The 71,328-nt window shown below is 37.9% G+C and overlaps 5 protein-coding genes across 9 annotated transcripts; 1 reads left to right on the forward strand and 4 right to left on the reverse strand.

Moving 5' to 3' along the window:
• Window positions 1–257: 257 nt before the first annotated feature.
• On the reverse strand, window positions 258–5,864 carry LOC148867388 (putative feruloyl esterase A). Its single transcript, XM_088976078.1, has 11 exons — window positions 5,590–5,864; window positions 5,210–5,507; window positions 4,298–4,377; window positions 3,978–4,043; window positions 3,788–3,835; window positions 3,558–3,625; window positions 2,912–2,984; window positions 2,644–2,805; window positions 1,737–1,931; window positions 752–840; window positions 258–656 (listed from the first exon to the last, which is right to left on the reverse strand). Exons 2-11 carry the CDS (start codon window positions 5,271–5,273, stop codon window positions 440–442), a joined length of 1,062 nt encoding a protein of 353 aa, XP_088832204.1. The 5' UTR covers window positions 5,274–5,507; window positions 5,590–5,864; the 3' UTR covers window positions 258–439.
• A 19,794-nt stretch (window positions 5,865–25,658) lies between these two features.
• Window positions 25,659–39,430, forward strand: LOC148867389 (putative chromatin-remodeling complex ATPase chain). Its single transcript, XM_088974974.1, has 25 exons — window positions 25,659–26,401; window positions 26,973–27,104; window positions 27,204–27,310; window positions 31,262–31,374; window positions 32,436–32,533; window positions 32,800–32,979; window positions 33,078–33,299; window positions 33,922–34,056; window positions 34,144–34,426; window positions 34,521–34,594; window positions 34,784–35,004; window positions 35,089–35,176; window positions 35,299–35,392; window positions 35,507–35,695; window positions 35,815–35,846; window positions 35,984–36,060; window positions 36,141–36,230; window positions 36,644–36,713; window positions 36,810–36,867; window positions 36,990–37,048; window positions 37,155–37,320; window positions 37,695–37,873; window positions 37,969–38,184; window positions 38,305–38,409; window positions 39,109–39,430. The coding sequence occupies exons 1-25, from the start codon at window positions 26,168–26,170 to the stop codon at window positions 39,124–39,126; spliced, it is 3,240 nt and encodes a 1,079-aa protein (XP_088831100.1). The 5' UTR covers window positions 25,659–26,167; the 3' UTR covers window positions 39,127–39,430.
• Window positions 39,431–40,028: 598 nt separating this feature from the next.
• Window positions 40,029–48,594, reverse strand: LOC148867390 (serine/threonine-protein kinase PBL27-like). Of its 4 annotated transcripts, none has more exons than XM_088980500.1 (7): window positions 48,109–48,494; window positions 47,395–47,493; window positions 47,058–47,257; window positions 46,586–46,775; window positions 41,567–41,958; window positions 40,810–41,452; window positions 40,029–40,624 (listed from the first exon to the last, which is right to left on the reverse strand). In XM_088980500.1, exons 1-6 carry the CDS (start codon window positions 48,239–48,241, stop codon window positions 40,811–40,813), a joined length of 1,656 nt encoding a protein of 551 aa, XP_088836626.1. In that variant the 5' UTR covers window positions 48,242–48,494; the 3' UTR covers window positions 40,029–40,624; window position 40,810. The 4 variants fall into 4 exon arrangements, with proteins under 4 accessions (XP_088836626.1, XP_088836628.1, XP_088836625.1 ...); XM_088980502.1 differs by having other exon boundaries at window positions 47,395–47,450; window positions 48,109–48,489; XM_088980499.1 differs by having other exon boundaries at window positions 47,359–47,493; window positions 48,109–48,463.
• A 5,332-nt stretch (window positions 48,595–53,926) lies between these two features.
• Window positions 53,927–58,627, reverse strand: LOC148867391 (membrane-anchored ubiquitin-fold protein 3-like). 2 transcript variants are annotated; one of them, XM_088978133.1, is made up of 5 exons: window positions 58,196–58,627; window positions 57,584–57,773; window positions 57,257–57,481; window positions 55,083–55,253; window positions 53,927–54,269 (listed from the first exon to the last, which is right to left on the reverse strand). In XM_088978133.1, the coding sequence occupies exons 3-5, from the start codon at window positions 57,387–57,389 to the stop codon at window positions 54,214–54,216; spliced, it is 360 nt and encodes a 119-aa protein (XP_088834259.1). In that variant the 5' UTR covers window positions 57,390–57,481; window positions 57,584–57,773; window positions 58,196–58,627; the 3' UTR covers window positions 53,927–54,213. The 2 variants fall into 2 exon arrangements, with proteins under 2 accessions (XP_088834259.1, XP_088834258.1); XM_088978132.1 differs by having other exon boundaries at window positions 57,584–57,770; window positions 58,196–58,493.
• Window positions 58,628–62,235: 3,608 nt separating this feature from the next.
• LOC148867392 (glutaredoxin-C11-like) lies at window positions 62,236–62,549 on the reverse strand. The gene has a single exon (XM_088980158.1). The coding sequence runs from the start codon at window positions 62,542–62,544 to the stop codon at window positions 62,236–62,238; it is 309 nt and encodes a 102-aa protein (XP_088836284.1). The 5' UTR covers window positions 62,545–62,549.
• Window positions 62,550–71,328: the final 8,779 nt, after the last annotated feature.

The following is a 71,328-nucleotide window of genomic DNA, read 5'->3' on the forward strand; positions in this document are numbered from 1 at the left end:
TAAACGATACACATCTCCTAAGTGAATAAATAACTTTTCCACATTGGAGAAAAATTACCAATACTTAAATGGGACAAAAATACCCCTTTTAATAATGGATTTTTATGGTTAAAATGGTCATTGCCTTATTTATATAGAAAATAAAAGAACATGGATAAATGCACCAGATAAAATATTTCCTGAGAAACACTTACCCAGTTGACTTACCAAAAGTGAATGGGGGGCCTTAATGTTAAATCATACTACCATATCTCAAATACGCTGAAATCTGGAAGTCATTAACATAGACGGTGAAAATGTACATAATGTTAACAACAATTATATACAAACTCCTTTCCCACTCCCACTGCAAGAATCTCCATTAGCTCCCTTTGAAACAAGAAACCCTACAATTCTTTGCAGCTTTCTTACAACACATCACTAGGTGATCCCTAATATATTACAAAACAGAGCTGCTGCCTTTCCCCATTTTCATACGAAGCTCCAAGGCAGAAGTACCAGGGTCCCTTGATAAAATTATGTTCCCATTGAGGTCCGTTGTGCTATGGCTTAACAAGTTATTGCTCATCACAATTCTGCAAGAACTCCATGTCTCAGCTTGTAGCTCAACACCAAAGTACTTTAAATGATCTGTGATGCTGTTGCCTGTAACAGATCTGCAATGATGGAGGAAGAAAAAAAAACAACAGCGTTAGAGCCCTTACCAGCTTTGTTAAAAATATGGAAGTACAAGGGAGGAAGAGAGAAATGCCTGCTACAAGAAGAATCTTCACCGGAACCATCGCAAACCTTCTCGGCTGTACATACCAGGCTTCCCAAAGCAATTTCGTAGAGCCAAACCTATAGTTAGAGTAAAAGACTGGATGTTATTGATCATTAGGAGCAAAACACATGACGACTTATTAGCTCGCAATCGATTCTATGAAAATTCAAACACAGACACCTATCACCTTTTTAAGGCTTCAGAGTGTCGAAAATAACGGTTATGAAACTATATTCAACTAAACAGTCCATTATAGCAGTGATGTTTCGTTTAGATGCATGCGTGCAGTGGTCTGTCTGCCTGCAGGATCTCAGAATCCGGAATTCAACATCTCTTATCTAGCCCTTGAGGATGAAGAGTAAATTTATTTCAGAGTGTTTCTTTGAAGATAGAAGGGTGTATCTTATCTAGGGGCGTGAGCTTATTTTTGAAACCGAACCGGGGTTATCAGTTTTGGGAAAACTGGTAACCGAAGCCAATCAGTTAACCAGTTGATCGGTTCGGTTAACCGACGATTTTTCAGTTTTTATTATTTACAATATATATTATAGAAAATATATAAATATATAATAAAAACTAGAAATATATATATATATAATTATATTTTGAATAATAAATAATATATTATATATTATATATTATAAATATATTTTTATATATATAATGCATATTTATTAATTTATAGTGTATAGAAAATATAATATATAATATATAATATACATAAATATGCATAAAATATATATATATATATATATATATATATATATATATAAATATATGTATATCGGTCGGTTCGGTTAACTGCTGGTTTTCTATTTTGGTTTTTTAAATACCGAACCGATACCTTCGGTTAACCGAATTTTCGGTTCAGTTTCGATTGGTTTTTCAGTTTTTCTTGCTCACCCCTAATCTTATCATGATTTCACCCACAAAAGAAAATGTGATTAAAAGGATGAATTTTCACTCATGTTACCTCTCTTGGGAAGTGCTGGTATGTCTTCTGTGGGAAATAAGCATAGTATGGAGGCAAATGAGGCACAATATCATGTGCATGCGTCACACGGATTGTATTTGGCACATGTTTTCTGTAGTAGGATACAAAAACTGCATTACCAATACGGGGCTGTCCAAATGTCATTACCTGGACATTATGGGCCCCATAGTTAACCTGGAAACAAGTAAATAAAAAGCACTATTACTCCAACACAAGTTCCAGTTGAAAGTACAGGATGTTCCATGAAAGCTATGCAGTAAAATATGAAGAAACACATGTTAATCAAGAAATGGATTTCCAACAAAAATCCATGATACAAATTGTGAGAGAATTAGATTTGAGCATATTGAACAACTCCATATTAAAAAGATAGCTATGCCTAGAATGTTTGGAATTGAACATCCCATTAAAACTACACTGTGTTGCCTAGTGCCACGATATAAAAGGAATAGAAGATGGATGCTTTTTCAGTTAAGTTTCACGAGAGGTTTCATAAGAGGGAAGCGAAAAAGGACAATTTGTTGTGCTCATATTTTGCCACTGATGAAAAACTTTAAACTAGAAAGATTTTGTTGAATATTTGAAACTCAAGGTCCTGTTAAAAGTGCACTAAGTCGCCTAATGCCAAAATATGAGCAAATATCAGATTACCAAGGAAATGAAAGATGTTTTTCATATAATTTTCATGAGGGAAGCAAACAAAGAAAAAAGATACCCTTATCACTCAAGTTCACCACCGAGGATATTTAAATATAAATAGGTGAAAAGGAAAATAAGATAAGTTGTAATTATAGTTTATAAGTATTTAGTGAGTGGGCAGGTAAGCACATAAAGAAAATGAAGTCATAAGAAACACTAAGCATATATATAAAGAAGTGTTATGTACCACGAGATCAAGTGCACAGAAGGATGCCATTGCCCCTCCCATTGAGTGCCCTGTCACCATGATGTCAAGGTCCCCATAAAATTTCTTGGCTCTTTTAACTGCATGTATAACCTCAGGTCGTAATGTTGTGTTATGATAAGCAGTATAAAATCCATGGTGAACCTGAATCCAAAAGTTATGGAATGAAAGCTAATAAGACTCAAGCCATGCATATTCATTCTTATATCTATGTCATTTCTAAAACCCTCTTTACCCAACTCCTACATACCATAGCTTCAGGCATGCCTGGGTAGTTTAGATCTAGTTGTTTCCAGAATAGGTCCTCAATCCAATTCTGCATGCTGCAGACATCGAGTCATTCCAGAAGGAAATTACAGTTCAAGAACTGATAGATAAATGTAACATCTGCACAAGTAACAACACACTAGCAAAGTCAACTAGTTTCCCTATATATAATTTGTTTATTATGTGTCATTCCATTTTCCTAGGTAACTTGCCCAATTTATTGAAAGTTTCATAACCTATCCCTACAGCCAATTAGCAGCTACTTTTGTAAGATGTCCACTGAGCCTGCACTCACAATTCAGACTTCAGAGGGAGAAAAAAAAGAATTGAATTCAAGGAACTAAAGATGGCAAAATGACACTTCGCCTGTGTAGGTTATTGAATCTCTGTCTCTATTTTTCTTTTGTTATTCTTTATTCATGCTAGTGGAAGAGTAAGAGAAAGTGATAAGACAATTCTTTCACTATCCAATATAATCTTCTGACATGGCTCATTGATGCCAATTGAGGGCTTAAGGCCATTCAAGTAAATCCAAGTTAGTTATTTAATGTTTCAGAGTTTGGAAAGATTTTTCCAAAAGATCCACTTTACTGCAACTTTAATGTATAAGGTCTTCATAGCATTTATACCTGTGTTCCTGAGTGCCCCTAAATGCAATCACAATGGCATCAAGATCCTGTGCTACACCAATAAATGCCTGCAGAAGATGCTTACAGTGAGATCAGACCTTTGGAGACAGCAAAGAGGAAGAAGCATTTAGCTTTTCAAAACAGTGGAAGAAAATTTTGATAAAACAAATCATTGTGGTGTAGTATAGTTTTCTGGCTATAAAGTATATCATGTTTGCAATAGTATCTACCTGTAAACAGTGCTGGACATCAACAATCAACTCTATAATTTCAAATCCCTGTTTCAATATAAAAGAACATTTATCATTTGCCTAATCATTAAGGAAGAAAATGCTATATCCTTCCACTGTTTAGGCAGTAACCAGAAATAAGCTCCCAAATCTTAATTTTACATTCACAGAATATAAAAAGTAGAAGTACCTTGGTCATGTGATCACATCTTGAGCATGTCCAAGTAAATAGTTCTGTTAGATCTGACATGTATACCTGCAAAATATAGAAGCATGCCTCTGATAATCATTTACAAGTTATAGCTCAAGAGCTGAACTTAGGCAAGACAACAACAAATTGTACTACAATTAGTCAAGCAAGCAGTCTATTGAACCTGAGATCATGAACCATGTCAATCAAAACTGAATAATTGAATAACAATTTGCAATAGGAAAAAAAAATGGTGAGTACAGAAGCTTCTGGTTACTCTCCAGTACTAATTCAAGAGAAATATTAATGTAAAAGATTACCGCAGATGCATACTCCACTAATATTGTGGCAAGAGTGTGATTGTATACAGGAAGATGGTCCCTGTTGTTCGCTTTAAGCTCTGTAATAGTGAATGAAAATGTTATGGGCCCGCCCACATCAGAAAAATATCATTAGAAACTGATCAATAGTTTATCACCCAACTCTAAGTTTAGTTTTTGTTAACACACAAGGAGAAGGTTCACTATGTATCAAAATATTAGATGAGATGTTTCAAAAGCTGTAAATAGCAAGATTTTTTCCCTCATCCCATTTCAGCTGTCTTTTAACAATAGAAAAATGACTATGCATAAAAATTTTTGCACAAGTATTAGTACAAAAAATAACTATTTTCATGAAAAGATAATTTCCGTCAAATCATAATCACAGTTACCCTGTTGATGGTTCCAACAAAATATATAAGGTTGGCTACTCAGAATTTTTACTTTGTTCTTTTTATTTTAAAAGCTTGAACAGATAGGATACAGGTACACCCAACTAATTTTACACGCATTAACTGCAAAATAAGAGTACAATGTTTCAACTTTCAAGGACTAAAACGAGGATGCAGAATATCAATAGAACCGGTTCCACTCCACCATGAAATATATTTAGCTTAGCTACCTAACCTTTTTTTAGATGTTCGTGCATAGAATAATTCACCAACTAGAACAGAATTATCCCAATTTTTCTTATGAGCATAGTAATTTAGAATTCAAGAATTCACACGGACGTCTTTGGACTGATAACTACGATTGCTACGAGTACAAAAACAATATTGCCCTTAATCTACTCCTAATTTCCATATAAGGAAGCAGGCAAAATACCTCATAATCTGCAAATTAGCTGCTAGAAACGAAAATACATTTAACATCTAATATAAAGAACTGAATTCAACGGGGGAAGGAGTTAACCTCTGGCACCAGAAGCTGCAAATAAACATATTAAAATTGCCGTCTTTAACCACAGTCGTTTCATATCCTTTCCCAAGAGTCGAACAATCAGAAGCAAACCAAAAATAAACGACAACGATTTCACACAGTTCAGTGTTCCGTTCTCTGTTTCGGCTTCTTCACTTCTAAACTCGATTCAACCCTCCCACCGCCAAGAAAAACGGGGGAAAGAGAGAATCAAATACAATAATCATAACTCAAATGGAAGCCGCAGTCAGTCGAAATTCATGCCCAAGTCTTCCCCACGAACAATCAGGACCTGAAAATCGGAATCAGTTAATTATAAGCAGCAAATTAGGGCAAAGATTCCAGAAACGCCAGAGCAGTATACAAATACATACCCTACCGACGTAACCGTCGACCTTTTTAAGGAACCAGTCAAATAAAGTCCGGCGAAACCCCGGAATTTAGCGTCGAATTCCAGGGAGCTGAAGCCGCACAATGATGGCAGCTACGGAGCCCTAAATTCCAGCTTGGGTTGGGAGGTCTTCAGTCTTCTCTGGTTGTATTCTTGTGCTTTTTAACTTCCGTCTCTGAACAGCGTAGAGAGGACGAAAGCCAAGAATGACAAGAGGGGAAGTTGGATAAAACAAGCAACAATAACAGTCGTAGTGACGACATCGCAGTCTGGCTCTGGCAGCTTCTATCTTGCGCTGGGCCGGTGGGCCCGCCCCGTTGTCATTTCTTGGGCGGTTGGGCTCTCTGTTGTGTCTGCAGCGATCTTAATGAAACAGTACTCCCTGCTGCAACGAATCAGTAAATGATATGAAAATTATGAGATCTAAACTAAACCTGTTCACGAATCCGGGTTCGGGTCGGGCTTTCTCTGAACCAATGTTTAAAAACCGACTCTGAACCCAAAAAAACTGCTTTGGCCATGGGATTTTGGTTTAGTCGGTTGACCGTGTCATCAGAACAAATCGTCTGTTGTAATTTAAAAACTAGCGAATGGCCCGTACTAAGTACGGAAAAGTTAATTATATATATATATATATGAATAAACATTAATGATTTTTATCATTATTTTTTATTACTATTTATAAATTGCCATTTTTTAAGACATTCATACAGGTCCATATAAATTGACCCTTATATGTCAAACCTGTACAATTATACGAGTCATTAAGTTCAACTTGAATCACTTATTATTTTAATTTAACCATTCTTATTATTATTATTAATTTATTTTAGTATTTAATTTAAATTTCTTGTTATATAGTAATAATAATAACTAAATTTGTAATTATTTAAATATTTACTTAAAATATTTTTTTCCAACCGAGTATAATTATTATATAATAGATTTGTTAATTTATATTTTGTATTTAAGAATAAACACTAATGATTTTGCTTAACAATTTTAGTGATTGTTAATAAATATTGATTCTTATCTAAGGTTTAATTACTATATTTGGTAATTACTATGCGGCATGCTTTGAATAAACATTAATGATAACTGATGATTGTTATTTAATTTTTTATTATTCACTTAATTAAGTACTTGATGATTGTTATTATTACTAATTATTTCTATAAATAATTGATTGTTATTATTATTTATTTAATCCAATAATTTTCAGCAAGTAATTATTTGATTTAATTTGAATTATTTTATTTTTTTAATTATTTATAATAGACATTTAGGGTAAGCTCTTCATTTGATTTAAGAGACTTACCATGTTTTATCTAGACAATGACCACATACTAAGTAAGGGGTAACTATAGTATCATTTAATTCGAAATTTACTATTTAACAGTAAAAAATCAATGTCGAGCAACCCACACCCAAAAAAGTTTTCAACAATATCAACAATACTGCTTATATTTAGGGACGTATGAATGGATAAAAAGCATTTAAATATATCCATTCAAAGAGGCAATGAGGGAACTGCTTCAGGAAAAAAAAAAAAAAGAAGCAAAGAAGGAAGAAAATTATTCAAAGTGATGCTAAGAAAAACAATCCATGCCAAACAACATTTGCAAGATGCATCCATCCTCTAAAGTAAGAGATGAAAAAATATATGACTACAATCAAATCACCGTCATGTATGGCTACAATCAATTGATAATATAATCAGGACTCCAAAGCTCATCCAACAGAAGAAACATTAAAGAATTAAGAATAATGGGACCATCCTAAGTCTGGGAATCACATCCAAGTTAGGTGGCAACACTTCTTTTGGTCAATCATGGTTATGGATTTTAAGTCTAAGCTCCCCAAGTTGCACGTACACCGGCTATAATTTATCTTTAGGAAAAAGATAGGGAAACCTGTACATAACCTAATGGTATGTTTGAATTATGGGAATTGGGAGATAGAAATAGGAAAGGTAAGTTGAAATTATAATTTTATGAACGTTGATGTGTCAATTAGAATACTCATAGATTTTTAGTTCATTCATTTAGTGGTAATTTGAATATATTTTTTATTCCATGTCTTTATTGAGTAATATAGATTAATAATATATTAATAATTATGAAATCAGTAATAATAATAAGTATATTATTATTATTATAATTTACTAATATTGTATTCTTATTATGTTTGTTTTGATTTTGAAATAAGTAATATTAAATTATTTTTATTATTATTACTATTACTATCATATATATTTTTTGCTATGAAGTAATTAATTTGTTATAATTACAGTTTTTAGCTAATTCCTGAAATAGTAATTGCTTTTATAATTCTTTTAGTTTAACAATAGTGAATAATTGAAAGTTTATAATTTAACTTTCACTAAATGAAATATTTATTAGAGACAATAATAGTATTAATTATAATTACTTATAATAATAATAATAATAATAATAATAATAATAATAATAATAATAATAATAATAATGTAAATAAGTAACACTAATTATATATTTATAAATTCATTAATATGAATTAATATAAATACAAAATTATTATATCCCAATTAATAATTAACATTATTAACATACTTTTTAATTTCCATTAATTAATTAACATTCTGAAGAAATAATTATTATTGTTATAATTAAGGAATTAATTATCAGTAAGTAATTATAATCAGTAATTAATTTTTATCAAAAATCATTATTATTAGTAATAATTAATTATAATTATTGATAATAATAATATAATTATTTATTTCATACAAATGTATGAATTATAATTTATGATAATAATTCTAATATAAATAATTAACATTAAATAATTAATATGAGTTAATATAAATATAAAATGATTATTTCTAAATTATTAATTACCATTATGAAAATCATTATTAATTATCATTCCGAATTAATAATGAGAAAAATTATTAGTAATTAAGTATTAGTAGTATGTATTATAAGAAATTATTATTGGTAATTAATTATTATGAATGAGTTATTATTATTAGTAATTAATAGCTGAATTTAATTAATTATTATTAGTACCCCTCTCTTTCAAAAAGTTGACTCATCATCATCGTCATCATCAACTGACAACAACTTAATAAATACATAATTTGATAAAAATAGGTAAATATCATTAATTTATTTTTTTATCTTTTAGAAAACTGAATAAGAGAAAAATAAAATGGTTAGCATTGCAAATGAAAAATTATTTGGATTTTGCAAAAAAAAATTATTGAACATAAAAAACCAATTATTCAAAAATAAGCTCGTTAAATCAAAGAGTAGTTAAAATTATTCAGTAAATAGTAATTTGAAGAAATTAAAATTAATAATTAATTATTTGTCTGAATTAAAATGGGTAATTTCAGCAAATAATTTTAAGTAATTAAAATTTTCCATTAACATTTTTTTAATAATAATCAGTATTGTTAATAGATTAATAACATATTAGTAACTATGAAATCAGTAATAATAATAAGTATATTATTATTATTATTAAACTAATAATATATTCTTATTATGTGTGTATTGGTTTTGAAATTAGTAATATCATTATTATTATTATTATTATTATTATTATTATTATTATTATTATTATTATTATTATTATTATTATTAAGTAATTAATTTTTTATAATTATGATTTTTAGTTAATTCATAAAATAATATTTTCTTTTATAATTCTTTAAGTTTAACAATATCAAATAATTGAAAGTTTTATAATTTAACTTTCACTAAATGAAGTATTTATTGGAGAATAATAATAGTATTAATTATAATTACTTGTAAGAATAATAATGTAAATAATTAACACTAATTATATATTTATACAATATTTAATATGAATTAATATTAGTATAAAATGATTATATCCCGATTAATAATTAACATTACTGAAATGCTTATTAATTACCATTAACTAATTAACATTCCAAAGTAATAATTATCACCATTAGTATTAGTAATAATTAATTATAATTATTGATAATAATATAATTATATTAATTAATATAATATAATATTATCAATTATAATTAATGATAAATATAATTAATTATTTCATATAAATGTATGAATTATAATTTCTGATAATAATAATTATAATATAGTAATTAACATTAGATATTTATTTTCAAAATAATTAATATGAGTTAATATAAATATACAATGATTATTCCTTAATTGTTAATTACCATTATTAAAATATTTATTAATTATCATTTCGAATTAATAATGAGGAATATTGTTAGTAATAAATTATAGTAATTAAGTATTAGTAATAGTTATTATAAGAAATTATTTTCTGAATTAATAATGAGCAATATTATCACTAATTAATTATTATCATCAATTAAGTAATAGCAGTAATTATTATTATTAGTAATGAATTGCTGGAATTAATTAATTAGAAGTAGTTAACAACAATTAATTAGTAATTAACAATAATTATTATTAGTATTTAATAGCCATAATTAATTAATTAGAAGTAGTTTACAATAATTATTATTAATAATCAATAGCTGGAGTTAATTAATTAGTTTAATAGTTAACAGTAATTAATAGCACAGTTTCCTTCCTTTAGGAAATGATTGAAAGTGGGAGCTTCCCACTTCTCACAACTCTGCATGGTGGTGGACTCCACTCTGCATGTTACTGGGCTCTTTTTTTGAACTACCACTAATCAAAATTTGACACATGTCTAGTGGGCTCTATTCTTGAACTACCACCAATGTAACCGTTTCTGGTCACATACCATTTTTTTTTGTGATGTATCAATTTTTGGCTAAGTGCCTCGTCATCTTGTTTGCTCCCATGTGGTTGGTGACTCAGAGGCTGAAGTGGAGCTCCCTGGTGGCGAGCTGCCTAGTGGTGAGCTACTTGGTGGCGAACTGCCTAGTGCTGAGCTGTCTGGTGTCGAGTCGCCTAGTGGTGAGCTACCTTGATGTCGAGCCGCTTGGTGGTGAGCTACCTTGATGTCGAGCTCCCTAGTGGTGAGCTTGATGAGCTTTATTGCTCATTTAGAGGCCTGCAAGGAACCAATTGTCAGAGGACCCGGGGTGGCTTACTCGGCGGGGATACTCCGATGGCTAAGTTAGCACAGTATAGTAGTAGAGAGCTTGAAGATGATATAAGAGAATGAGAGAGCTAGAGAGCAGAGATTACCATCCTTCCTTCGCCCCTGGGGGGTGAGGTCTTTATATACTGAAGTCCTCGTGGGTTAGGTGGAGCAGTTCCTGGATTCCCGTTGTGATGGGACCTACTTTCGTGTTAGGTGGGGATAAAGCCACCAACTGGTAAGGTTGCCCATTTCCGCCTGATTCGGGGAGTGGGTGAGCTAATATAGTCGTTACAAGTCACAATCCCGTAAAATGCGGGGTACGGTGGTGAGCTCCTCGGGGTTGTCAGGTTGGCACCTATGTCAGGCCGCCAGGTCGTGCCTGGGCCAAGCCGCACCTGTGCCATGCTACGCCTGGTGGGACCATCAACTTAGAAAAGACAAGTTGTTTCCAAAGTGGTCCCGGGTGTCACCTAGTTGTTCTGAGGTGCCAGGTGTCATAATGTCATTGGAGAGCCAAATCCGCCCTCATCATTTGCCCCACACTCCCGAGCTGAAAGTAACTCAGCGAAGGGAGTAGATTTCTCCTTTTGGCTCATAAGTCGACGAGCTCGTAAGCGCTGATTCAATTCCTTAGGCTTTGGGAGCGACTCGCAGTCCACTCCTTGATTTTGCCCATGCCGAAGAGGCAACTAGGTTTTATGCGGTGAGGTCTCTGTGAGGTGTCGGGTTGACCAGGTGTCGGGCTACCTGTGAGGTGTCGGGTTGACTGGGTGTCGGACTGCCTATGAGGTGTCGGGCTAACCGGGTGTCGAGCTGCTTGTGAGGTGTCGGGCTGACGGGGTGCCGAACTGCCTGTGAGGCATCGGGATCTCTGCCAGTTCAGTACTGTAGCCCTTAGGCTTTGGGGGCAACTTATAATCCACTTTTGTTGATTTTTCCCATGTCGACGAGGCGGCTCGGTCCTGTGCAGTATTGTAGCCTTTAGTCTTTGGGAGCGACTATTAGTCCACTCCTGGACTTTGCCCATGCCGAAGAGGTGACTGGGTCTTATGCAATATTGTAGCCTTTAGGCTTTGGGAGCGACTCGTAATCCACTCCTGGACTTTGCCCATGCCGAAGAGGCGACTGGGTCTTAAGTGACATTGTAGCCTTTTAGGCTTTGGGAGCGACACGTAGTCCACTCCTAGACTTTGCCCATGCCGAAGAGGCGATTGGGTCTTAAGTGATGAGGAAGTCTTTATCAATTCGTAAGTTCGTGCCAGGGCTAGGCCACCAGGTCGTGCCTGTGCCAGGTCACGCCTGCGCCAGGCCGCGCCTGTGCTGGGCCGTGCCTGTGCTGGGCCATGCCTGTGCCAAGCTGTACCTGTGCCAGGCCACGCCAGTTTTCTAAAAAGTGATGAGGTTTTATCTGAATTGAAAGTAGAGTTGGTAGAGCTGCTTAGTCTGTTAGCTCCCTGCATAGTCTTTGAGTTCATAAAAAATGGAAACCATAAAGCGAGAGCTTCAGTTCCTAAAAAGTGAGGACTTAGCTTTCTAGGAGAAGAGGACTTGGCTTTTGTGGGATGAGAACTTAGCTTTTTGTAGCGTTTCCCACAGACGGCGCCAAATGATGTAACCGTTTCTGGTCACGTATCAGTTTTATTTATTTATTTATTTTTTTGTGATGTATCAATTTTTGGCTAAGTACCTCGTCATCTTGTCTGCTTCCATATGGTCGGTGACTCAGAGGCTGAAGTGGAGCTCCCTGGTGGCGAGCTACCTGGTGGTGAGATACCTGGTGGCGAACTGCCTGGTGGTGAACTACCTAGTGCCGAGCCGCCTGGTGGTGAGCTACCTTGATGTCGAGCTCCTTGGTGGTGAGATACCTTGATGCGAGCTCCCTAGTGGTGAGCTACCTTGATGTTGAGCTCCCTAGTGGTGAGCTTGATGAGCTTTGTTGCTCTTTTAGAGGCCTACAAGGAACCAAATGTCAGAGGACCCGGGGTGGCTTACCCAGAAAGGACACTCCGATGGCTAAGTTAGCACAGTATGGTAGTAGAGAGCTTGAAGATGATATAAGAGAATGAGAGAGCTAGAGAGCAGAGATCACCATCCTTTCTTCGCCCCTAGGGGGTGAGGTCTTTATATACTGGAGTCCTCGTGGGTTAGGTGGAGCAGTTCTTGGATTCCCACTGTGATGGGACCTGCTTTCGTGTTAGGTGGGGATAAAGCCACCACCTGGTAAGGTTTCCCATTTCCACCTGACTCGGGGAGTGGGTGAGCTAATATAGTCGTTATAAGTCACAATCCCGTAAAATGCGAGGTACGGTGGTGAGCTCCTCGGGGTTGTCAGGTTGGCGCCTATGTCAGGCCGCCGTCTCGTGCTAGGGCCAGGTCGCGCCAGGGCCAGGCTGCCAGTTCGTGCCAGGGCCAGGCCACCAGGTCACGCCTGTGCCAAGCCGCGCCTGTGCCAGGCTACGCCTGGTGAGACCATCAACTTAGCAAAGGCAAGTTGTTTCCAAAGTGGTCCCGGGTGTCACCTAGTTGTTCTAAGGTGCTAGGTGTCATAATGTCATTGGAGGGCCAAATCCGCCCTCATCAACCACTAATCAGAATTTGTCACATGTTCATTTTGTTTAAATATTTGGAATGACAAGTGTCTGAATATAAATGGGCCACATGTCTACTGTAGGGGGGCTTTGTCCTGAAATCATTCCTTTAATATATATATTAGATATTCATCTGCCTAGGTCAGTAGGTCGTTAATCGAGCTAATCATTTTTGGCAAAGGAACGTTTTAGAGGTGAAACAGAACCAGTTCCTTGAATGGTTTTAGGCCAAACTATCTAACCATCTTATTCAACCTAAATGAGCCAAAGCTTGATCCTCATATAAAGCTTAAAGCTCAACCTAGAATTGATTTATAAGAAATTTGTCACTTATTATTCAAAAATAAAATTAATTTATTTATATTAAACTACCTCAAAACCAAAAAAAACAAAAGACTTTATGACTTAAAAAAGAAAAGAGGAATAAAGAAAATATATATTTATTTATTATATAAAATATATTTTTGTTATATAAAAATACATTTTATTATATAAAATATTATCATACTGGGGCCAATTTGAACTCGATGAGATAATGGCACCTTTTGAAGCATAATAACAGTAAAAGTAATAAATTTAATGAAATTTCAAAAATAAATTAACTTTTTAAAAATAATAGAGATTATATCATATAAGGGCAACTTTTGGACCCTAATATCAATAAAAGTAATAAATTTAATAAAATTTAAAAAATAATATAAAAAATGAGCAAAAGTACTATTCATCATCATCTTCTTCTAGATTATTCTTCAAAGCCGCCCACCGCCACCTCCACCCACCTCCGCCTCTGCCTCCAAAGGTGGGCAGCGGCGGCACTGGTCTACCATCCTCCATAAAGATTGTAGAAGATTTTGGGTATGATGAAATAAATCCATTTCATAAGTACAAGATATTAGATCCGTTGAAGGTAGTTGAAGAAGACCAATTTGGAAACTACAAGACTGGAGTAACAAAGAAAGGTTTTTATAGAGACTCAGCATTCTGTCATGCACTCAAGGTGTTCGTTGAAAATATTTGTGAGAAGAGAGGCTGTCTTTCTGGCTCGGACACAGGAGGATTTACAAATCTACAGGCAGGTCAGTATAATTTGAAAGAAAATCTGTTTTTTCATAGGCCTCACCCTGTGGTTAAATCTCTACCAACGTGAAAATTGTCTTTTGGGAATGCTAAGGGTTGTAATAATCCAATGGTGCATTTCTTGAAAAGATTTTGTAATACAGAAAACCCTGATGTCAGAAAGAAGGCTGACACGAGAAAATAGCCAGCTAACTTACTTACAAACAATATGTCATATTTCAGATGATTCATATTGGAAATGGAGAATACCAAGAAAGAAGCATCTGGTTCATATTGAAAATGGAGAATACCATAGACCACCTGTAAATTGAATTTGAATTTGGATTTCAATTGGATGGATATTAAACATTGTGAATAAAATGAGTTAAAAAAATCAAATTAAATATTGTATCTTATATATATCTATTAATACGAAATGGGTGCTTTCTACATCTTGGAAATGGAATCTACTCGTGCCAATAGATCCCATGTGCGAACACCCATTTCCTATTAATAGATATATAAGATAACAATAATTACTGATTAGTATAGTAATTAATTACTGTAATTACAGTAATTTAATAAATATATAATTAATGATTATAATTAATAATTACTGTTATTATAAATATTGTTAATAAATAGATATTTACTTTAATTTTACTTTAAATTAAAATTATAAATATTGTTAATAAATTTAGTAATTATTATATTAAAAATAATTTAAAATGTTATTAAAAGTATTGTTATTGATTATTTAATAAAATATTATAATTACTTACTATTGCTAATAAATACTGCTATTTTAATTTAATTTTGGTAATTATTAATTTAATGAATATTGTTAATAAATCATATTCATAAATTTAATAATTATTGTTATATTAAAAATAACTAAATAATATTATTAAAACTATAATTAATGATTATTTAATTAAATAGTATAATTACTTATTATTATTGATAAATGTTGTTAATAACATTCTGACAAACGATGGTTTGACCATTTGGTTCAAACGGATGACCCGTTTTGACAACAAAAATTACAAGCAAAAAATTACTGAACCATTCTGGCCACCGGTTTTCGGGTCGATGGTTCGAATAGACAGTCCATTCTAACAACAAAAATTATAAGCAAAAAATTGAGTTTGTGAGGTCCATTAAGTAGTATCATACGTGTTATGTCATTCGAGCGTGTGATTCATACGACCTGAAAACTGAATCGATCTCGCCACCGGTTTTTTGATTGACAGTTCGACCGTTCGGTTTGAACGGACGACCCACTTTGACAATAAAAATTACAGGCAAAAAATTGAATGGGTGAGGACAGTGAGGTCCATTGAGCAGTATCATACACGACCCATTTTGACAACAAAAATTAAAATAAATATCCAAAAACCATTGAACGAGTCAATGGGTTGATGATTCGACCACTTGGGTCAATGGGTCGTTAACCAATTCAACAGTTTTTGGCCAGGGAACGAGGTTAGGGTAAAACGGAATTGGTTGCCTGGACGGTTCCCAATTAAAAAAAACCGATGACCCATTCTGACAACAATTCGAGCGTGTGACTCATATGACCTGGAAACGGAACCATTATGATCACCGGTTTTTGGGTCAAAAATTCGATTGTTCGATTTGAATAGATGCCCCATTCTGACAATAAAAATTAAAAAAAAAAGGCCAAAAACCATTGAACGGGTCAATGGGTTGATGATTCGACCACTTGGGTCAATGGGTCGTTGGCCAATTCAACAGTTTGTGGCCAGGGACCGAGATTGGGGTAAAACGGAACCGGTTGCCTGGACGGTTCCCAATTAAAACAAATAAAAAATTGAGGACCCATTATGACAACAAAAATTTTAGGCAAAAAATTGTGTGTGAGGTCCATTAAACAGTACAATACATGTTATGTCATTCGAGCGTGTGACTCGTATGACCTGGAAATGGAACCGTTATGGCCACCGGTTTTGGGGTCAACAATTCGATTGTTCGATTTGAACAGATGGCTCGTTCTGACAATAAAAATTAAAAAAATAAAAAAACAACCAAAAACCATTGAATGGGTCAACGGTTCAACCGCCCAGGTTAATGGGTCATTGACCGATTCAACAATTTTTGGCTAGGGACCGAGATTAGGATAAAACGGAACCGGTTGCCTAGATGGTTCCTGATTAAAAATAAATAAAAAAATGGTCAAAAACCATTGAACGGGTCAATGGGTCGATGGTTCGACTGCTCGGGTCAATGGGTCATTGATCGATTCAATGGTTTTTGGCCAAGGACTAAGTCAACGGTGACGATTCCATTCCAACCCCTACGAAATTGGGTCCCTCCTTTAGTAATATTATTAAAATGAATTGTAAATGACTTCAATATTGTATTTCATGGATAAAATGAATTGAATATTACTTGTATGCGACTGAACACATGATAATTTAGTAAAAACACAAGATTCATCTCTATAATATAAATTTTAAGCATAGATGAGCATATATATATATATATATTTAAATCGAATTGGTTAAGAAATTAATTAAGCACCCATAATTTTATCATGGATATGACACTTATTAAACCATAATGGTGTAATAGGATTCATGTAGCCAATCCTATGTAGTTTAGACAAGTCTTAGATGATGATGATGATATTTAAATCAAATCAAATGGGATTATATTAAGTCACATGGGATTGGATTCACATTCCATCCAATTGTAAAACAATCCTGATGGAGTGCGATCCGGTTAGTCTTAGCTGTCCGCTACCTTGCTTCTGAATTCGGGGTAGCAGGGAACCTGAAACGGAAGAGATGGGAAAGCTCCGGGGGGAACCCGGTGTAGAGGCTCCGAAGCTCAAGTTAGAATCCTTCAAAAGCAAGGTAATACCAGATAGCGCAAAGTTTGCATACCTCCGTTGTCGGGGGGCAGGGGGCTCTTATAGTCACTTCGTGTACTCGTCTCGAGGCCCTTATCAGATCGGGTATGATTACCCTTGCGCTTGTCAACTCGGCCGTCGTCCCTTCTGCTGAGATAGAACCGTCACTGCCTAACCGTCTAATTGGAGATGGCGGCGTCAGTGGCGGTGGCAGGTGGCCGTTTAGAGTGCTACTGCCAAACGTTAGATCCCAAGTCAGTCAGGCGTGGCGCCCTCGGGCACGGACTTCCCTGATGTCAGGCATGGTACGACTTGTTTGGCTTTGGTGCCCAGAAGATGATGCGAAGTGCTGAGCGAGGCGGTCTTGAGCTCGGAGGTATCCCGAGCTGTTACAAGGTACTTCGGCGAAGTCTATCCCGAGCTGTTACAAGGTGGCAGTTCGGCGAAGTCTATCCCGAGCTGTCACAAGGTGGGTCAATTCGGCGAAGTGTATCCCGAGCTGTTACAAGGTAGTTCGGCGAAGTCTGTCCCGAGCTGTTACAAGGTGGGTTAGTTCGGCGAAATGTGTCCCCTTGTTCCTGCCTAGGCTTGGTCCCTTTTGCCGAGCTGTCGTTTCTGCCACGTGTCTCATAATAAAGAGGTCGGGCCAAATCTTCCTTCATCAAATCCCATTTCAAATTACCCTTAACAAAGTTGAGTTTGGATTCGAATTCAAATATTATTTGCAGTCCTAGGGGGTAGTTCATCCCATATAGCTCATCCCCTACCAATGACCTCCCCCCCCCAAAATTGAGGACCCATTATGACAACAAAAATTTTAGGCAAAAAATTGTGTGTGAGGTCCATTAAACAGTACAATACATGTTATGTCATTCGAGCGTGTGACTCGTATGACCTGGAAATGGAACCGTTATGGCCACCGGTTTTGGGGTCAACAATTCGATTGTTCGATTTGAACAGATGGCTCGTTCTGACAATAAAAATTAAAAAAATAAAAAAACAACCAAAAACCATTGAATGGGTCAACGGTTCAACCGCCCAGGTTAATGGGTCATTGACCGATTCAACAATTTTTGGCTAGGGACCGAGATTAGGATAAAACGGAACCGGTTGCCTAGATGGTTCCTGATTAAAAATAAATAAAAAAATGGTCAAAAACCATTGAATGGGTCAATGGGTCGATGGTTCGACTGCTCGGGTCAATGGGTCATTGATCGATTCAATGGTTTTTGGCCAAGGACTAAGTCAACGGTGACGATTCCATTCCAACCCCTACGAAATTGGGTCCCTCCTTTAGTAATATTATTAAAATGAATTGTAAATGACTTCAATATTGTATTTCATGGATAAAATGAATTGAATATTACTTGTATGCGACTGAACACATGATAATTTAGTAAAAACACAAGATTCATCTCTATAATATAAATTTTAAGCATAGATGAGCATATATATATATATATTTAAATCGAATTGGTTAAGAAATTAATTAAGCACCCATAATTTTATCATGGATATGACACTTATTAAACCATAATGGTGTAATAGGATTCATGTAGCCAATCCTATGTAGTTTAGACAAGTCTTAGATGATGATGATGATATTTAAATCAAATCAAATGGGATTATATTAAGTCACATGGGATTGGATTCACATTCCATCCAATTGTAAAACAATCCTGATGGAGTGCGATCCGGTTAGTCTTAGCTGTCCGCTACCTTGCTTCTGAATTCGGGGTAGCAGGGAACCTGAAACGGAAGAGATGGGAAAGCTCCGGGGGGAACCCGGTGTAGAGGCTCCGAAGCTCAAGTTAGAATCCTTCAAAAGCAAGGTAATACCAGATAGCGCAAAGTTTGCATACCTCCGTTGTCGGGGGGCAGGGGGCTCTTATAGTCACTTCGTGTACTCGTCTCGAGGCCCTTATCAGATCGGGTATGATTACCCTTGCGCTTGTCAACTCGGCCGTCGTCCCTTCTGCTGAGACAGAACCGTCACTGCCTAACCGTCTAATTGGAGATGGCGGCGTCAGTGGCGGTGGCAGGTGGCCGTTTAGAGTGCTGCTGCCAAACGTTAGATCCCAAGTCAGTCAGGCGTGGCGCCCTCAGGCACGGACTTCCCTGATGTCAGGCATGGTACGACTTGTTTGGCTTTGGTGCCCAGAAGATGATGCGAAGTGCTGAGCGAGGCGGTCTTGAGCTCGGAGGTATCCCGAGCTGTTACAAGGTACTTCGGCGAAGTCTATCCCGAGCTGTTACAAGGTGGCAGTTCGGCGAAGTCTATCCCGAGCTGTCACAAGGTGGGTCAATTCGGCGAAGTGTATCCCGAGCTGTTACAAGGTAGTTCGGCGAAGTCTGTCCCGAGCTGTTACAAGGTGGGTTAGTTCGGCGAAATGTGTCCCCTTGTTCCTGCCTAGGCTTGGTCCCTTTTGCCGAGCTGTCGTTTCTGCCACGTGTCTCATAATAAAGAGGTCGGGCCAAATCTTCCTTCATCAAATCCCATTTCAAATTACCCTTAACAAAGTTGAGTTTGGATTCGAATTCAAATATTATTTGCAGTCCTAGGGGGTAGTTCATCCCATATAGCTCATCCCCTACCAATGACCTCCCCCCCCAATAACACTAGATGAATAGATGTACAAAAAGTAAAATAGGGGAGGGCGTAGCCCACTTGAACCCTACCTCAAAATATAAAATCTCACCCTAAAACTTTGTATCGAGAGGAAACCAATTAAGTAAACCTGCATGGTGGAATATTGTGAAAGTCTTCAAGAAGTTTACGAAAATCATTAAGGCTATGTTTGATTTGAAGGAAACGGTAGAAAAAGGAAGGGAAAGGTATAAAAACCTTTACAACCCTTGTATTGGTTTTCATGTCTTTCCCTTCCTTTCTCTACCTTTTCCTTTAAACCAAACATAGCCTAAGGTCATTAGGAAGAGATGTGAATTGGTGGTATCTCCCCTCATTGATCCCTTTATTAGCCATAAGATTGGCATATTTGTTTCATTCTCTTAAAGTATGAGAGAATCAAACAGTCGTTAAAGAAAGTAGTGAGTCGATCCTTCTAATGGTGCAAATTACCACCCGTGGAATGTTAACAATTTCCTTTCATAATATCAATGAGTACTTTTCCATCACTTTCAACTTCAAGGTTCAATATACCATGATCAAAATAACATTGAAGATCATCAAGTAATGCATTCAATTCAACATGGATGGAAGTTGTATGGATTTCGGATATGCTGATTACAACACAATTGGCCATGTTTACCCAACCACACATTGGGAATGTCTCTTATACTTTATATCACCGATATTCTTAATGTGTGACTGGATGAATTTGGCCAGCAATGTGTTGAATTGATATAATTAAATGGCATGAAATTTTCCCAAAGACTTTGCCCTTGAATAAGATTAAATCAATATTTTATTATGAAATCTTGAGTGACATCATGGATTGATCAAATTCCAAGCCATCCTTCTTGAATAGGTCTGTGAATTTTACTCCAACTAACCTAATGACTTTTTTTACCATGACCAACAGTACCTCGACCAGGGGGTGTGGCACTAAACACGTATGTATAGTCATACTTTGAAGGACATGCTTGACTATTCAAGCACTTATTATCAGTGAGAGCTACAAAAGGTGTGAATGGCAAATGCTATTGAAAGAATCTTGTAATGCTCTTGATCATATCAATGGTAGAGGTTCTAACATTTTGATGGACAATGAAACAAGATGTCTCATTGTTGATAAGTTCATTGGAGTCCTTATCATAAATTTAAATAATTTTCATTAAGTTCTCAAGACCTCTTCTTGAATTGAGGGCAAAAAACCATGGTATCATCTACTGAGAGACTAGGAGTAATTTTGGTGCATCCCCTTGGAAGAGCATAGTAAAAAACAATTCCATTTTGGAAGATACCATTAGGTACTACTAGATATCATGTATGACAATCGAAAGAAGAAATGTCCATCATCTATATATTAAGTTGTGTTAGGTTTGAAGGAAAAGGTAGGCCAAAAGGAAGTTCTTCAAACCTCCATTTTGACAATTCTCCCGACACCCCTAGGCACATACCCCTATACAACAAGTGGTAGAAATATTGTCTTGTGGAATTCCAAGTACAAACATCGAGCTCAAGACACAATTGTTCCAAATGCAACATATTTTCTAGGGGGATCATACACAAATGTTTACTCGGTGTGGAAAGTGTTTTTTTTTTTTTTTATATTATTATTACAACAATTTGCTACAATTATATGTGTAAAATATTATTATACAATATGAAAATATCATATATTTAATATCTCACACATAAAAACTATAAGGATAAATTGTTGAAACCTCCCTAAAGTTTGGTAGTTGCGATAATCTTACATGAACTTTTTGACATAGTTGCAACTAGATCCCTCTGTTAGAGGCATAAAAAATGTCTAAGATACCCATGCAATTACAATTGATGCTGGTTTTTACAAAAAAAAAAAATACAAACTTTATAAACAACAAAAACAAAATAAGAGAGTTTAAAGTTGTAGCTTTACCTTTGAGGGATTGATATTAAGGGCAAATTTGGGAAATTTCTTAAAATATCAGTATGGTTTAGGAAATTGAATAGATTTACCCCTACTGTTTACATGTTGTCTTAAAATATCATTAAATTTTCTAACAATTTACCAGTTTTGCCCCTACCGTTAGCATTCGTTAATGTCCCGTCAAAATCTGCACATTTGACACCATGTGACATGTAAACTTTTTTTTAGAAAACCCAATATTATCTTCCGTCCATCTTCTTTAAGCCGGGTAAGAATCACAGCCCATGAGCGGGACCCTCAAGCTCATATCCATTGTTATAATCTTTCTCACCAATGTCTTGGGTATATCTTCATCGGTGATTATTTCTTGCCAATTGCACAAGAAACCCACATATGAGCATATTCTCCTAGTTATCAAATGCTTTGTTGTCAGAGCAATCCTCTCCACATCTCTAGTCCATGTCCTCCCCAATGTGTTCAGTGTCCTCTCTAATTGTCAAGTCACCAACCATCACCATTTTAAGGACTTCCCATTCTTTGGTTTAGTCACCTTAATTGGGGCTTTGCTTGCATTGTTGGTGGACGTGACAACCACAACCTAGAGAAGTGGATTTTGGAATAGAGATGGGAGCGATGTTGTGAAGCATCAAAATTGGGTTGCTTTTGTTTCTACATGATAGTCATTGTTACGATTTCTGTTGTGGCATCAGAAGATCCCGATGTTGTTGTTATTGAAAGACCAATCACTATTATGATCAAAACCATGGTGAGTTTGTGGATGGTAGGGATGGGTCCAAGGGAAATTGGGCATCGGTGGCCGAAGAGAACCAATACAAGGTGGAGGAAGACCGATAGGGTGATGTAGGCGACTATAGAGGTGAATAAAAAAGACTAGGTGGAGCCCCAAGAATGGGCGTGACTCCACCTGAAACCAACGATGACAATATGCTCTGACAACAAATAGATGAGGGTTCCCATCCTTGATTGATTTCTTTGGCGGGGTCAAAATGTGTAGAAAAGGGAAAGATTAATCATAGTTACAAGAAGAATCCTCCCTTGTGTGTTGAAGCATCCAAATTTATTCCTTCAATGTCTTTTACTCTTTTAGTTTATGCTCCTTTGCCTCTTGAAGAAAAAAAAAAAAGAATTTGGTGGAGATGTTTGGGACACATAGTTGCTTCAAGTCTTGCAATCTTCAAGCACCTTTCAAGTGATTCAAGCTTCATGAATCGATATGCGTAGCAATTAAGAAATCTCACCTGTAAAACCTTAACTATTCATAGCTAGTTAAAGTTACTATAGCGACCATAACAATGACCTCTTGAGAATACATTTAAGTTGTTTTGCTCTTCTGTATGTGGTAACCTTTATATCTTTGGCAGAGGAGTCAGACTGGTTCTTTGGGGGATTTCCTATTGGAATGGGACGCACCTCAATCCCAAGGCATGGTTTTGAGGAGGAGATATGACTGGGGGGAAGAGATCGCCATTTAAGCTTTGTTGGGTTCTAATGCTTTTGAAGGAGATGGTTTGCTACAAAAGCAATGTTAGACAGTGTATAACTTTAGCTCCAATCAGACTAATGTACATAAACATTTTTGTAAATGAATAAAATGCATTGTTGTTTCATGTTTATATTGGTATGCTTTATCTGTATTACTCTTTAAACTAAACATTGAAGAGGACCCGTGTTAGTTTATAATGTTCTCAGTCATTGGATAGACTTTGAGAGTTTATCTTGACATGGCTAACATTGGTGTGCTACAAAGTAGTTGGAGCAACTTGTCCCGACTACTAGGGCTAAACTTCAAGCACAATCAGTGGGTGTTCACAAGAAGCACTGAACCTGGACTAATTTCCAATTATGCGTTGGACCTTTGAGATAAATGGGCAAAACTGAAAAATTATACTTTACCCTATACTTGATTATGGTACTATATTAAGTGTTGGACTGGGCTATCTTTGATATGCCAATCAGTAAGATCCATCAAGGGTCAAATATTTGGGTATGTTGGGGCAATTTAAAAAAATCACCTGAGTGTGCAATCATAGTGATAGGATTGGTCCCTTTGTTAGACAAGGTGAATACCAAGATTTACACTTTCTTTAATTGAAACTTAAACTACCAGTAGTGAATTTAAATTTTGATTTTGCAAAATATATTTATATGTACCTATTTTATGAAAAGGGTTTGTAAAAAGTTTTAATCCCGGGATCAATCCGAGCAGAGAGTGTGACACTACGTCTTGTAACTAGGGGAGAGGTCTTTCCCTGTCGGACAATGTTGTGATCATTATGGGTCAAGAGGTTAAGTGTGAGAGACCATTATAGTGTTGATTACCTAATTGGCTTTATAGGGTGGCTGAATCCAATTATCATTTAAGTGTAAATGTTGGGCCCAGACTAAGCCCATGTTGATTGGCTCAGGGTTCACTGCCTTGAGCAATGAATTCAACATAGAGGTGGGGCCAAATCCTCATGGACTTGTGTAAGACCTTTGTGGGGTCCCACACCATAAAATATCAGGCCCAAAGTGGCCATGCAACACATAAAAATGCGAGCCATTAAAGAAAATGGGCCAAAGGCCCAATACTATTGAGATTAGTCAAGCTTTAAAGTGTTTTGGGTTGAAATTGGGCATTGTTTTGGGTATGGAGCACCTCTTAAGAGGATAATGCTTATATAGTAAAAGAGTCTAAATATAAATTAGATTTGAATAATCTCTTAATTGCATTAGGAGAGTGCTCCATATAAGGGGGGTTAAGAGGAAAAGAGCAGGTAGAACTTGTCATTCTCTCTTGCTTTATCCTCTTGTCTCTTACCTTTCATAAACCCTATCACGATATAACCATTGCAGTAATTGTTTTTTATTAGTTTTCCTATGAGTTTTTGCAATAAAAAACGTTGGGAAAACCGTGATTATATATTGCATTCGATCAAAGCAAGTTGGACTGATATTTTTGTTGAACTGTCTTCTCTCGTACACCGCACCATTTTCAGTTGGAGGCTGGTTTTGGGATTGATATTAGGCGTGAACACTCACTGTGGGAGTTGTGATTTGTGATCTCTATATCAAGTAAAATCAACTTTAATTTTGCTTTCAAATTTGGTATAGTTTAGTGCATGATCAATCTAGAAATTCAGATTTCGAAATTACCAATGAATCAATTCCCATGTTGGGATTTTTTTTTTTTGAAATTTCACCCAGCCATTTAGGAAAAGTGATGATGATTTGAGTTTTCCATATATAATGCCTATGACCACCCATATTTGAGTTGATTAGATTTAGAATATAGAGGCTCCTTATTTGGGTCAAGTTTTGGTTATTAGTTCATTTTCTTGCATTTCTTGGATTACCAAACTAGAGCAAAACCAATGTTGTGTTTTTGTGTTTGCCATCATCATAGCCCTCCAATGATGCTGAAGGAAAAGAAAAACAGGTGGGTGAATAGGGGTGTCTTTGTTTAATTTGAATCATGGGTTTTATCGCCTGAAAAGCCATCGATTGCACTTGGACTTGAATTTCATTAGATGAGTTTTATTTTGAAAATTTGGGGAATAGTGAGGGGCAAGTTCTATATTTTATTTTTTCATTAGTTTTTAATGGCAATGTCAATTGTTAGAAAACTTGGGCTACTTTAAGACAATATATAAACAATAAGCGTAAAGTTAGTAAATTTTCTAAACCATAGGGATACTTTAAGAATTTTGCCATTTTGAAAAAGAAACATTGAAAGGGTTTAAAATTGCAATTAATATTATGAAGAAAAAAATTGGAAAACAAACAATTTAGTCAAAAGTTACATGAGTATTTTGGACATTTGACATGCATGTTGTCGGAGGAGGGAGAATCTGCTGCGAGGTTTCAACAACAGGCAAAAACTTTGGACGAACTTATGATAACCATACCTCTATATCCAGTGGGCCTTGAATCTTGATGTCCGGATCACCTGCCAACAAAATATATTCTTAGAGATTACTAACATTATGTGCGGTATTACATGGAGTTGGTTTGGAACGTATTTCGTTGGCAAGAGATCCCAACTCCCAACCCACAAACATTCGGGCACATTCGATCTAAAGGCGGTGAAAGAGTTCGCATGAGCGCCCGCCCTACACGCGCTCCACATTACATCCAAACCGTGTATTCGAAGCATCTTACCATGAATTACATACGCTGAGATGTGTACGTAAGCGCCACTTTGTACTGACGGCGGGAAATTGTCATCCTCACCGAATAGTTGGCGGGAAATTCCCCTAAAACATTTGGACATTATTACCCCGGCCATTTCAACGTATTTACACCTGCTTGTCCAGTAAATAGTTACGTTTTTGGCTCCTGCCTCTCCTCCTCTTTCTCTCCTTTACTCCTCTTTCTGCCTTGGTTCTCTCCTGCCCTCCTTCGCTTTCGCCGACGAAACCTTCGATCTGGTAATCCATGGTGAAAGTCTCGAATTCCGAGGCCTCCTCCGACGAGGCTCCGTCGAATTGCTCGATTTCTTCTGATGAGGAGCCGAAGAACGAAGAGATCAACGAAGAGGAGGACGAAGAAGAGCTCGAAGCCGTCGGGAGGACGACTGGCTCTGATGATGACGAAGCAGGCGAGGACAATTCACAGACTGACGACGACACGGGCGCCGATGGGAAGAGCGAAGAGGATGAGGATGAGGAGGTAAGGACTAAGGATGCAGACTTCAATTTTTTATTGGACTTGCAGAATTTCCTCGAGTGAAATGGTTACGTATTTTATTTGCTAGTTAAGGTTTTTGTGATTCTTTCCTCTGTCAACTGGTATTTGGAGGGTTTTGTAGGTTTAGGGTTTTGATTGTTACATTGGAAGGTATTTCTCTGTCGCTTTCCCTCATCTCACTTGCACTTCCTGGTTTCACTGCTTAGCTTACCATTCGTAATTTTATGAACGTACTAATCCTTTTCCCATTTATTTATTTTTTCTCAGTTATATGTGAATGTATGCGATTTTTAGTCTTGTCTGAGTTTCCTTCTCGGATGCATATGCACACACTTGCTCAATTTATTACAGAGCGTTCATTCAAATTCTTTCTCTCTGCCTCGTCCAGTTTTCCTCGGTTCGATTATACATGTCAAACATAGCTAATTTTGTGCCACTGTTCGATTATTTCTCTGGGTGTTCTAAGAGGGGCCTTATATATGTGTTATAGAGTATATGTTGTCTAAAGCATTTTTTACCATTTAAGATTTTTTTTTTTGTTATTTTCCTACAGGGTGGAGACACTTCGGGTAATGCTGAGGTTGGAAAGCGTGAAAAGGCCAGACTGAAAGAATTGCAAAGGCTGAAGAAACAAAAAATCCAGGAAATCTTGGATGCCCAAAATGCTGCTATTGATGCTGACATGGTGCGTGATTCACTATAGGTTGACCATATTGCTACTTTCTATTTGTTATTTTTCACTTGTCGTGGTAGATGGAGTCACGGATGGATGTTTTGGCACCAGAACAATAAAGGGAAGGGCCGTTTGAAGTATCTACTGCAGCAGACAGAGATATTTTCCCATTTTGCCAAAGGAAATCAATCTGCATCTCAAAAGAAACCAAGAGGAAGGTATGTTGCGGATGCAATTTATGGCATTTTTTTTATTGGGAGGTTAAAAGCAGCTGAGATTATTGGCACCCAGCTAAACTGTATTATGACACTGGCACATTGATAGTTGATACTCTATCTTTCCCCTTTCAATCTTCATAACCAATAAAATTGAAGAAAATTAGGAAAGTTCCAGAATCAGGAAAAATTGAAGAACAATGCAAGTGGTGAACCAATCTCTCTCAACAATTAATCATCCCAAAATACCTTGAGATACTTCAAGGAGGAAGGATCACAACAAGTCAAGACTTCAAGTGTGTCATACTTCAAACCTCATGTTGCATATGCTTTTTCTATATCTCCTATTATCAATCTATATCTCATGAGTATGTGATATTTTTTTGATGAATGAGTGGTATTTTTTTAAATAGAGATAGAAATAGTACAAGCATGAAGTACCCTAAGAGGAGGCACGAGGTGTTACCTCCCCTAAAAGGTGGTTCCAAACCCAACTCTTTTCAAATTGCAGTTACTAATTAGCCAAAAATAGAGAATCCCTTGAAGCCCCTTGTTTAGCTAAAGAATCTACCAAAGCATTTGTCGATCTACTAACCCACTAAAAGTTAATTGACATGGTTCTCGTAAGCCATTTGACTTTTTTGATGATGTCTCTATATCCCCAAACAATAGTTTCTGGGTCCGACATCCATACCACTGTCGCCTTAGAGTCTCCTTCAACTATCAAATTAGTTACTCCAAGTTGGTTGGAAATCTGTAGTCCTTGTACCACACAACTAATATCTCAACCCTTGTAGAGTCTCCATAACCCATTGGACCTGAGAATAAGGACAAAATGTTGCCATCCTTATTTCTCAAGATCCCTCCTATACCTGAAGGTCCTGGATTGCCTTGACCGCTCCTATCAAAGTTCAAATTTACAACTCCGTCCGGAGGGGGTAACCAACTTGCTTGTGTTCTATTTTTCTTGGATGATGTGGAGGCTACTGCTGCCAACTCCTTCGAAGGTCATCACTAGAGTAATCCGCAAAGAGATCAGTAGTTTTTAGCCAAAGGATTGCCCTTGTTAGTATACACTCCTTTATTTCAGCAATGCTCATCTCCTTCTCCTGGAAAATTCTGGCATTTCTTTCCTCCCAAATGGTCCATAAGAGGGCTGCCCTAATACATTTTCACATTACTTTCCCTTTCTTTGTTGGCCAACCAAAAAAAGACGGATCAAAAAGCAGATTTACTTCGTCACAAGTATGTGATATTGCTAGCATTATTTTTGGAAAAGAACTAGGAAAAGTGTTTTTATTTATGTTCACATCTTAAGTCTGCAGGCCATGCTTTAGAGAAGTTAGATACTTTTCATGCATCAGTATTTCAAGACAGTTCCACAGAGATAGGGTGTGTTGTTAGGGAATCCTGGACAATAAAGGATTGGGGGTGTTTTTAGGGATGAGAACGGGGTCATTTCTGCCATGTTCTCAGGTCCAATTGGAGTGGGGGATTCTCTTAGAGCTGAGATCTTGGCAGTTATGGAAGGAGTTCAGAAAGCTAAGGAGATGGATACCGGAAAACTCATAATTGAAGGGGATTCGGAGGTGGTGATAGGGTGGCTGAGGAAAGACAACTGTGTATGAGAGGAGAAAATTCAAGTGGCTGGTGCGGGAAATGGAAATCAGGATGAGTTGGGTTAAAAGAACAGCTAACTCTATAGCTGATGGGCTAGCCAAACAGGGGATAGAAAGGGATGTAATGTTTTGGGCTAAGTTGTAACTAAACTGCTTCATTTCCTTTTCTTTCTTTGAGGACTTAAGTTGTTTCTGGAAGGTAAGAGTATTTGTCTTCCTTGCTGTAACTATTCTTGTGATATTTTGATAAAATTGCTGAAATTGTTATTGATAAAAAAAAAGATAGGGTATGCTGTATTTGTGGATCATGCATTCTGTTGATGATTAACAAATGATTTTTTTCATGTATAAGTATATATATATATATATATATATATATATATATATATATATATATATATATATATTTCATTCGGAGCATTTGCCATAGTTTTGATTGGAAGTTCTCTACAATTCCATTTTTTTTGCTGTGTGTGCATGCATGCTTGTGTCTGTCATAGTTGTCAAGGTGCATAGGTATTTTAGGCCATACTGGAACACCTACATGCATTGGAGAGCCTAGCACCTACCTAGAAATAGAATTTGACAAAGAGGAATATAAAAAGCACATCCAAAGGACGCCAAAAGTAAAACTGCTTTGAGAAAGACACCTTTGTTTTGAGGAATGCTTAAAGAAAGACACCATACAGAACCAAAAATAAACCAATAAATAAAAAAACAAAGAACTGAATCCTAGAGTGATAACTTGGTGATTAATGCTAAGGCAATGAGGATATGGAAAGCAGAAGACAGTGAGGGCCCCTGTTGGTTCAATGTGGAGGTAGCAGAAGACAGAGAAGGCAGTTTGGATGTTGCAATTGCTTTTGATACCTCTCCAATTAACTTGGTGATATCAGAGGCAGGGATAGCAGGAATTGCCCATGGGCCACAAGAAAACAGCAACAATTGCTCCCTTGCTCATAATGTGGATGTGTTAAATCGATTTTGGAAGATGCTTAGGTGTTTCTTTTCCTGATGGGGAGAGAGGATGCAAAGTTGCTGACTTCCTTGGAGACAAGTCACCTCGAATTTTGTGCTAGTTTGTAGAAGAAGAAGCACGTAGGGGTGGTTGTGGTTCAGATGGCTGAGAGCAGCTATGAATCAAATTTGTTGCTGGCTAGTATGGACTGCGTCCTGGGTTGCAGGGGCTAAGAAGCTTGCTGATTTCAATGATGGTGTGGTGGTGAAGACTAACAGATTTGGAAGATGCAGTAGCCGAGGTAGGTCTAGAAGGGGTAGAGGAAAGAAGGGCTTGGTTTAAAAGGTTGTTTTTGTGTTTCGTTGTGCTTTGCTTTGAGCCCAGGTGGGGGTGGGGGCTGGCCTGTTTTTTTTTTTTTTTTTGGTCCTTAAGTGTAGGTAAGGGTGTCAATGCACCAGTTTTGGATTGGACCCCGTCCAGTCCAAAATCAATTTGGACGGATTGGATGGACCAACAAGACATTGGATTGGACCAATCTAGTCCAAAATACTGTTTAGATTGGATTGGATTTGGTCCATCCATTACAAGTTTATATTGGACTGGGTTGGATTAAGCCAATATATGGTCCATTGATATAAGATAAGAATATATGTGCCAGTGGACCGGGTATGGGTTAAAGCCAATTTAAATTAAAATGATTTAAAACAGATTGAACGGTCTAGACATTGAATTGGACCAGTCCAAATTGGTCCAAAACATTCATTGGATTGGTTCTGGTCCATTAATAATGGACTCACATTGGACTGGATCGGATTGGACCAAATCCAGTCCAATCGACACCCCTATGTGTAGGGCAAGGGAGAGACACTAGGCTGGTTTTGGCAGTCTTTGTTTTGTCCTCTGCTTGGTTAAGTAGGCTTGTTGTTGGGTGTGCCCTTCTGGCTGGGGTTCTCTTTTGGCTCTCCTGGTGGCTGTAGCTGGTGTTAAATTTTGTGGTTTGAGCCTCTTTGTACTTTTTTTTCTTTCTTGTTTATTTTATTTATACTTTACCTTTTCAAAAGAAAAACCTAGAGTAATAAAATGCCAGATAAGTATTTGAAGCAAGGTACATTGTCATCTAACATCTTTAATAGGTTGATTAGAAATACACGGTTACATTGTCATCTTATATCTTTAATAGGTTGATTAGAGGTACAAGGTTATACTTTGTCAGCTTATATCTTTAATAGGTTGATTAGAAGATACATTGTCATCTTATATCTTTAATAGGTTTATTAGAAGTACAAGGTTACAGTTGTAGCAATTCATATAACGAATGTGCTTTTCTTCATTTTGGCTTCTCACTTAAATGTTTTTTTTTTTTTTCCCCCCCACTAGGGGCCGTCATGCATCCAAGGTAACAGAGGAAGAAGAAGATGAAGAATGTCTTAAAGAGGAAGAGGATGCCTTTTCTGGTGCAGGAAATACACGATTGGTGACACAACCTTCATGTAAGTTGTCACCCATATTTCATAAGAAGCGGCATGCATATTGATATATTTAGAAATTCCAATGTTTTATGCCATACTATTATAAGAGGTGCTTCATGGATAAATTCCATTGTACTTGTGGATTTTGATATCCTATTTTCTGACCATCAGGAAAAACACTTCTCCAGGGGAAGTTCGATGGTCTTCCATCTCTTTCTGAGTATATTGTCTTTGGTTGTCCTCATTGTATGTGTTAACATAGATTAGAAACAAAAGTAGTGGCAATATGTAAAAGGGAGAGAAGGATCTTTTGGGTTTTGTAATGTCAATGAATTTCATTCCCTTTCAAAGAATCCATGCTGACTGTGAAAAGGCCAGCAAGGCAATACAACAGAGCTGAAAGCTGACCTCTCATTTGTTAATGCATTTTGGCGAAAACTTTATATTGCATTCTCAGATCCTGGACAAACCCCAGGCTAAACTATCTCTTGAATATCCTCTACTTAGCTAGAGCATTAAGAAGTTTATTAGCACACCTTGGGATACATTTGAACGAGCAACTAAGATTTCTTCATAAAGACTGGGCTTTCTTTACTGTAGGACCGAATTTCCATGGCACAACCTTTTCTGTACACAACCATGAAACAAAAACTTGACTAAATTTCTCCACTTGTTTGTGGCTACTATCTTTAAACCTTGCATGAATTCCATTGGTTTAGATCTTAAAGAGTTTCTGATACTATGCAGGCCCGACAAACTCAGTTTTGCACTGTCTCATATCTCTGTTCTTTGCTTCCTTCTTTTTGACACATCCACGACAATTTGTCAACCTCTCATTAGATCATTCGTCGATTCCCCTTTGAGATTAACCCACAGCCATTTAATGATTAGATTGGATGATGTTGGGGAAAGCAATGGATAAACAGGGCCTTTAGGCCCTTTACTCTGGAAAATGGTGGCTTTTAAAATGTGAAATGGAGGATTTTTCCCCATTATTGAGATTTCATAAGCTGAATGCCCCATCTCTGACTCCCACCTTTTAATTGTTAGTTGTTTTATGTTTAATCTGCTTCTCTGTGCAGGCATTCAAGGGAAGATGCGGGATTACCAGTTAGCTGGGTTAAACTGGCTGATACGTCTTTATGAGAATGGCATAAATGGAATTCTTGCTGATGAGATGGTATGCAGATATAGTTTAACATTTAATTTTAGGTTTCTCTATCTTCTGTTATGTTAATTATTGGTAGTAAGGCCAAGTTTTGACTATTTATTTATTAGCTGATATGTTGATCAAGATTTCTAATTAGAATTGACTTCTTCAGTCTGTATGTGCAAAATTGTATGTTGTATATGTTTTTATGATATATCCTTTTCAATGTGATACCATGAAATGTTTTCTTTCCAATCAGTTCATGTGAATGATAACTTGGGGTAAATTCCACCCAGGGTCTTGGCAAAACATTGCAAACGATCTCCCTACTAGGTTATTTGCACGAGTTCAGAGGAATCACTGGACCTCATATGGTTGTTGCACCAAAATCTACTCTTGGAAACTGGATGAAGGAGATCCGGCGGTTTTGTCCAGTTCTGCGTGCAATAAAATTTCTGGGAAATCCAGATGAAAGAGTATCTTAACCAATCTCAGATTTGTGATGTATTCCTTTGCTTGCTATACTTTTAGAATCCATAATGTTAATGACTTGCTCTGGTTTTTTATTCTGCAGAGGCATATACGTGAGAAATTATTGATTGCTGGTAAGTTTGACATCTGTGTGACTAGTTTTGAGATGGCCATCAAAGAAAAAAGTGCCTTGAGACGCTTTAGCTGGCGCTATGTCATTATTGATGAGGCCCATCGAATCAAGAATGAGAATTCGCTTCTTTCGAAAACAATGAGACTCTATAACACCAATTACCGTCTTCTTATCACGGGAACACCTCTTCAGGTAGCTATCTATAATTGTCTTGTCTATGTGACTCTAGCATGTGCTTGTCATGGAGGGTAGTTTCTCTTTTGTAGTATCTTCTGCATTTGAGGTGAGCACAATATAATTGAATGTTCTGACCCATGTACCTGACTTTTTGTAAGTTAATAATTTAAAGCAGGATTTTACAAAAGGTTTTTCTCCTTAATGGTTTATGTAAAACACAAGCATTTAAAGGAGTTGGGTTTCTTACTATTGGATGGTCTTCCGGTTATTTTTAACTTCCATGCATGTTGATGCGTCTTCCCAATGCTGTATTTGGCAACCACTATATTGCCTTCTCCATAAAGAGAGCTGAGTTTAAACAAAGAAACAATCAAAAAAGAAAGTAAGATGATCTCAATTTCTACCTGGTTGATTTGGTCATGTATGTGCCTAACTACATATGTATGTTAAATGAACTCAATTCTCTCTCTCCCCCCTCTATCTTGATGGTCTGTCACTGATATTAGATCCTTATCATCAGTTTGAGTAGTTTTCTGTTTCTTTTTTCCCTGCATGAAACTTGTAGATTTTTAGGCATCTTCTGCTAAAGTTCCTGGACAGTAGTAGTTATATTGATATAATTTTTGCTTATATGCAGAACAATCTCCATGAACTTTGGTCTCTTCTCAACTTTCTGCTGCCGGAGATATTTAGTTCTTCTGAAACCTTTGATGAGTGGTTTCAAATATCTGGTGATAATGACCAGCAGGAGGTTGTTCAACAGCTTCACAAGGTAAAGCTTTTACCTGTAATCTTTGAACACCTATTTTTTCATTTACCTTTACTGGAGTGATTGGTGTATTCTTTTGCACCTTTGAAGGTCCTTCGTCCATTTCTCCTACGAAGGTTGAAGTCGGATGTTGAAAAAGGCTTGCCCCCCAAAAAGGAAACAATACTTAAAGTAGGGATGTCCCAAATGCAGAAGCAGTATTATCGTGCTTTATTGCAGAAAGATCTAGAGGTTATTAATGCTGGTGGAGAGCGTAAGCGTCTTCTGAATATAGCAATGCAATTGCGTAAATGTTGTAATCATCCATACCTTTTCCAAGGTGCAGAACCTGGACCTCCTTATACCACGGGAGAGCATCTTATCACAAATGCAGGTGGGAAGGAAATATCTTATGGATTTTTTTTTCTAAAGTTATTTGGTACTAATTAGTCAGCCAATTGTAAATATCACTTCCCATCTTCTTGTAGGTAAAATGGTTCTTTTGGATAAGTTGCTCCCAAAACTAAAAGAGCGTGACTCTAGGGTCCTGATATTTTCACAGGTCTGTCATTTATGGAGATGTGTGGTTTTGACTAATTTTCTTAGAGTGCATAATGAATCGATGATTCCAGTTCATCTATGCTACTTGTGCATCTACTGTAACCCCAAATTTCTCTCTTTCCTTCCAAGTGTTGAGAATCTGCCTTTATTGATTGTATTTTTGTGGATGGATGCTTTTGTTTTTGTTTAGATGACAAGGTTGCTGGACATTTTGGAAGACTATTTAATGTTCCGAGGGTACCAGTACTGTCGGATTGATGGGAATACTGGTGGGGAAGATCGTGATGCTTCCATTGAGGCCTTCAACCAGCCGGGAAGCGAGAAGTTCATCTTCTTACTATCAACCAGAGCAGGTGGCCTTGGTATTAATCTTGCCACTGCAGATGTTGTCATTTTATATGACAGTGACTGGTAAGTCACTCTTGTTTGGTGTAGTTTATTGCTTGTTGTTTAATCAATGGTAGTAAATCTGCGAGGATAACCTATTTAACCCAGGAACCCACAAGTGGATTTGCAAGCACAAGACCGTGCTCATAGGATTGGTCAAAAGAAAGAGGTTCAAGTGTTTCGCTTCTGCACAGAGGTTTGTTTGTTTGTTTGTTTTGTTTTTAATTTATTTCAAGGCCTACCTGAAAGCCATTTCTATCGTTTGAAATGCCATTAATGTTTCCTTTTTTTCCTCATTCATGATTTATGATGATTCAGTACACCATAGAGGAGAAAGTGATTGAAAGGGCTTATAAAAAGCTTGCATTGGATGCTTTGGTGATACAACAAGGGCGACTGGCGGAGCAGAAAAGTAAAGGATAATCTACTTTATAAGCTTCCATGTTGGTTTATTAGTGACTTATTTTTAGAAGTCTGAAATAACCTGTTCTTGAATCTTGATTCTTTTATGGGTTCATTGGTGCAGCTGTTAATAAGGATGAACTATTGCAAATGGTGAGATTTGGTGCTGAAATGGTGTTCAGTTCCAAAGATAGCACGATTACAGATGAGGATATTGACCGAATCATAGCTAAAGGTGAAGAGGCAACAGCAGAGCTTGATGCCAAGATGAAGAAATTCACTGAAGATGCTATCAAATTTAAAATGGATGACAGTAAGTTGATGCATAAATGAGTTTTTCACCTGAATGCTCTCTTTTTTCTCTTACATGATAAAGTAACACAATTATATGCATTTACCTAATCATCCATCTTTTTTTTTTCTTTTTTGCAGCTGCTGAGTTGTATGACTTCGATGACGATAAGGTAGGATAAATTCTTTGAATGCCACACCATACTTCCAATCACTATGGAGCAGCTAAGTTTATTAATTGGACATAATGTTTTTAGACATTTTACTATATTACTTGTGTTGAATTATTCATTCTTCAACTTTGTTGAAGGACGAGAACAAGCTTGATTTCAAGAAGCTTGTCAGCGAAAACTGGATTGAGCCACCTAAGCGAGAGCGGAAGCGCAAGTAAGATTTTTTTCCCATGTTGGGGGGTGTTGCAAATGGTTTTCTTGTAACTTGATAATTTTGCCATGCTTCTCTTTTAGTTACTCGGAGTCTGAATACTTCAAGCAAGCAATGCGCCAGGGTGGGCCAGCAAAACCAAGAGAACCACGGATTCCTCGTATGCCTCAGCTGTAAGTTATCTTTTGATGTGAATTCCTGTAGGTAGGGCTGTCAATGGTTTGGATTTGGGCTTAAAGTTATATCTGTTAAATAATTGGATCACTCATGGATCGCCCATTTGATCCGATTAAGATCCAAATCTGATTAAGTTTTATATAATTATGTATATACACAACATTCTTAATTAAAAATTCATTATTTCATGTTTATATAAATTTCTTGTAAATTATTTTTTAAATAATTCTTAGCGTTTCTTTATTTTAAAGGTGGTTAAAGGGACTTGGTTTAAATCTGAAAATATGATAGGATTTGAATATGCTCCAAGAGCCCTTAGATCGTGGCTGATTTTGGATTAGATTTGGTTTTGTAACTTATTTTTGCATAATTAGATTGAACTTGGATAATGGTGCCTTTTTGTTCTCAGGCATGACTTCCAGTTTTTCAACACACAAAGGCTAAGTGAGCTTTATGAAAAGGAAGTGCGCTACCTCATGGTCAGTGACATTTTAAATGTATTTCTTTCTGTTCTGATCCGTGGCTTGCTCATGGGTTTAGGATTTACTTAATCTATATTACCATATGTTTTTCAGCAAATGCATCAAAAGAATCAGATGAAAGACACTATTGGAGAAGGGGATGAAACTGAAGGTTCTCTCTCATTTTTTAGATTTTATTTTATTTTTGATATTCAAGATTCTGGTTTTTTCCCTTTCAGTGGTATATTCAAATATCCCTATTGGACTTACTTTTGGCCAATTATTCCTGTTTAGATTTAGGGGATCCATTGACTGCCGAAGAACAAGAAGAGAAAGAGCAGCTGTTAGAAGAGGTAAGTCTATTATTACTGTTATAATTGGTTCTCTTGATGTTTCTTTTCTTTCTGAAGAAAATAAACTTTACTTTTTTTCCTAAACTTGATTCTTGGTGAGCTTTAGGGATTTTCAACATGGACTAGGAGGGATTTCAATACTTTCATCCGAGCTTGTGAGAAGTATGGTCGGAATGATATAAAAAGTATTGCTTCTGAAATGGAGGGAAAGTCGGAAGAGGAAGTTGAAAGATATGCCAAAGTCTTCAAAGAAAGATACAAGGAATTAAATGGTAATTGTATTGTTTCTCTTTACGCATTTTCAGGCGATGGTGCCACATGGATATGTTACACCTGCAATGTCAGCTGTTGGATGTGAGAATATAATATAGCACATAATGATATTAGGAGGTTTTCTACAGTAATTTTCACATATCCTGTATCTCACTTTGAGTTATATTGATTACAATTTGAGCCATGAAATCAGTGTTTATTAAACCAAACACAACCTTTTTTTTCTGCTTTTAAAAATTTTAATTTTTATCCACAATTATATCAGGTTCTTTTAGCAAGATGCATTTAATAATGTGAACTAGACTTAATGGGCGACTTAGACATACCCTGTTCATTTAATTGTTTTTTCTCACTATTTACTTTTTGTATACAGATTATGACAGGATTATTAAGAATATTGAAAGAGGGGAGGCAAGAATCTCTCGAAAGGATGAGATAATGAAGGCAATTGGGAAGAAGCTAGACCGGTACAAGAATCCATGGTTGGAACTGAAGATTCAATATGGTCAGAACAAGGGAAAGCTGTATAATGAAGAATGCGATCGATTCATGGTGAGGTTTCTTATAATTCCCCTGTTTTATTTCTTTTTTCTTTTGAAATTTCCCTGTTTTTTATGAACTATATTGTGTGCACTGGGTGGTTTCAGTTATGCATGGTTCACAAACTTGGGTATGGGAACTGGGATGAGCTGAAGGCAGCTTTCCGCACCTCACCCCTATTCCGTTTTGATTGGTTTGTAAAATCTCGCACCACTCAAGAACTTGCAAGGCGCTGTGATACCCTTATTCGGTTGGTAGAGAGGGAAAATCAAGAATTTGATGAGAGGGAGAGACAAGCTAGGAAAGACAAAAAGCTTGCCAAGGTTGGTATTTTTTTTGCTGGGTTCTGATCCAAGTTTGTATCCCCCCCTCTTTTCAACAATGGTATGGTGGTGTATCTAACTACATGTCCTTTTCTTTTCCTATGTATTCTCCCCACTCAGAGCATGACACCATCAAAGCGGGCCATGGCTAGAACGGCAACAGAGAGTCCAATATCAACCTTAAAGAAAAGGAAACAGTCGGTGATGGATGACTACCTAGGCTCAGTAAGCTATACTTTCCAACTTTTTCGTTCTTTATTCAGGATTCTTTAAAAGAGCATCACTAATGCCATCATAAAAGGGAAAAGTAAACATGGGGTTGTGTAGAAAGACATGGTTGTAAGGTGCTTAGTTTTGTTCACCAGTTAAGTAATGGACATGGGTCACATGTCGGGCTGCTATCCAATTGTCCAAATTTGAATTCAAAATTGATCCCATTAAGGGTGATCCAAATTTAGTCCCTCTATAATTGGATCGAATATGGATCCACCCCTATCTAATCCGATAGAATCTGATTTGATTTGATTTAAAAATATATACTCCTATATACTTAAATTATATTGTATCTATTTTGAATGCTATCTCTATAGTTCTTACTAAATTGTCATAACTTCAAGTTCCATACAAGTAATTTTCAGTTCATTTTTTCATGAGATACAATATCAAAGCCATTTTTAGTTTATTTTACAGATAAATATATATACATTGACCATTTTAGTTTAATGTACTTGCACTATTCAACATCTGATTATCTCTAAGTTTGATTCTAATCCGATATAAAACGAATAAAATTTGGACCTACCTATGTCTGATTCAATTAAATCGGTTTGCAGCCCTAGTAGCCACATGGCCCATGATTTTTATCATTGGTATTCTCTGAGATGTGTCACTGAAGCTTTTGGATTGATGTTCCCGTGGTTGCAGGGGAGGAGGAGGAAATGATATTTATGGGAGGCAACGTTCAGATTGTTATAACCATATATTTTACTAAATCGAACATATGCATCAAGTAGGATTCTGCCCCAACTAGCGATATCAGGTTCACATACAAGAATCCAGCCTGGCTGTGGCTTTGTTTTTGGATTGGTGGAAGGACAGTTCCCTTGGTAAAAAGGGTAAACATTTAGGAAGGCAATGTATGTACAAATACTGAAATGAAATGATCCATCCACTTTTTTATGTGAGCCTACGTAAACGTAACACAAGCTAGACTAATTTAATCTCTCCAATTTTTTTCTTTTTATTATTTTATTTTGTTGCATACACCTTGTCAAAGTAGGATCAAGTAATGCTTCTTCTGTAGTGCTGACCATTTATAAAGGGAAAACACGTGGTTATTGGCCACTCAGGCGAGTTCACATCTGGGACGCCCCACAAATGTCCCCACTGCACATCCCCACCTTGTATTGGGGTAATGTTCCCAATAAAAGGTGTGATGTGCTATGGGACATTGTTGTGGGGTGCGGATGTGAACTCGATCGGGTAAAAGGCATGCATTACACGATATAAACGAGATCACATCTTCCCACAAGGAATCGCCCCAATGTCCCACCGCACATCCCCGCCGTGTAATGGGAACTCCTGAATCCTGTTAATATATATAACTAACTGTCCGTTTGGGCGAAATAAGAAATACAAGAGACCGAGAAATGTTTTCTTCAACTGCGCTACATGGGTAATTAGGTTGTGTTTGGTAACCATTTTTACACTATCTATAAACGCAACGCCAAAGTGCGATCTCATGTGCATTTTTTTTTTTTTTAATATCTTATGTCCTACATACATGATGCGATAAACCTCTCATTTCAATGAGGTCAATTAGGGTAGTAGGGTAAGAAGAGAGGTTAATTCAACCATCGGCATTGCCATGGTCCCATAGTGACAAATGGCATATATGATAAGGGTGCATAAGAGTTCAAGAACTTCCCATAATTGACAAGCACTATTTATGTCATGACCATACAAACAAAATCTCATCTCGATACAAAAAAAAAAAAAACTGTACACAACCTAGACTAGACATCTCTCAGTGCAACTGTGCAAGCGGAGGTGCAATGTAAATTCATTCCTAATATCAAAGCCGTCCCCCACTTACGGCAATAACAATGATGCTCAAACTTTTCGTATAACCCCAAAAATTGACGGACTGAAATCCATAGATAGAGAGATGGAAAAATGGGACACCCATAAGGCCATAACAATCAAACAAATCTGTAATCCACTCCTCTTCCCCCCACCATTCAATATTTACCCACCACTAACACCGAAAGTACATACAGAGAATCAGGGATTAAGATATCCTCCTCCTCCTACAATCTTCCTTCAGTACCTTGTGCTTTAGAAGGGCTTCCAATGTGAAGCTTCCACACTGAATGTTTGTCCTTTGGATTTACCAATGTTCCGAATCAATTCCTCTTCAACTCTACTCTTTTAACTGTAACTGCATAGAAATGATATGTGGAAGCCACGAGTCAAATTTAGATAAACGTGTGAGAACTATGAGTTGAAAAAAATGCAAGAAGGAATACATAATGGACTTTGATACTTCTCTTATACCTTTGAGATCTTAAACTAATGAATGATAGCAAAAGAGAAATTGTTATTTATGCATGACAATGAGGTTACCTCAAGGTTTCTCGTTTGTTCCATCAAAGCTACCCATGGCATTTGCCCGCTTTCTCTCCCTCCAATTCTCACCCCATACTTTTGCCTCTGCAACTGCACGTTCTCTATCAAAATCACGGTTGTAATTCCTTGGCGTTTCTCTTGCTCTAGTGGCATGGCCAGGGCTGTCTCTTTGAGATTCCTGCTTTTCTAATTCATCCAAGCCCCACTTGCGCCCAGATCCGCCGCTGGTTTCCCCCCTGCCAACATCTGCACCGAAGCTCATGCCTCTGCCAAGGTCTCTCTGTCTGAAATCAGGTGAATTCTGGTGCGGAGATTGGGAACCATGTCGGCCGATACGTCCAACCTCATCTTGGCTCTCGGGCCCACCGCTGAGGTTCCTTCTTTCGTTTCTGTCCCTTGTAGCAGATGAACCAATCCTGTTGCTCTGTGCAATGGCTGCATTTGGGTCATATGTTTGGGAAGCCAAGTATGAAAGTGCAGTCACAACATCTCCTATGAGAGGCCTTGTGGCAGCTTGCTCTTGCAAACACATGGCAGCAACAGCAAGGGCCTGGTAAAGTCCTCTCATAGGATAACGTCCTTGCAATAGTGGATCAGCCATCTTGGGGAACTTCCTGCGATCCTTGAATAGCGGTCTTGCCTGGAGAAAATGGCAAAAGAATATTCTTTTTGGAAACGTAACCAGGGCATTAACAAACAACAAAATTCGGCAGTATAGAAATAAGGGAAAAGAAAAAACAGAGAGAAACATTACCCATGCAACAAGATTATGCTCTCCGGGTGCCCGGGTGTTGTCAATAGCCTTCCTGCCTGTGATAAGCTCAAGGAAGACAACACCAAAGCTGTAGACATCAGACTTCAGAGTGAGTTGGCCAGTCATAGCATACTCAGGAGCACAATACCCATATGTTCCCATCACTCGTGTGGAGACATGAGTCTTGTCACCCACAGGACCCAATTTTGCAAGCCCAAAGTCTGACAACTTTGGGTGGTACCCCTCATCAAGCAGGATGTTTGATGACTTAAAGTCCCTGTAAATGACAGGTGGATTTGCTTTATCATGCAAGTACTCCAAGCCCTTAGCTGCCCCGGCTGCAATTTTCATCCTTGTATTCCAGTCCAGAGGTTCCTTGTCTGGGGGAAGATCTGGAAACAGGAGAATCTCATTTTAGTTGATTTTCAACTGCTACACTCACCTCCTTCGAACTTTTAGAAAATGTAACAAGTGAACTTTAGAATTTTATTTAAGAGAGATAACTTATAAATGCAAAGAGCCAACCAAGTCCAACAGTGATGTTGATTCAGTGGCACTTGCGCCATAATATACTGCCACAAGAAAATATCAGAGTTGAATCATCTTCAACAAGATAATCTAGTTGACCAATTACATTTGGCTTACCTCTGGCACCAATAAATAGAGCAGGGAAGTATAATTCATAAAGGTTTTTAACCCTAAAGATATTTGGAGAACATAAACTTTTAATTAATCCAATAGTAGAAATTGTAATTGACATAGATGGTTCAATCATGTTTATGTTCCTTTATTTTATCTTTTGGTTGAATATACCCAAAGAGGAATGATGTTAAAGGAGTTTGGCTGTTTCTACAGTTCCATTAACATTGTCACTCCTTTTATATGCAACCAAACACAACCTATGTGGACTCCTCAGATTGTGTCCTCATGGTCTTTCACTCTGGTTCACTTGTTTCAAGAAGCGGCACATTGAGAACCAGTACAGATCATATGATTACCAACTCCTTCATAGGAGTTAAATGTTGTCAAATATGCTACTGTCATATGGGTGTAGAACCATAGGGAAACACTTGAATAATAAACTTGAAAATTGTCTTGTTTGAAGGGCCATTAATGTAATTGATGGGAAATTTCAACAAGTGGAGAATCCAGTAATGATCTTTTTTTTCCTCCATTTGTCTATGTCTCTATGATGATACGACCTCTGGAAATTCTAATCATCTGAGTTTGGGTTGGCACTGGGCAAATGGAGGAGTGACACAGAGGAAATTAAGGTGGGAAACAGACGGATCTTCAAAAATGTTTTGGTTTAATAACAGATCCCCCTAAAAAAGAGTTTCATATAGCATCATGAGATAGGATTACTTTATATGGTTTAATGGAGGCTAATTTGGTAACTTAGCTCCTTAACTCCTTTAGGGATTGGAGGGGCCACAAAAGATAAAGCTGAAAACATAATCTGGCTTTGAGCGGGTAAACTAGGGAGAGCTGATTCATATGAATACTGTCACGACTTCCAATTTCTCTTGATTAAAGGCAATTATGAGAATGCTATTTGATAGGTTTGGGAGGAATAATTGCAAATAGTCTTTCATGCCATCAAGATGTCACTGCATCTGATATCTTGTGGTCCTGGTTTTAGACAGATTACTAAAGATTATAATGAGATTACTGAAGGGTTAGGTCAGATTTCAATGGGGATAAAATGAAAAAGGGGTCTCCTTCCCATTATACTATTTTGTTTTAATGAAGGGGCTAATGGGTTAGCTAGAGGGACTCCTTTTTGATGTTTTCATGCCCATTCTATACTACTTACTATGCCAGTTTTTGCATCAACAAAGTCCTTCTATTTGTCTTCTTCTGTTATATGTGGAATTAGAAAACTTTATTAATGTCTACACAAAAATGAAGAGTTATACAACAAAAGGCTAAAGTCAATTTACACTTCATAGTATACGACCCTCTGCACCCTAAAGATTGGGCCAATTATAGACAGAATCTCTACCCGTACAATCTTTGAAGTCCTTTAGAACTAAGGATCATTCTAGCAAAAAAACCATTATTGTCCATTCAAAGACACATCAAAAGCATTTCTTGACTAACACATATAGACCTGTTCATAGGCTGGGCTTGGGTTCAGGCTTTGCCAAAATTTGAATGGGCTGGCCTGAAGCACCATAAATCTGAGCCCAACAAGCTGCCCATGAACAGGTCTAACCACATATACTGTTGTTATTTCTCTCGGAATATCTAGCAAATAGTGTAAGGGATTATGGATAAAATAAAAAAACCCTACCACCTATTGACACCATGGGATAAGGTAGCATCACTTTTCTCATCAATGGGGGGCAAGAGCAAAAGATCTGGAATAAGGATAAAGAAAAAAAACAGAGGAGGTGGTAGACAAAATAAATTAGTATTTTATCAACTCTTCTGAAGATTTGCACATAGCACAACAGTTTTGGAACTGCATCCCTATATTACTTAGATGATGGTTATTGGGCACATTATTTAAAAGACCTTTGACCCATGTTTCTGCATCATTTTCATGAATCCTTTTTGTTGTTCTGTTTGGAGTAGCTGGTCAAGTCAATGATGTTGAAGGCAGAGACGCAGAGTTGATTCTTGACAGTAACTTTGGTGATGGATCTAAAGAATAGCTATCAGAATGGTGCAATGCTCTAATTCCCTATATATCACTTTGAGATGTTTAACCTCTGGGAATTATTATCTTCCCAAGTACCCTATGCCCTAATTCTCTTAAAGGCATCAAACTGGTCTTGTGAGCATCTTTTTAAAAAGCATAAATGTTCAAATTGCTCTGAGTGCTTAGAAATGGCTACCAAATCAAGTTCATTGAAAAGTGAAGAAATACCATAAAAGTATTCTACTAGTTCAATAAGCATTGCTATGTCTTTAGCTCTGAAGCTCATGTTTAGCTGCTGCAAAGTTCTCCCATCCTTCTACTGCAACACCATATATTTGGCATGCTTTAAAAAGCAAGTAATGAGCTGCTAATAAACTTAACATAGATAAAATCATTTTGAAATAGAAAGCAGAAATTTCAAATTCTCACATAAATTCGTAATTCGTGTTGCTTATTTGTACGTTAACCATGCTACAGCAAGAGCTGTCATCACTAATTCCAAGTTACAAACCTCTAAATTTTGAATGAGATTATGCAAGTGGACCATAAACATGGGAATGAATGGCATTTCAAAGACTCCCAAATATTAAAAAAAAAAAAAAACAAGGAAATGATCTAGAACAAACTGCTCTCCTGGTACTCAGAAACATGTAGAAGATCAAGTAACTAGCTAGCAACAAAATTAACATAAATTAAAAGCTATTTGAAATAGCTAGGCAGAAATTTCAAATTCTCCCATATATTAGCATTCATCATATTATTTTTTTTGACACTGCCAATCATGTTACAGTAAGAAATCTTACCACTGATTCCAATTTCAAAATCCCCAAAATTTTGAAAATGATATTGTGCAAATAGAGGGGCCACAGATGAAGATTTATTTATTTTCTCCCTCTTCTCAAGTTCCATGAACATTTTTCTAACATGCTCCCCTCCACTTGAAGAAGCGGTCCCTGTTTTCCAGTCTTTATCAACCACTCTCTGAAGATCCATTTTCTTGACTGCCTTATAGATTTGATCCAGAATTTCAGGAGCATGTCCAACTTCCAACCTTTATTTCATTATCCACTAATGTTTTTGCATCCAATAGAGTCTTATTGCTTGCTATTAAAGCCCTTCAAATACCCCAATTATAATTAATGTTGGTCATGCAGAATACCTTTTTTTTACAAAGTTTCAAATATGCTGAATTTGTTGCATATTCTTAAATTGTATGCGAAACAGGCAATCCTGGGAACAGATAATCCAGGAGAATATAAAGTTGCTTCATGGTGTTTGGCTGGTGAAAGGCTTTTCCAAGTGGGGAGAATCCTATGGCACTTAACTCTGTTTGCAGCATGTTGGACAATGAAAGGAGCAAAATTCCAGAATTATTGATTAAAAAGGCCATCTGGAGGAAAGAGTAGTAGGAAAATACAATGCTTCATCTTTTCTGAGCCTCTGTTCTTTTGGATTTTGTGGATCTTTTGATTCAACATTTTTTGTAACTTCAAAAAAAGAATGTGGCAGAAATGACAATGTTAAGATGGATGAATGGAATAACTAGAAAGGATAGGATCATAAATGAACTTGTTCAAAGGAACCTAGGAGTAGCTCCAAAAAGATATAAAATGAGGGAATGTAGACTAAGATGGATCTTTCATGTGCCGAGGTCATATACAGAACCAATAAGGAAAAAGAAAAAAGATCTGTTACAAATTGAAGGGGCTAGAAAATCTAGGGGCAAACTGAAAAGGAAATGGGTTGAAGCAGTGAGAAGTGATTTAAAGGTCCAACGGATATGGTAATGGTACTGACTAGAACAGTGGCAGAATAGGATTCATGTAGTGTACCCTATATAGTTGGGAAAAGGCTTGGGTGATGATGATGATGATGATGATGGACAAAGCAACATTTTCTAGATATTTTGTACTAGATGTATTATTTTGTACATAATACCATGAGGACCATAGAAAGCCTTATGAAATCAGACATTTGGGTCCATTTATTGTTTTTTTTCTCCTGTTTTGTGATATAACACCACTGGCAGTCTAGCACACCATTCACTAAAAAAATGCCTACTTTGTATAACGAGTCCTATTCATAAATAACTATGGTTGAGTATAATAGGCAAGAATTAATACATATATACTTGACCAAATTATTCGGATTCTTGTTTGAACATCCAAAAATATATTCTAAAAGGACCTCTTCTTAAGATTAGATAAGATCCCCTTTCAGGATAAAGATAGAACTATTGAATATGTCAAACTTTTGAATTTTCATGATCCTTTGACAAAAACGATATAAGAATTAGCCTGTGCATGCACAAAGCTTACAACTATGTTATAACATAGATTTCAACTACTGCATAGATGGTTATGAAGCCTAACCATGTAAGTGGTCCTCCAAAGATCCCAATGGCATGTACTCATAAACAAGGAGGCGTTGATCCCCATCAGCACAGTAACCAATCAAGTTGACAAGGTTGGGATGGTGTAAGAGGCTGAGCATGAGAACTTCCACCAAGAATTCTCTATTTCCTTGAAGGCCATTCCTGTCAAGCTGCTTCACAGCAACTACCTGCAAAATTAATTAATTCACATCAAGAACCATTCTTAAATTCCCCAACAATAAAGTTTCATCCTAGTAGATCAGACGAATGATGCAGAACAGCATTTTAATGGGTAAGAAAATTAACATAGGTTTCCTGTATAATCAGTAAAACATGAAACAGTAAGTAAATTTCTACAGTATGATGATAAAAATGTAAGTTGTATGGCATCAGCAAGTGCAGCATTTAATCCCAGAGTTCTCTCGATTCCACTATATATTAAGTGGACCTTGAAAACTTGAATGACCAACCTGTCCAGTGCTCTCCAAACGACCCTTGTACACTCGCCCAAATCCTCCTTCACCCAAGAGGCATTCTTGCCTAAAGTTCTTAGTGGCAGCAGCAAGCTCTCGAAATGTAAATGTCTGTGCAGCAATATGTGTGGCCTGCCCATCTTTTGTAGCTGGAGTTTCCTTCTTAGAATCAGAACCATTCCGAGATTTCGATTTATCTGAATCATCAAGTAAACAAGATGCTAAGTAAGGGATGAAAAAAAACAAAAGAACCAAATGGAAGAGAAAAACGGGATAAGTAATGAAAAGAAAATATTACAACTAGGAAATGGTGCATGTGAAGTAAAATCCATACAAATTAGCTGATATGTCCTCCACATTTTAGCATTTGTCACTCCATTCTCAACCACCCTAAAAGTAAAACCCATTACAATGAAGATCTCGAACTTTTGGCCTACAATTTCAATCATGTGAAACAATAGGAACGTCTTTAGATTTTTAGAGCATGATATGTTATTGTATTGGCAGTAATCAAACTAAAATTAACGATTCCCTAAATTATCTTTACACCTATAGTTTAATTTTTAACCCACTACCCATGTCTTACCGATCAGATAAAATGTGAGAGCACCTCATTCAAGTTTCAAGCTTACTAGTTCATCAGCATTTTCTTCACAGCTGTGTTTACCATATAATGAGAGGAACAAACAATATTGCAATTCAAGAAGGAAGGATTATGCGAATTCTAAAGATATGCACAGATCCCCGAAGAAGTTCTTGAAACCAAAATGTTATCAACAGAACGAAAATAGAACTGTCAATAACAGAACATTATCTAGCAAATTAGAAATGCATCGCTAGACATCAACAGTAAGAGACACCAAAACTTCAACTGGGAAAACCTCCAGAGTCAAGTGAAAAGAAATTCATAGGCAATCGGATCGAAAATAATCACAAATTTCAACAGCAACCCATATTCAAGATATCGAATATCAAAACTTCTACTGAAAAAAAAAACCCAATTGTAACACTAAAAGAAAGAAAGAAAGAGAAAGAGAGAGAGACTTACCAGAACTGACTCTGCTCACATGATGAGACTGAGGGGCCGTTGAACCCTCCTTTGAAAAATCCTTCTTCCCACTTTCCTTGACAGTATTTTTCTCCTTATCAGACGATCCGAAACAGGGGAGACACCCGCCCATCTCAAACTAACCAAACCTAAGAGGGAAAAACGAAATGGTCGACCTCTAACAACCACTCCTCTTCATTTCCTCACAACCCATCAATGAATTCTAAGCTCCACCTCCCTCACTACTCTTCCCAGTCGATCTTCACCCGAACCTCTTCGACACTAACGCCTTACCAGTTACCAAACACCAACGAAAAGATCGTAAGCAGATCAACAAATTCGAGACACTCAACTCAGAAACCAAGAGAAGGTAAAGAAGAATATATACATAAATGGAGAGAGAGAGAGAGGTTAATAGGAGTGTTGAAAATGAGGAAAGAAAAATAGAAAAAAAACAATTAAAAATATATGAATTAAGTAATGCTCAAGTACTTATAATTACAGAATTTGACAATATATAAATCTACCGGAATCTACCAAAATGCCACTGTTTTTAACGTTATGACTGTTTTACCCCTCGATGCAGTAAAAATTTACGGCGTAAGTGAGACGACTATCATCACACACAGTCAGAGGTGGAGCCCACTCCCACCTAGGGTCATGGTTTCACACTGGGGTCGTTCTTCTGCAGAGCCGTTTGATTTTAGGACCATGATGGTCAACAAAAGTAACACGGGGGTGAGGTGGACTGGTATTAATCCAAGGGTCAGGATTTTCCGGCCATGCCGTGGGAGCCACCGATTGGGGGGGATTATTCCATGTGAAGACACGTGTTTAATTTCGTTGGCTGTAATGAATGACTTTATAGGTGGGGTAGTTTGAACTTTGAGGGTGTTAAAAAAAAAAAAGAAAAGAAAAAGTGGGCCCCGACGATCTCCTCCAATGGGGAAAAAGAATGTGGGGCCCGATGTAGGTCGAATCGCTCGTGCAAATAAACAGCCTTTGGGTGGGAGCTGGGACCCAAATCTGTGGAAGATGAGATTCCATCATTCTGATGGTCCTCGGCCGAATGCAGAAGTAGAACAGGATCGGGGTTAATACGAATGGATTTGGATCTGGGTGGACCGTCTCAAATCGATTATTAATTTGTTTATAAAATATACACTCACAATCACAATTAAGGGTGCAATCTTTTTTTTTTGGTGGGTGGGGAATCGGTAATATCCACCATGGTTTTCAAAATTGGACCAGATCGGACGGTCAGACCAGAAAAACCAAGGATCGCTCAGGTGATCAGTTTCAGTTTTTCCTAAAATCAGAAATTTGTCCAAAACCGATGATTTTAGTCAGCAAACTGCTGATTCGGGCGGTTAACCATTTGAATGGTTTTAATCATTTTTAATTTTTTTAATTTTGTCAGAACAGACTGACTGTTCAAACCGATAACCGAACCCTTGACCAGTTTGATTTTCAGGTCATTTTTAAAAACCATGTTATGCACTATTAATAACTCCCCCGTTACCCCTTTTTCCCAAAGTGCTGATTGCAGGATTTGATTATAACAAATGAGTCAGCCCTTAGTTAGTTTTAGGGGTGCAATGGAATCGATCTCTAATGGGTTCAAGTTAGATTAGTCTTGGTTTGAGTTTAATTCTAATCAAGTAGTCAAATTTGAATTGGGTTCGAATCTTACGACAAATTTGATTAGTTATTCGAATTTGAGTTTGATAATAAAAAGTTTGGTTTTAAAGCTTGTAAGCCTGGCTTAATTCTGATCGACCCTAATTCCGAGTCAAAACCAGAAGCTGGCAGTTGGGTGAATTGAACCAAACCCGAGGAAACAGGGATGTTTTTATCTATGGATTTGATAATAAAAAGTTTGGTTTTAAAGCTTGTAAGCCTGGCTTAATTCGGATCGACCCTAATTACACCCCCGAGTCAAAACCAGAAGCTGGCAATTGGGTGAATTGAACCAAACCCGAGGAAACAGGGATGTTTTTATCTATGGATCTCCGCCGTTTGCTTGGTGTAGTGTGTGGACAGAGAGTACGGTAACGCCTACAGACTGCCTTGTTTTCAAAGCATAGTAGGAAGACTTCTCAAAAAAAAAAAAAAAAAAAAAAGATTTTGGAATGAGAAAGGAGAAAAAAAAAGAGAAAAATAAAGACAAATAGCTGGTTATTGTCGGCTACTCTCATTTCATGAGTTGTGTTTTTTGAAGCATGAAAGTATCTGGGGTCACAAAAAGGAGTTCGGATCATCTGCCAACAAAATACATTGCAACCTTCTACCAAGGTGATATTATACCCCATATTTCATATATGGCTGGTCTTATATTTATGGTGGGTCTTAGTCTCGTGGTGAGATATGCGATGTTAGATCAAGTTGATAGAGTGTTGGAATATGTTTTATTTACAGAAAATCTCTACTCGGGGTGGGGGGATTAACTTTTTCAATGGTGGAATTGGTGTCAGAAGGTGTTGGGGTTGGGGGGTGTGGCCGTGATTGCCTATTGGTGTTGAATAGATTCCAATCTGGCATCACAAAAGTTCCCCCTAAAACATGAGTAGACTCCTTATTATGGGGCAGTCAGTCAGTCAATCATGGTCTAGAATAGGCAATTTTTCCTTCTTCCTTCCTTTCTTCTCATTTGAATTTAGATTTATACAGATGTACGCGTATTGAATTGAGGTGCTAAATTCAGGAAAATGACTGCCATTTGTAAATCATTAAAACATAAATGAGAAAGAATTTAACACATCACAATATTTAAAGTATTAATGTTTTGAAAAGTCAATTTTAAGAGATGTATCAAAATACTTTTATTGAACAATTTGTATAATTAGTTGTCGATGTCTTTTGGATGCGCGTATAAAGCTGGATGTGTTGTTTCAAAAAATCACACAAGTTTGCCAAACAGGAGAGGTAAAAAAAGTCAACAAATTCTTTTGCTGATGACAACGAAAATGTAAGGAGGAAATTTCATATGTAATGTGATTGATGAAGTAGGGTTTTCATATTTGAAGTAAAAAAAGGGTAAGTCCTCGGAATTGATGGGATAAGAAAGACAAAACACAAAACCAGGATTAGGGAGTACCGACCGGCCACATCCATCCACTATTACACTTTTGAGACAAAAAATTGGGAAGACTAGACACACAGAGAGACTAGACAATCAAATGGCAATGGTGTAAAACTCGATTTTTTTTTTTAACTAGAGACTAGAGAAATTATTATTAAAATAAAAAAGTAGACACTATGGAATGTGGAGAGTGGAGATAATAATCTTGTTTTTTTTTTTTTTTTTTTGTTTTTGAGAAGAAGCCAATAGGTTGTTTCATTGTTTTATCTTGATGAAGAATCGCGGGAAAATATGGAGAAACAGATAGATGTGTAAAATGGGCCGTGTTGTACTTCTTTGGGATAACTTGGGGGTCGGCTCAGCACAACCCATGACCCAAGCCCGTGTGGGCCCGTGCCACGGGCCTGGGCTGGGTGGGTTGTAGGCCTTGCTGTGGGCGTGGGCTGAACCAGGCGAGATTGGTTTTGACTTTCCTTTGGGAATTATTTGAAAAAAAATAAGAAAAGAGAAATCTAACAGATAAATGAAAAAAATACTTAGCCAAATAAGAATGAAATAACAATTTGGAAGACAAATAGGAATTCTATTTCATTTAAATTTGAATGATACAAATTACATAGCATGCAATGGTTGGATACTTGGATGAATGAAATATGAAAATTGGAAAATTGAATAAATTAATAAAATATAACAAAAAACAATATAGTTACAAATTGAAAATACAAAATTACATTGTTAAAAACAGCAAATAAATTAAATAAAATTAAAACAAAATTTATAATAATTTGAAAAAATGTTATACAACTATTGAGTGAATATACAAAAAATATTGACTTCATCATTTTTTGATTTTCTCCTATTGTTCATGACTTTCATCATCTATTTTAGGTGAAATATTGGGTGTAGTGAGTATACAAAGAACTACACTTGCACATTTGAAGTGCAAATGTGAGCGGAACGAGACAACTTGCGCTGCAGGGCAGAGAAAAGGGTATATAGAAGAGTCCCATCAGTAGTAGAACATAAAGGGAACACACTGTCAATAGAACAACTATGTTTCTGTAGATTGTCAACAGATGGGAGAATAATTAAAACAGTCCTCCATAAAAACATATTAACAGCAGGTGGCATAACTTTGTGTCTCCACAAGTGAATCCATGGCATGTCGGCTTTTATATACTGTGAAGAAGAGGAACTAGGAGGTGAGGAACAATGGACTTCAGAAGAGATACACTTACCAAATAACTACATATCATCAGCAAAAAATAAGTAGTTAAGCCTTAAATCAGTTCTTCGAAGAGGGACACCTCTAAGTCTTCAAGTCTCTAACTGTCGAGAGAGAAGGCATGAAAGGACCTCTGTACAGATGATGTATAGACACGGGGGGAGGGGACAACCTTGGCGGAGGCCTCTAGATGGCCGAAAAGGTTCCCCCTGTTGTCTATTTAACAGAATGGAGAAGTTGGTAGTCGATAAGCATTGATGTACAATTCTACAGAATCTTTCAGCAAAGCCCAAAGACATGAGAGTCTTCATCAGAAATGGCCATTCCACCTTATCATAAGCCTTAGAGAGATCTAATTTCAGTAGGAAATAAGAAGATTTCCCTTTTTGTTTCTTCAAAGTATGAACAATTTTTTTTGCCATGACAATGCTGTCATTTATTTGCTAGCCAGTTGATATGGGCCAATAATTTTCTGGAGGAGTGGCTTCAATCTATTAACAAGAATTTTTGCAAAGCTTATAATAGGAGACATTACTGAGCCCGATGGGGCGGAAATCAGAAGCAGCTTCTAGGACTGATGTTTTAAGAATTAAACAAATAAAAGTTTGATTCAATGATTTTATCAATTCTGGGTTCTCAAAGCACTGTTGGACTAGCTTCACTAAATCTGGACCCATCGTCGTCAAACAATTCTGAAACACTGCAACTGCTGTAGGCATACCATCAGACCAGGTGCTTTTAAGGGTAGGAATAGAGATTAAGGCATTGTTATCATCAATAGTGATAATATGTTGGAGGCCATTTATTCATGCTTTTTAAATTAGTTAAGTAACTTTTCATTTAGTTGGGAGTACGGAGGGATGACAATAAATGAAGGCAGTGCCGTCCGTCCTACCTCTTCCACACACGTGGGCGTGGTGGAACGCAGCTGCTTCTGCTTATATTTTTTGGTTTAGGAGTGAGAGTGACTTATACTACATCTATTTCCAGAACCTTCATCATTCTCTTTAACAAAAAAATAAAAAAAATAAAAAGATAATGTTGATCATAAGTTGAGAATCTATAGGAATTTTTTTTTTCTATTTTATGCTACCGCCCAAAGAATTTGATAGGTTGGAGTGTTGTGTTGTTTGTGGTCTAGTTTAGTGTACAGGAGAAAAGATAGTTGGTCTCGTCAATCATCAATTTTCAACTGAAACCAAGTACTGGGCTTTCAACAAGACCAGGGAGGGGGGAGTCGTCATCTCATCTCACCATATTTCACTTTCACCACCAGTAACTGATCAATCAAAGAGAAACATTAGGCGATTGCGACACCTGGCATGTGTAAGTCTCCACACTCGTGCCTGCTTGTTTGCGAGTATACCTTCTTCCCCAAAAAAATTATGCTGTAGGGTGTAGGTCTCTACTCTAGATCCAACACAGCGCGGCGCTCTCTCTCAGCACTGGTTTGAGCCATTAGCGCAAAAATGGGAAAAAAAAAGCAGCAGTTTGAGTGCACAGCAAAGAGATGGTGAAATGAAACCAAGGTGTACTTCTCTCATTTATATAATTTTTTGTGCCACTTGTATCAAGAAAAATGATTACAAGATGGGAGAACACACCAACAGCCGCCACTACTACTCAACTCATCGAGAGAGAGAGAGAGAGAGAGAGAGAGAGACGAAAAAACAGACAAGAATCAGAATTGGGGGGGGGGGGGGGGGATATCTGTTCCGACTCAACTCAATGTAAAATGAACAAAATTGTGGTTAAAAATCTGTAATATAATATTGGTAAATGAGGATCACTCTTCATATTAAAGGATTGTACACGAGCACATATTCAGCTTTGGCACTTCCTCCTGGTTTTTGTCTGTTATCCACAACCAAATCAAACAGGAAAACTGAGTAACAAAAGGCATATCTAATAAACTCGCAATCCCAATGTTTATATCATGAAAAAGAATAAGAAAACCTTACACATAAAAACACACCATAATGTCAACCCTTGGTACCAACTGTACTTACATAACAGAAAATGGAAGGAGACTGGAATTGTATGGAATTTTGCCTAGGTAATAGATAGGGTTACTTCCCCTCTAGACGCTTGGGATTTTCCTTCGCAAACTAGTTCTTATGTTGAAGAGGTGCCTAATAGCTTTCTCGTAATTGGTAAAGGTCTCTGGCTGGTTGCAGTGCAAACCAGCCAGACCTGGCCCACCTGGGACCATATCCTGCTTTCACGAGGTTTGGGAGGTTTAGGGTTTTGGCGGAAGGCTAACTCCTCCTCCCCCTAAATTGTATAGCTCTCATTTGCCTAGGTGAGAAAATTCCTTCTTTTATTAATGGATGTAACCCTAGATCAAACATGAGGAGAGGATAAAAATAAAAGGCTAACCAAAAAGCTACTCCTGATGGGGCATGGTGTAAACATGCAAAGGTTGAGAACCATGGATAACAGGAAGTTGATTCTGTCAGGTAATGTGGTCAAGGTTTTTACTTCTTTTATGCATTATCCCAAAATTAGAGATCTTTGGAATGGAAAAGACTGTAAAACAATTGAGGAGTCAAAGACCAAATATATGAAGGATTGGGGGATAAATCTTTCTGCACCCTTGACATACCCATAATTTTCAATTTTGAAAATTCCAAAACCAACTAAATAAGGGAAACAAACACAATGTACCTGTCTTCTTCCTTGCAACAGGTGGCTGTACTACCACATGCATTGTAATAACTCCACCAGGAAGATCACCAAAAGGTATTTTGGACTCGGCAAGTGTCTTGTTGTTCTCCAAAACTTTCCCAGAGCATATGAGTTTTACATCATTTACTGACTTGGGTATGACTGTTTTGTCTGGCAGTGGAATAGATTAAAGAAGATACATTAGGAACAATCGTCCATGACCATAGTAGAAGATAAATCACAATATGAGAACATGAAAGATGCTGAACAATCAATTTTATATTGGATAAGGTGCTTCAAGCCGATAATGCCAGTCTTCTTTTTCCAACAAAACAGGAAAATATAAAAAAACAGATTTAGTTCAACTCCCATCACATACCCATGCATGCACATGTAAAAGCATTGAACAAAGAAAGGAAGGAAAAGAAAATGCAACCTCATGTTGGTGCATAACATTCAACATCAATAATGCACAAAGCCACAAACCAAAATACATTTTGCATAATCCAACCATACTATGCAAAGCATACAGAGAATGGTACAGACAATAATGATAGGCTTTCTCTAAAGTGGAAGCAAATGTTGACTGCACATGAGTAAGTAGTTTCCCATCAACTCAGACAAGCCATTTCATGTATCAACAAAAGGACCATATCAGTGTCAAAGAAAGGCATGTGAGCTTTATGCATGAGTCTTGCCAGAAAGTGCCCCTCAAAAGCTTAAACCTTGAGATTCAGAGACAAGGATCAATTTTCTACCCATATTAACATTGAGTGTACTTTTCCCTTTTTGGGGGTGGAGGAATGGGAGTGTATTTTCTCTGTTTTGAATCATTTTTAATTTTAAATGAGGGAGCATAATTGGGTCCTAAGGCCTTCCTGCAAGCTGTCATTATTAAAATGATATCCATAACTTTTCACTGAACATCTGATAAGAGTGCTGGAAGTCTAAAATTTGGGTCATACATCAGTTGGCCAAAGGAGACATCCATAGCCCTTGTGAGACAGCAGTATGCTGACAATAGAAGTCTGTTCTGCATTTTGCGAGGATGAAGAAAGACTGAATACATATTAAAAGGTTGGACCAACTCCCCCATATGTGGTGGAAATTAAAACTCCTGAAGTGCCTTTAGCCTAAGAGATATTAAATTTCATATAAATATATGATATATTCCTCCATACTGGAAACTACCAATCCTTGCCCTTTTCGAAGCTGAGGCAGGATAAGAAAAGAAGAAATTCTACATATGGTGAAATGGAGAAGAATGTAATCAGCCGGTAACAAAAATGGAAGGGTTGATTTGAAATATTCAGTTTTTCCAAAGAGGTTCAGTCTGCGCAGCATTTGGGACTTGGTTGCTAACCAATAATTTGTTATGAGAGCTACTGTTCATTTTTTAGTTCCAACTTCCAAGCTCCCTGAACTACGCTTTGCCTGTGAGGTTTTAACTCCAACTTTTGGGTAAATTAATAGATCATCTACAAAATGCCATTGTCCCAATTTGACATAACTACTAGGAAGGATATCGCATGTTGACCATTACAATATTACAATGATCACAGTAATCTTCTTCCATTCTATTTATAGTACACACTTTATGCTAATGCTTTTTTGGTTCCAGTTCTTCAATCTCCCTATAACTTGTTTATATGCTATTCTTTATCCCAAAACTTTACCTTTCGAATTGTTGAGTCGTGGTTAATATGCTTCCTTATTGTCTCAACTCTCAAGGGGGGAAGCAATAAAAGAGATCTATGCATACCAAGAGGAACCGAGGCTCGAATGCCTAAACAGGTTCAAAATATGCAGACTAGAAAATGATTTTCTCAAAAGAAAAAACCATCACTAATAGCTTGAGGAAGGAACAGAGTCAATTATTATGAAATGGAACATGTTTTTTGCACTCATGACAGGCCATAAAGACTTCCATCTTTGTCATTGAATTGCTATCCGATCCAGTGAGACGGACAGGCTTCGGAGTCCATTGTGTAAATTCTAACAAACTGATATTACAAAAAAGTTAACAACAATTTTCTAAGAAAGCCCTCGCGCGCTATTAGAGAATAAACGGATATAAGGCTGATTAAGGAAAAAGGAGTGTAGAAATGCCATCTCAGTTGATGCATAACTCAAGGAGGCAAAGTAAATAATGGCAGGAGCAGAAATGTTCTAACCTTGAGGCCATTGGGAAACTAGTCTATCCTTGAGTGCTGCAACAGTAGTAGACGAGGCATAAGAACTATGACCAATATCCGTTCCATCAAAGATTCGGAACTTAAGCTCAACACGTTGCTCACTGCCTGCCATTATACCTCTTCTTCTTGATCAATAAGCTTGCAGCTCCAATGTGACACAGGAAGATCGATTTCAATTGAAGAATTATGTCCCTCCCTTGTCGCCTACACGAGGATCACCATTCTCCCAAATTATACCTCGATATTTCTGCAACCAAACATTAACAAAAAAAAGGATTGCGAAAACAAAAAGGGAAAAACCGGCACCTTCTTCCGCATCTGGATATCCAACAATCACCGCCATAGATCGTTCTTAACACCAATTACTACAAAGAAGCGAATAGTCTGCTAGGCGCCAAAATATCAAGGACAGATGAATGGACAATTAAAGAAGGAATCCGACCAAGTACGCACTTCATACGAGCCAAATGATTCCCGAGTCTCAAGAATAGCGCTGCTGAGACAGATAAGAGGGAACCCTAACAATTAGATCTTGATTTACAGCGATAAAAAACAAAGGAATCACGAAAATCCATTCTGATTCTCTAAAATGAGGACGAACGCTCAGGAGTATTCCCAAATTAGCCTACAAACATCTGATGCTTCTGATCTACGGGAATCTTTCCCGGCTTTGAATTTTGACCAAACTTTCAAACTCTTCCGACGAGTCTGGAAAAACGATTAAAAAAGAAAAGAAACCCTAGATGATTCTAACAAAGAAAGGATTAAATACAGAGCGCGGGAACAGTGAAATAACCAAAAGAAGAAAAGCAGCGAAATGGAGAACCGAGAAGAAAACACCAAACCAACAAGAATCCAAAGACCACACAAAACCCTAGATATTCCCATGAAGAGACGGAAGAAAAGCAGTACAGGTACCTGATCAAGACGCCATGAATTCAAGACTCCACCGAATCAAAAATTCAATGTCGTTAGGTTTTTAATCTTCGAGTCGAGTGTCGAGCCGAGCGCGATGTTTTCAGAACTTTTTGTTTTTATTAATTAGTCCTCTTCTGTGATCTGCTGCAATTCCACAAATGACTATTTCCAACATTTATATACACAGAGATTAGGAGTTCTAACCGTTTGATCTTTGACCAATGTGAAGATCGAACGGTATAAATTTCTCGGAGAACCGTAGGCAGATCAAAAGGACGGTGCACAGATCGAGAGGGCCCCACGTCGTTATGTAATCTTGACCGCCTGTGTATCTTGGCTCCGCCCCGAGAACAAACGCTACACCTAACACTGTCCCAACCTGCCATTCCAGTTGGTAGCGTTGTGTTGGTAGCAAATCCCTACTTCGGTCCCACGGACAGAAACCGTACGGTTTCACATATTCAATTAATGCGACAGGGAAAAAGTGAAAGAACAAAAAAAAAAGATAAAATGTCACGACGGCATTTCTAGGTAAACAGAACGGAAAATATATTTCAATAAAAAATAAAAAATAAAAACAGAAAATATAGTTTCTGGGTGTAAGTAAAAGCAATGCAGATATGACGCGTGTCGCGATAACAAAAGATTAAAAAGCGTTTATCCTAAAAGACCGGATCTGTTCTGCCACCTGGCGCTTTACATGCACATCCTATCATGCATTGGAAACATTTTCCATACTTATTAATTATTATTTACGGGAGATATTTCCAATGCACGGTAGATTCCATCACTTACAGAGGTGGAATCCTTATCGGCCAATCAAGATTCAGTTTTACGAGACCGGATCTGCTCCTTACGCATAGCGTCTCACACCGATCTCATAGGCACATCTTATTCTGCTTTGAGAACATTTTTCGCACTAACATGTTATTATTTACGAGAGGTGTTCCTAATGCACAATGAGTGTGCTTGTGAGGTCGTTGTGAGGCACCTTGTGTGAAAGCAGATCCCACTCCTGCTTTAGATGCCCGTTGGTACAGCCTTTTACATGTGAATAAGAAATATCTCTTTACTTCTTTATTATCTTTCACAGGGAGATATTCCCGATGCAAGGCTACAAGTAATTGTGCAAACGGTGTGAGCACTTTTCCTGGAATAGGGTTAAGTTAAAGTAGTGAAATCATGGACTTCAATGCGTTGTTGTGGCCCCAGTTTACCTCACTTTATCTCGTTCAAGGTGGGGCTGCATCAATATATTAAGGGCCATGATTCACGGTTTCTTTTAATAATATATTAATTTTTAAGAAAAACAAGTAAGAAGATCTGATCTTATCAATAAGATTTAAATTTAAATCGAGTCTTATGAAATCCGATTGAATCTGATCCGATCCATTTGCATCCCTACTCTGCAATCTACATTGTTTAAATTAGTGGGTCCTAAATGCTCTCCGATCCCCTAATGACCCGCCCCATCAACCCACTAACTATATGTTTAGCCCATAGCACCTCACCTCTATGGGCTCCGAAACCCCATTGCAATACCAAGAGAAGAAAAGAAAAACTTTGGCTGTTAGGGATCGATAACTTCCGTTGTTGAGAATATTTTCGAGAATGCCACAATATCATGGGGTGGGGGTAAAATAGTAATTGTCCTATACTTCTTTTTAACCATAATCATTGACATGGGTGTGAATTGGTGAATGTATCCCCTAAAAACGCTCTCAACAACATAGGCTGTTCGGTGCCAACAACCAAAAGTAACTCGAGAAAAAATGGCACTTATCTCAACAATACCATGTCGACTATTGGTACCTGACTTCCCTCACCCTATCGGTTTGGGGATGGAGACTCCTTTCGTGGGGTGGAAACAGGGATAGAGATTAATAGGGATCCCCAACCAAGATTGGGGTCGGGAATGGGAATGACGTCTCTGCCCTGCCCAACCCAATTATACATATTAAATATATATATATATATATGATCTTATTAATATAATTTATATATCAAATATATTTTAAATATCCTTTATATTTTAAAAGTTTTATTTATTTAAAATAAATATATTTTTGAAAAAATACTATTAAGTAAAAATTTATGAGGATTCCGTTGGGGATCGGGGTTGAGAAATATAATCCTCGCCCTGAACCGCCTCGTTGCCATTCTTAACGGAGCCTTTGCCGATTTGTGTCCCTCTGGGTTAACCGTGGTTGTTGACTCTCAACTCAGTGAATCATTTTGAGTTGATACATGATTTTCCAGCTACGGAAAATCCACCATACAAGACTGCCCAATCACAAAAATAGAACGAGGACTTGGGTAAAAGAGTGCAACAAAGACTCTCTAGGCCGAGCCATTAGGTCACAATGTGGTCCCTGACTAGATAAAGAATTAAGGCTCCGTTTGGGAAGTATTAGAGTATTTTTGGGTCTTTGTAGTAATTGTCATTTGATTTCGATGCTTGGCTCTGTTTGTTTGCACGAGAGCAAATTTATGAGAGTATGAATGGGCTGAAAGAAAATCCAAGTTTTATTTTCTTGTTTCTGTTTGGGAGGATTAAGAAGCAAAATTAGGTGATCGATCACACTTCAAAAGACAGAAAATGAAATTATGAGGAAGGTTGTTTGACTGTTCGTCTGGGAGGAGTAAAAATGGGAATAAGTAAATTAATATGGTTTCCACCTTATAAGTAGGGAGAAAAAGGTGCAAATTATAGTCACAAATAAATACATGCAAATTTGAACTAAATACAAAATTTGTATTTACACTATAAATAAATAGAGCCATTGGCTGCATTTAATTGCAGTGTAAATCTGAACCAGATACAAATTTTGCACTCAATTTAGTTTTGTAATTTGTGCATGGTTCTGGAAACTGGACTGGTTTGGATGATCGGACTAGTTGATAGAAGTGTACTTTACTATCTGATACAAATATGCTTTGCATTACCTTTTCTCTCATTTGCACTCACACTTGATACAAAGGCTGTATTTGGTTGCAATACAAATAAATTTGTACTGATGCAAAACTATGACAGTGCAAATGGTTTGAGTGTAAATTCTGACCTATCTTTGTTTCGAATTTATCTTATTTTGTTTGATTGGAGTACACATGAAGTAAATTAAAATGTGATGCAGAATAAAATAAAACTCAAAACAAAATTAAACTAGAATTTGCATTTTCTTCATTTCCACTCCTATGCATTTGTACTGGTGCAAATAAAATTGCACAGCAACCAAAATGTACATTACTACCTTTTGTCTCATTTGCACCTACTAACAGTGTAAATTTTATATCTCAAAAACTGATGCAAAATTTGCACCACCTTCCTCTTTAATTCTCTCTCGTATAAAGTGGAACCACATTATCTTGCTTCCTCCCTTTGGAATCACTCTTGCCATCTTTGAAGGTGATGCAGAAGTGCTTGTTAAATTATTATTACAGGACTCCTCACAACCTCCCTGGAGCTTTCTAATACTTGTTGAAAGTTGCAAGAGTATTCTTTCACACCTTCTGGAGTTCTTGTCTTCTGAGTTGCATTTGTTACCGGAACTCTTACCTCGATTTTCTTGCATCTAGACTTGTTTATGGGCCAGGCTTGGGCTTGGTTTTTGCCAAATTTTGAATGGACCTGACTCAAAGCCCATGCCTTAAACAGTATAAATTAATCTGAGCCCAAAGCCCAACCCGTGAAAAGATCTACGTGTATCTAAGGTGGGACCATATCATTTTGCTTCTGATTTTACTTTTCACAAACAAACAAAATAAAATTTGAAGCAAAAGTAGTAAGCCAGAATTTACAATCGACCTATTTGCACTTGCATGCATGCATTTACATCGGTGCAAATGCAACCAAAGGCAACGCTTTAAGTTCATGATTGCAGGCCAGCAGAAAGATTACCAGTGAGAAATTGCTTGATTTAACAACACTGATTAAGATACACAGAAGCTCAGAGAGGAAATGTTAATTCTACATGGAAACCTTATTATTTCTTAAAAACTAGTAAAACAAATGACACTAATTAGGGGTTATTGGATGGATATCAGAGCCAAATGGCTCCAGCTTCTTTGAGCATGGGAACCAGGGAGCCACAGAGGTGAAGGGACATGATTGTGCTGGTTGAGTTCACCAGTCGACCCCCTATGAAGACTGCAGGCACAGAAGGGTTTAATCCTAAGCTTTGGAGCGCCCTCTCCATTTCTCGTCCCTTTGCTTCCTCATCAAGCTCGTAGATGGCGGGGCTCACCCCAAGGTCATAGAAGAGAGTCTTGATTGCATGACACATACAGCACGAGCTCTTACTGAAGATCACCACTGCTTTCTTGGACGCCAGTTTCATCACAATATCCATTTTTGGTGGGTGTGAATGTGATATGATATTAGGTTTTTCAAGGCCTCTTATTTATACAGCTCAGGCCGTGATAGAGTTGGAGATCAATTGCACTGTTTAAACGAGAAAGCTGTAAAGGAAGGAGATGGAGAATGCTCTTTCTTTCTTTCTTTTAGAGATATATTTAGATGGATTCTCAAATTGGTCTGATCATTCTGTTGATTAGGACCTCTGTGTTTTAAGATCTCTCAGACACTACGGCAAGATTTAGGGTCGCCGTCGTACACTTTTGCATCCACTCTGGGATGATAAATTTGCCTTACCCACTCCTGGGTCTTACTGGTTCACCCGCTTTCCCAATTTCCATTGGTTTGAAAACCCTAAATCTTAACTAAACCCTTAAACCTTAAATCTTAAACCCTAAACCTTAAACATATAAAATCCTGACCTTAAAACCCTAAATTTTAATTAAAAATGCATTTGATATATCGATTTTTAAAATAAATGAAAGCAAAAACATTAATGTTATAGAACACCCCTTAGCACGAGACCCGGATATGTAACTAGACACATGCATGGTTGAACCAAATGCATCCAGATATTCCCAACCCAAGTGGTAATTCTCATTATCTGAAGGATCCATTTGCTAAAAGAATAGATACTGATGTAGCTGATGCATTACATACATAATGAGGGCCAAGTCTGCTTTTACGGGAGGATACATTTTGGTGTAGTTGGGTTCTTTGTCAACTAATAGAGAATTTTCTCTTACATATGTGGCACCTAGTATTGAGGATGGAAAGTAAAAAAGAGGATCCTATTTCCCATAGGGACACACCCCTTTTTTCCTCACTTATTCGCATCACATTCATAACAAGAGAAAGCCAAGAAAAGAGAAGGAAAAGCTGAATAAGTAAAAGGAACTAAAATTTAAGCTTAACTATAAAAATCCACAAATCAAATACATGGGTTCTAGGAGAAGATAAATACTAAATGATTCACACTACTTTTTTTTAATGATTCTTTTTTTTCTCTCTCTAAGAAAACCATTTGAATAACCAAACACTAGTGGAAATTAGATATCGGGAAGGTTTTAAATATCGATACAGGCTGATACGCTGATAGGGTGATATGGGAAGGTTCTAAATATCGGTTTAAGTCCCGACTACCTTCTGAATCATTGCCTGACCCAATACATTCCCTATAAGAATATATCTGAAAAGCCCTAATACGATACGCATCGACCGATATGGGCCGATACGTGATGAAAGTTTGATCCTTGGATATTGGATATACAATGCACATGATCTTACTCGTGACTATTATATTTTTTTAAAGTCCAATTACGGTGGTGCATTCATTGATATAGATTTTGGCTTCATTAATCATATCTAATTATAAAGTGATGACGAAGAGTTGGTGGATTGGGTGCAATTGATGACTATGATTTAAATCCTTCAATAACTATTGACTGTGACATTGATTATAGAATGGGTTGTCATTGCAGTTAGATTCATGAATGTTCAAATGACTCCAGTATCCATAAATGATCTTTACAGAGCTGAAAAAATCTTTCTCATCCTGTCTGAAGCCAAAACCGCATATGTCTCTTTGAAGATTTCTTGCAAGAAGCTTCAATTTTACTGATTGTTGTTCCTCATTATCAGCTATAATATATCTAGTGTGAAGGAATTTCCCAGCAAGTAATTTCATTTTATTAAGTGGTTAAAAATAATCAAGGTTCAAAATTTCAACATGTATCGGGACATATCGATTGATACGTATTGTATCGGAAGTTTCATGATACACCCTTATAAAGGATGTTATGAGGTCTGAACTGGTTCAAAAGATAGAAGGGCTTTAAACTAAAAAAAAGTCACAAGAAGCATATCGGCCTGTATCGATAATTTGAACCTTACAAATGACATTTAAACTTGTCTCCTGAAAACCTTACAAAGTGAATTAAGAAAGGTAAGTTATTGACTTCTTTTCTGGATAACTTTAAAAACATATCAAAGATAAGTCGTAGCAGAAACAGCCAGCGAGGAGGGCAGCAGAAGACAAACGTAAATCAATTGCAACTCCACTTTGTACTATGTCAACTCGGTATTTTCATTGAATCGGGTCAGTTAGTGTAGTCCATGTGCAATGAATGAAAAGCAGAGGGATAGAGAAGAATAAAATGCATGATCCATTTACCACTGTACTATGTTTTATTTGATATAAAATAAGATAGAGAAAGTTAGGAAGGTTCTTAACAAACTTTATGAATTTCCTAGAACTTTTCCTCAACTTGGGCTGGATTAGCCTAAATAAGTAATTAAATAAAAGGAGAGAGAGGCAATGGTGGTTTGGAAAAGACTCGATTAAGACAATGGAGGAAGGAATAGGAGAGAGAGATGACATTGTGGTGGCGGTGGTTCTGTGAAAGGGTGCTTGATCGCTTCCAACGGAAATAACACGGGGGACAATCTCATGGCAAAAAAAAAAAAAAATAAATAAGTACTTATTGAATAAGCACTTAAAAAGTCACCCAATTTTGGCTTATTTTTGAAGTTTTTATTTTCAAAGTAAGCACTTTTAGGCTTTTTTTGCCAAACATTAGTAAGTGCTTAAGTATTTCCAAACAAGGGCTTGGGTTGGGTTAGGGTTGACGCGTTGACCAAATGTTATTATATAATATGTATTCACTATATCCATCTATTAATCTATCTATACTTATATGCATGAGTGATAACATTTCCTATGAATGACAACATACAAGTATGGGATATGTTCCAAATATGTGGTTCGATCGCATACACTATAGTCCTGCATCGGGAATATCTTTTTTTTTTTGAAGAAAAAGATAACTTATATTCAAAAAAAGGGGGGAGGATGTACATATGAGATGTACAAACAGGCCAGAAAAAACAGAAAAGAAGGGTCTGATTCAACTAAAACATCTGCAGTTTGATTTATCTCTTGGGGAATCCTTCTAAAGGTGCAGTTCAACAGAGAAGACAGGTCATGAATATGATGAGCAAGGTGAGCTAACCTCCAAGGTTCCTCATCTGAGTCTTTTGTTCATTTGATGGTAATCCTTGAGTCTCCTACTACTAAGGCCTCTTAGCAACTCAGCTAGCGGATTTCTGCTTCAGTTCAGAGGCGTCTACAGCTTGAAACGGACCACTAAAGGCCCACAAGATGTCTCCAATAGAGTTTCTAACACAAAATCTGCAGTCAGTTTCTTTTGTAACTCCCCTCTGCTCACACTAGGGGTGTCAGTGGACCGATTTTGGATTGGACCCTATCCGAACCAAAATCAATTTGGATAGATTGGGCAGACCAACAAGACATATTCAATTGGACCAATCCAGACTTAATGGTCCAAAAAGTATTTATTGGATTGAACTAGGTCCATCCGTAAATGAATTTATATTGGATTCAGTTGGATTGAGTCGATATCTGGTCCATTGATAGAAGATAAAAATATAGGTGCCGATTGACCAAGTTTTGGTCAGAACTAATCTAGCTAAATTAAAACCGATTGGACGGTCTAGACATTGGATTGGACCAATCCAAAATGGTCATTGGATTGGATCAGACCCAGTCCATTTGTAATGGACTCACATTGGATTGGATCGGATTGGACCAAATCCAGTCCAATTGACACTCGTGTCTCACACCAACAAAATGTTGGTGGACTAGCATCCGTGAGAAGATAGGGACAAGATCTTCTCATGAATACTATCCAAGGAGGAGAAGCTATCTTGGAAAATTCTTTTGTTCCTTTCTTCCAAGTGATAACGGGCAGTGTTTAAGGATCCATTGATGTTTTTATTTGAAATGCCACCACATTAGTGCCACTAATAGGTATTTTGGGTTTCATTAGGCTATATTTGGATGCAATGTAAATCAAGAACTGATATAAAACTTAGATCGACCCGGTTTTGTATGCGTTTGGGAAGATGGTGTAATTATTATCAATGTAAAATTACACTCCGGTTCACTTTTGCGTGCGTTTGGATGGAGTATTGTTTTATGTCGATAATTGATATAAAATGATGTAAAACTTTACACTCTTCCACCCATCACTATTTTCAAAAAAGCAATGGTCACTTTCTGGTTCAGTGTAAAACGTCATCAGTGTACAGTGTATTTTTACACTGATGAAGTTTTACACCGATTCCAAACACAGCCTTAGTGATAACATTTTACTTGGTTGAGACTATATTAAGTTAAAAACAGTTGAATTGTTTTCTTTTCATTTAAACGTTTCAGGCAGCAATTGGGATACTGAATAAAGACATAGGTAACGTACGCTCGGATCTCCTACTCACAGTCCTATCCAGATGCAGATGCCACTGCAGTGATAGGAACATCAAAGTAGTGGTGTCAATGAACCGGTTTTGGGTTGCACTCGTTCAAATTAAAATTAATTTGGACAGATTGAACAGAATATAAAATATATTAAATTGGACCAGTTCAGACATAATGTTCAAAAATATTTATTCGATTGGATTAGACCTGCTCCGTTCTAAATATATTTATATTGGATTGGGTTGGACTGAACCAATATCTGGTCCATTGATAAGAGATAAGAATATAGGTGTCAATGGATCAGGTTCAGGTTGGAACCAATCTAAATTAAAATTAATTTGAATAATTTGGGCATTTAGACATTGAATTGAACCGGTCCAAAATGCTCTAAAGTATTCATTGGATTGGATTGGAACTGGTTCATGATGCATTCATATTGGAACAGATCCGATAGGACAAAGTAGGGGTGCCAATTGGACTGGATTTGGTCCAATCCAATCTAGTCCAATGTGAGTCCGTTGCAAATGGACCAGGTCCAATCCAATCCAGTGAATATTTTGGGTTGGTCCAGTTCAATGCCTGAATAGTCCAATCTGTTCAAATTTGTTTTAATTTAGATTAATTTTAACCCAAACGTGGTCTATTGATACCTATATTCTTATCTTCTATCGATGGATCAGATATTGGCTCAATCCAACCCAACCCAATATAAATTAATTATAGATGGGCTAGGGCCAATCCAATCCAATAAATACTTTGAACCATTAAGTTTGGATCCAAATTGACACCCCTACATCTAATCTTCCCAACGTGCAACTATAGTGTCTTGTGGGTAGCCTTATAGGAAGAATTTGTGGGCAGGAGACAATACCGCTCAAAAGACTTATTGAATACTGATGAAGGATGATTTGACCCAACCTATGAAGCGGTGACACGTAGACACTGACTCAGCATAAAGTGACGGCTTAGCATTGAGGCCCAGTACAACCAAGTAACGAGCTCATAAAGCAGCTCCCTACATCGTAGCGCGCAAAGGGAGGAGCTCGCCACAACACGAGCTCTGGGTTCCCCAAGCTACCTCTAAAGGGATATTCCGAGGCAACTTTAGCTTGCGAGCTAAGAAAATCAGCTCGCCCGAGCTCCTAAGCAGACAAGTCATCCTGAGGACCAATTGTACTTAGGGTACACCTGAAGTATTCCGAGCTCGCTATAAAGTAGCTCGCGAATGGGCCGCATGAGCACTCCTCAGGAAGCTTCTATCTGATAGGCCGTACCGATCAAACTGTGCCACATCCCTTACTGACGGTGCAGTCCCTGTCCTTTCGACAGTCTGCACCCACGTCTCTCAATGGGCAGAGGTGTGCCTGTCACCTTGGAGATGTGTCACTCACCCAGGCGAGGAGTATGTCACAACGGCCACCTACACAACCCTGGTAGGTAACGACTACGGCAGAGGCCCAGTGGCGGTTATACCCGATTTGACAAGAGCGCCCCTATAAAAGCCCTCAGGGCAGAAGAAAAGTTTCTTCTTGAGACATTTAATCTCTCGAGTATAGTGATAAAGTGCGACCTACACTCTTAGCTACCGACTCTTCTTTTCCTTCTTTCTTGCATTCTAACTTAAGCATTGGAGTATTCCCACCGGGTAACATCCTCGGGAATCCTTCCTTTCATCTTCTCAGGTGCCGTCCGTTGCCAGCAAGAAGCTAGTCAGCAGCCAGCTAGGAGTGCCCGGATCGTGCCGCATCATTTGGCGCCGTCTGTGGGAATATGCTTCAAAAGGCCTTTCTCTCTAAACCTTCTCAATCCGACGCTCATGGCTTCCTCTAGCAACGTTAGACGAAGCACGAAAATGGACAACTCCAGGGAACAACCCCAGCTTCCTATTGTCTGTATCGGACAGTTCACCGTCCCCCTCTCTGTGGACGGAATCCCCAGCTTGAGTGTGCCTCTCACAGTGGCACCTGTCGTTGCCCCACTCCCCGCTACAGTCGGAGCGACGTTCACCGAACCTTCGGTCGTGCCCCCAGCGGCCAGCTCAAACCAACTGGAGGGCTTGATGTGGTGCATGCGGGCCATGTAGGCCCAAATGCAACAGTTCCGACAACTTCAGCTCTATCAACAACACGTGCTACACCAGGTCTCCCAGTACTAGTATCAACAGCAATTCCCTCAACTGCCCCAACCTCAGCAGCCGCAACTCCCCCTTCGGCACCTGGCCTCGTAGCAAGCCAGGTCTCGTCGCCAGGAGGAGCACCTTTCTCACCAAGGAGAGGCCTCCCAGAACCCTCCTAGAAGCCAGGCCTCCTCCCGCAACAGATGCGGAAGAACAACCACTCCGGCCTCGCTGCGGGCAGTCAGGTCGGGAGGACCCTAGCTCACCAGGAGCCCGTCTCCTCAACCCTCGAAGCCCGATACCCCATTCCTAGAGAACCGGTTCGAGATCCTCGCTGCAGACTCCAAACAGGATCCCTCTGTCCGTAGCCAGCACCAGCGGCCTGAGCTACTTTTGTTACACACCATCCTGGATAGCACGGAGATGAGCAGCACCAATGCCGAGCCCGCCAAGAAGCAGAGACGTCACCGCCGAGCTCGCCGATTTGCCACCCATGACTTGCTCGAACTCGAGGGCAAAGAAGAGATAGGCTCGGGCGAAGCCAAGGAACCCCCTTTCAGTCCAGTCTCCCCTATCTCCCGAGCTCCTGACAGTCCCAATGCCTAAAGACTTCAAGCTCCCCCCTCTTGACAAGTACGACGGGTCGTTCGACCCAAACGATCACGTGGATGCTTTTCAGTCGCAGATGCACCTGGCGCGAGCTAGTGAGTCGTGCATGCATGTGGCCTTCTCCACTACTTTTAGGGGAGCAGCCCGTACGTGGTACCGAAACTTGGCACCCAAGTCAATAAGAAGTTGGGTGCAGTTCGCACAAACCTTCACTTCCCACTTCGTTACTTGCAAGCGGTGTCTGCGAACTGAAAAAAGTCTCCTCAGCATAGTACAGAGAGAGGGAGAATCCATCCGAAGCTATATCAAGCAGTTCAACAAAGCCTGTATGCAGATACCGCACCCGGACCCTGTCGTACGCCTTGCAGCTGCTAAGAAGGGCGTGGCGCACAAAGAGTTTAAATGGCACATGGTCGTCAACCAACTGGCGACCATGATCGAGTTCCTGAAGCTTGTGTACAAGTTCATAGCCACTGAAGAGGAGATCAACAAAAAGGGCGAGGGCGAGCCCAAAAAAAGAAAGAGAGAAGGAGAGCTTTCCAGTCAAGGAGATAGCCGAAAGAAAAAGGACATAGCTCGAGGGGCAAAGCCGGGTCAGTTTTTCCGACCTCCTGTAGCGGACCGAGTTGATTACACCCCACTGAACGTGAAGCGAGCTGAAATCCTGATGACGATCAAGGATGCCCCATACGTGAAGTGGCCACCCCGTCTGAGAGGGAATCCCAATGAAAGAAATAAGAACCTGTATTGCAGTTTTCACAAAGATCACAATCACAGTACCGAGAGTTGTAAAAACCTCCGCAATGAGATAGTGGAGCTCATCCGTCACGGATATTTGAGAAGCTTTGTACAAAACAATAATAACAATAGTAATAAAATAGGTCGGCAAGGGGAGCACGGTAAGGATGCCCCCGAGTCCAGCAGCAGGCCAGCCGAACAACCGTAGAGGCAGCCTCCGAAGGAGAGGGCAGTTTGGGGAACCATCCACATGATAGTGAGAGGTTTGATCGTTGCGGGTTGCACTTCAGCGGCAGCTTGGACGTTGGTTCGTGAGGCCACCCGGGAGGAGCAAAACCCCCCAAAACGGCCGAGGACAGAAGAGCCAATTTTCTTCACAGAGGATGATGCGCGAGGGGTCCACTACCCCCACGACGACGCGCTCGTAATAAAGCTAACTTTGAGGTCAGGCGTGTACTCATCGAGTCACACAGCTCAGCCGACATCCTCTTCAAAGCTGCATTTGACTAGCTCCAGTTGCAGAGAAGCAACCTGAAGCCCGTAGACACTCCTTTGGTAGGATTAGCGGAGAAGAAGTCCAGCCCCTTGGGAAAATAACAGTACCTGTGGAAGTCGGCACTTGGCCTTGTGTGGTCAGATTCAAGCACTACTTCCCGGTGGTCGTGACCCCCTCCCCCTACAATGCCATAATAGGTCGACCAATCACCCATGTCCTACGGGCGGTGGACTCCACTTACCATTTGGCTATGAAGTTTCCAATAGACTTCGGTGTGGGGGTAGCGCAGGGCGACCAACTCGAATCCCGTAAGTGCTATGTCGTCGGCCTGAAGGGAAAAACCAAGGTAGCCGATGACCTCGAGCTGGAGCGGCCTATAGAGCAAGGCGAAGAATGAGCCACGCCCATAGAAGAAACAGTCGTAGTTCTGACCTTAGCATCAGACCCAGCTCGAATGCTTCAGATCAGCATTTCTGTCCAGGAACCTCTACGATCAGAACTAGTAAGTTTCTTACTTCAAAATTTATATATTTTTGCATGGTCC

Source organism: Nelumbo lutea, chromosome 3 (assembly GCF_056320005.1).
Source record: "Nelumbo lutea isolate HS-2025 chromosome 3, American lotus-T2T, whole genome shotgun sequence".
Taxonomy (NCBI): domain Eukaryota; kingdom Viridiplantae; phylum Streptophyta; class Magnoliopsida; order Proteales; family Nelumbonaceae; genus Nelumbo; species Nelumbo lutea.

Coding starts and splice junctions, on each gene's coding strand:
- LOC148867388 (XM_088976078.1), bottom strand. CDS start 5,273: ATGAAACGACTGTGGTTAAAGACGGCAATTTTAATATGTTTATTTGCA. Junction 4,378..5,209: donor TGCAGCTTCTGGTGCCAGAG/GTTAACTCCTTC, acceptor TCACTATTACAG/AGCTTAAAGCGAACAACAGG. Junction 841..1,736: donor ACCAGCACTTCCCAAGAGAG/GTAACATGAGTG, acceptor CTCTAACTATAG/GTTTGGCTCTACGAAATTGC.
- LOC148867389 (XM_088974974.1), top strand. CDS start 26,168: ATGGTGAAAGTCTCGAATTCCGAGGCCTCCTCCGACGAGGCTCCGTCG. Junction 33,300..33,921: donor TCACGGGAACACCTCTTCAG/GTAGCTATCTAT, acceptor GCTTATATGCAG/AACAATCTCCATGAACTTTG. Junction 34,595..34,783: donor GGGTCCTGATATTTTCACAG/GTCTGTCATTTA, acceptor GTTTTTGTTTAG/ATGACAAGGTTGCTGGACAT.
- LOC148867390 (XM_088980499.1), bottom strand. CDS start 48,241: ATGGGCGGGTGTCTCCCCTGTTTCGGATCGTCTGATAAGGAGAAAAAT. Junction 47,258..47,358: donor ACATGCACCATTTCCTAGTT/GTAATATTTTCT, acceptor TTGATGATTCAG/ATAAATCGAAATCTCGGAAT. Junction 41,959..46,585: donor TTTGGAGGACCACTTACATG/GTTAGGCTTCAT, acceptor TCCTGTTTCCAG/ATCTTCCCCCAGACAAGGAA.
- LOC148867391 (XM_088978133.1), bottom strand. CDS start 57,389: ATGGCAGGCAGTGAGCAACGTGTTGAGCTTAAGTTCCGAATCTTTGAT. Junction 55,254..57,256: donor AGTTTCCCAATGGCCTCAAG/GTTAGAACATTT, acceptor TTCCACTGCCAG/ACAAAACAGTCATACCCAAG. Junction 54,270..55,082: donor TGTTGCAAGGAAGAAGACAG/GTACATTGTGTT, acceptor TGTGGATAACAG/ACAAAAACCAGGAGGAAGTG.
- LOC148867392 (XM_088980158.1), bottom strand. CDS start 62,544: ATGGATATTGTGATGAAACTGGCGTCCAAGAAAGCAGTGGTGATCTTC.